The sequence below is a fragment of the Patella vulgata genome, chromosome 3 (genome assembly GCF_932274485.2).
Source record: "Patella vulgata chromosome 3, xgPatVulg1.2, whole genome shotgun sequence".
NCBI lineage: Eukaryota > Metazoa > Mollusca > Gastropoda > Patellidae > Patella > Patella vulgata.
In genome coordinates this window covers 81,551,383-81,615,567 of record NC_065881.2, presented here as the reverse complement: position 1 = coordinate 81,615,567, position 64,185 = coordinate 81,551,383, and the positions used below count along the sequence as shown (strand labels likewise).

The following is a 64,185-nucleotide window of genomic DNA, read 5'->3' as shown; positions in this document are numbered from 1 at the left end:
CACGTTCCAGCTGAATTTATGTTGAATTATCCATGTTCCAACTGAATTAATGTTGAATTATCCATGTTCCAGCTGAATTTATATTGAATGATATCTAATGTTTATTGTTAAGAGAGATTTTAATATGTATGATTAGGCTGCATAAATTACTTTTACATATTCTTTTTAATTCTCATGTTTTAATAGTATTCTCTTTTCTTTATACAAGATTAATTTTTTTCTGTTTTTAATTTCCAGCCCAAGTCAGAAGATTTGATTACAATAACCCGAGCTAACGCTGACTTCCAATTGAAGATCGGTAAACCACAGAATGCTGCCACCATGTTAGAAGCTCTGAGAAAGTATGTATATATATATATATATATTTATGGTTAATACAAGGATAGAAATTATCCTTCATTAGCTAAAATGTGTATAAGTGGTTTATAAAGAAAAGATTTAAAGGATACCGAGTCTTGGCTGGTTGGTGACTGCACTGATATCGTAAATGTTTAAATTAGATTAAATGCAAATTTTTTTGATCACTCTGTCAATTTATGAGTGTTAATAAACACTCGGGTAACACTCTAAGTGGCACAGTGATTGACCATTTCTTGCTTCAGTAAGTTTTGTCCATTCTGTGCTTCAGTAAGTTTTGCCCATTCCTCGCTTGAGTTTGTTTTGTCCATTCTATGCTTCAGTAAGTTTTGTCCATTGCTTGCTTCAATGCGTTTGTCCATTGCTTGCTTTAGTAAGTTTTGTCCATTCCTTGCTTCAGTAAGTTTTGTCCATTGCTTGCTTCAATAAGTTTTGTCCATTGCTTGCTTCAATAAGTTTTGTCCATTGCTTGCTTCAGTAAGTTTTGTCCATTCCTTGCTTCAGTAAGTTTTGTCCATTCCTTGCTTGTGTATTTTTTGTCCATACCTTGCTTCAGTAAATTTTGTCCATTTTTTGCACATTGCCGTAATACTTTAATGATTACTGTATCAAATAGATTAATTAAATTGTTTTTTGTTTTAGGGTGAATCCAAAAGATCCCCGAGTATTAGCTCAACTGATATCAGCTTATTCAACATTTGATACAAATAAAGCTCAACAGTATCCTTTATATTAACAATCAATCTACATGGGTTTGGTCAAATATCATCAACTTGATAAAACCTTAAAACTAATCTATGGAATGGTGGGTTTGGTCAAATATCTTCAGCTTGATAAAACCTTAAAACTAATCTACGAAATGGTGGGTTTGGTCAAATATCTTCAGCTTGATAAAACCTTAAAGCTATTGTTGGTACAACTAGACCTATGTCGGACAGGCGGCGGGCCCTAGGATCCGGCTGACAGTCAGACCAAACTTATCTACCCTAACTAAGTTTGTAGCATCTATGGCAAAGCGAGCCAGACTTCGCACGCTCGCCAATCCTCCTTTTCTATTCCCCAAACTTTCTCCTTTAGATAAGATTTACTTTGGGCATTCCCCTGTAAAGACACTATGTCTTAAAAAACAAATCAAGCTGGACCAAGCCTATTCCCTATGGCTTCCTCTAGTAAGTTTTATAGGAAACACTTGTCTACGATATCACTTATGGTGGAAGTGGATGTAAAACTCTACGAACGAACGAAAGCTAGACCTATCAGTACACCATTTGTATAACATCTACTAGATTTTATTCTCAAATGATATATGTCCAGTCATTAGAGCTGTGCGATATTTCGGTATTTCGATATAACATGGTATTTCCAACTTTTTATGCATGGTTATTTACATTTAAAACTAAAGTGTTTTATTGACGTTATAAAATATCATGATATCTGTTTCCAGGGATATTGCCCAGGTCTATGAGTCATTCTACTCAGAATGACCCGATGTAAATTGTCGATAATTTTAAGAATTTTGTTTTTGACCTTAACCAATGTTCAGATTAAGTAAAGAGTTACCGCCGATTGAAGAAATCGCTAAAGACGTTGATGTAACAGCTCTAGAAAATAGTTTCAGTACCCTAGGACATAAATATATGAAAAAAATACAAAAAACAGAAGCTTCACCAGCCATGTAAGTTTACTTTATCATTATATTTAACTATCAGAGCTTCCGGTAAAAACTTTAAATCTTGGGAGGTGGGTGCATCTTCAATAGAAGACTTGATCTCGCTTTAACTACGTACATCTTATCAAGGCCTTCACGTAATACCCTGCCTATTTCGGCACTAATTTCAATTGGGTATTCACCCAGCTTGGGAGCCTATCAGTTTCCTCGAGAATCGCGAATACCAAGTCTCACGCTTTCAAACTAAAATGTCTACCTGTGATAATCGAGTTGCAAAGTTCAAGGTTCATCCAATGTCAAGGTTTCCGTGGAGGTCACTATGTCACAACATCTGATTGGACACTACTGTTCACGTGTCTGCTGATAACGTAGCTATAAGTCCGAGAATTGTAAAGTAATCTATCAACTTCCAGATGTAAAACTCACAGTCGTTGCTTCAGGAACATGGGTTGGGGGGAGGGGGGAGGGGGACAAGTGATCTAACATAAGGTGTGTTATCCATCCAAGGTATATCTTTCATCCCAGGTTTCTGTGTGACAAGGCCTTGGGTAACCTTCTTAACTTGGAGGGTTTTCTCCTGGTTTTCCATTTAAAATATAAATTTGTTAGTCTATAACAATGAACTGATTAGTGTTGAGTGAACTTTATATATATCCCATTTCTCAATCTCTCTGTTGTCATCTTATCTCTATCTCTCTGTTGTCATATATCTCTATCTCTCTGTTGTTATATATCTCTATTTCCATATATCTCTCTATCATTGTCATATCTCTCTATCATTGCCATATATCTCTATCTCTCTGTTGCCATATCATATATCTCTCTGTTGCTATATATCTCTATCACATATTAGATTGAAAGAAATTTGTGCCAAAATCTGTAACTATTCTCATCTTAAGAACAAAAAATGTTTTGTAGTATTTTAGTTTTCAGTGACTAGGAAGTCCTTTAATGTCCCCAATATACATCATTTCAACAGATTTGTATATTCAGCTAACATTCAAGTGGTAAAATCAGAATTTTATGTGATTTGTGGTTTTTTTTTAACTTTTGTAGAAATAGTGGAGATGTTTTAATTCAGAAGAAAAAATCAAAGAAGAAAAAGGGTAGGATGATTTTATTGGTTTATTTTAGTGAATGTAGGAAGAGGGGTTTGATAAAGAAGCCCTGCCTGTTACCAAATCTATTTTGAGCATTAATTGAATAAGATGGTTTTTATGAAAAAAATTACTGGATCAGTAAATGATCTGTGGTAATGTCAAACAGACAGTGACATGCAATCCCTAATCTAAGAACATAGATAAAGAGCCCAGGGGACGAACGATCTAAGTTACATTTTTGTCTTTTTGCATAAAAGGCAAAACAGACTTTTTGACAAGAATGTTTGAGGTGAACAGAACAACGAGTGGGTTTAATTACAATTTCAAAATGATGTTTAATACGAACCATAATTACCAGTACAACTGACTTCAACTTTTCAGGCAAATTAAGGTTAAATAAAGGGTACGATGGACTTGTCATTGTCCGGGAAGCCATTTCAGAAGGGCCCTGGTTCAATGTGACACCGATCGTTTTTACTTGAAATAGATTATTCCACAGAAAGCTTATACCATTTGCTACTAGATGGCACCATTAAGTGAATTAGATCGTTCTTCTCCGGGGCTCTTCAGATATATTGTATATTGAAGGCGATGTAAATAGTTGAAAATTTCTATTAGATTGGACTGCCCAGGCCATGAAAGTCTGTGTTATTTTTACTTCTATTTTAAGTAGTTGGAATTCCAGTGTTTTCACAATTAATTCAATACTTTTGTTTTTTGTTGAATTTAATATTTTGCATATATATTTTTTAGGTAAATTACCCAAAGATTATGACCCCAATACTAAACCTGCTGATTTAGATCAAGAGAGATGGTTACCAAGAAAAGAAAGATCATATTATCGAGGAAAACGACGGGATAAGAAGAGGGATATAGGTAATTCTTTATATTTAAATAAAGTAGATTCTTTTGGTCAAAGGGAATTTTGACACTAAGGAGGAGAATGGTGCATAATGAACACGTTGACGCACACGTCAAAGATCCTTGACAGTTGGAAGCACTGCTGTCAAGGCAAAATTTTCCTGCATGACATATACCTGGCTTTATTAGCCCAGTTAGTGTAGAAAAGGAGGACGTTAGTTGGTTAATTTTAAGGATATATGTAGTAATCAGAAATTATTCAGAATATTGTATGCTACTTAGTCAAGAAATAATTTTTGTAAAAGCCTGTTAATATTAAAGGGAAGTTTATTGACCCTATTTCCTGAAGCTAACCATATTCTGATCTCTGGCTAGTGGCTAGTTCGTTTCCAACCTGGATTAAACTGAAAATGAATGGAATTACACGCCCCCTTCATCATACATTACATTTATTAACCCCTTAACTGCGTAGGATGTTATATAACGTCCTGGACAACTGCCACTCACCGTGTGTAGGACGTAATATAACGCCCTGGAGGTATTTTCCCCAACCTATTCTTTGAACACAATCTTACCACGCGGAAAAGACGTATTATTACGCCTGGTCGATGAATCTAATTAAGGGAGACAACTCTATTTACTGTTAGTTTTATTTTGGTTTAAGACCACTCAAATTTGTATTCAGGAAAAAATAGGCCAAGATATGACGTTTTTCGTCAAATTAATTACGCAATAGGGGGTAGTTAACGTCAAATTAATTACAGTATTACACAGTTAAGGGGTTAAAGGAACAGGCTTAAACCACAATTTCATTTCCTTTCTGATGGAACCTTGTACCCACAGAACCTTAAAGTGTGTGATATACTGTTGAAAATGGTGTTATTCAATTGTTTTTCCCTACAGAGGTTATTATTCCCATTAGTACTGCTCTGATTTATGGAAGGGGTTGGGTGGTCAAGTGGTCTAACTCGTGCCCTTTAAATCATAGGGCCTGTCATTGAGTCAAGTGGCATGATTTCGATTCCCAGTTTGTAGTGACAAGGAATAGAGCTGCATGCCTAAAGCAGTGGACACATTAGCCGAATCGTTCGGCCGAATCAATCGGCGCCGAATTTTATTCGGTCGAATGGTTGGACACACTATGCTTCGCCCTATTCAACCTGTCAATTGCATCACCTTTCACGTCACATGATTAAACATGGCGGCGTCTAGGTCTTCAAACTATCACGTGACTTCTCGATATGAGTGGTGATTGGCTAATGAATTCTATATACGGGTGAATGCTTCGGCGAAGCTGACACACCAGGCGAATATAATTCGGACGAATATATCAAACCTGTTTGATTTGGGCGAATCATTCGGCCGAATGACAGTGGACACACTAGGCGAATTTCGACCCCGATTGATTCGGCCGAACAATTAGGCCAAATCATTCGTCTATTGTGTCCACCACTTTACCAGGTGTGTTTTCTCCAGTTCCTCCAGTTTGCTCCTACTGCTCTAAACCCCTACGTGTAAGTGAATTATTGAAATAATATGTTAGTTCCAAAATGAACTAGTTTGTATCATGTCAACATGAAACCCTCCTCTCTCTCTCTCTCTCTCTCTCCATCTGGACAACTCTGATTTATTTATTGCCATTAGATTAAGGTTTTTCAAGTGTTGTTTTTATTTATTTAAGGTAAAGGAACTCAAGGTAGTTCAGGTCCAGCAGGTGATATGTAAGTAAACTTTTTATCATATCATGTCAATATACCCCACCTGTACATCAACTAGAGTCAACAAGTCCTTCGGTCCCCTGTATACCCCACCTGTATGTCAACTAGAGTCAACAAGTTATTCGGTCCCCTGTATACCCCACCTGTACATGAACTAGGGTCAACAAGTCATTCGGTCCGCTGTATACCCCACTTGAACTTAAGCTAGGGCAAAATAGAAATGTGTCTAGTCAGTAGGTCCCCTGTACACATTTAGTAGTGCACATAGAAAATCTCTTGGAATTGAAAACAACATGGGTGGAAACACCGCTCTTCTGATAATAGTCCCTACTCCCACAATTGCACATATAGAAATGAAGAAAATGAAATTTCGAATATGTTAGTCTGAAAATGATTCAAGAGAATTAAAGTCAAAATCAACATCTTTATCAGATCTTAGTATTTTACCTAACAGTAACAGTGGTCAACAGGAAACTTAATCTAGTCTTGTCTAAGCTCTTCAGATAATAATATAGTGTGATACAGAGGTCTCTGAAAACATTCCACTTTGGTTGTCATTTGACCTTTCACGAGACTTATCTATTTCTCAATGTTAAGAAATTTTAGTTTCTTACTTATTAGGTTTTGTGATGGAGAAATTGTTGATGATATATACTCTATACTATTTATTTTTATTATTATCAGGGATGCCAGTAAGGCCTCACCCGCAGCCAGTTCACCAAGAAGTGCCGCATCCCCGAGTGTTTCAGAAGGACCAAGACAACAGCGGCCTGGTCAGGCCAATAAAAAACGTGGTAAAAAGGGAAGACGTTAAATCATTGAATTAAGACTGGTGTATGTTCTAAACCTGATCTATATATCAAATATTTTACTTATACTGAAAGATGCATTATGTAAGAGCTAAATCTGCCTATTACAAGAGTCTTCTTTATTTTGGTTCGGGGGGGTTGGATGGCTGAATGGTTAGCGTGCGCGCGCTGTATCATAAAGTCTGTCATTGAGTCGACTGGCGTGGTTTCGAATCCCCGGTTGTACGTGGCAAGGAGTAGGGTCGCCTGTCCAACCTCGTGGGTTTTCTCCGGGGCCTCCGGTTTCCTCCCACTGCTAAAGACCCCTACGCGCAAGCGAATTATGTAAATAAAAATTAAACCATATGTTAGTCCCGAAATGACCTAGTTTGTGTCGAGTGGATGTTAAACCCCATTTTTCTCTCTCTCTCTTTATTTTGGTTCAAAGGTAATATAAATTATTAATTAGACATTTATTAAAATAACAAGCTTATAATCAACTCTCTAGATCATCGGATGGCAGAGATTTAAATGGATTTGAAAACCCACAAAATTTTAAAATTTTAATGATAAAATGGATAATCTAGACTTAAGGCGTTTTTATCGACCACTGATTAGCCAAAGTGATTTGCATTCAATCAAATTTTCATCTTTAACGTCCATCTAATTCAAATTGGTTACCCTAATCAACGAATTTATCGACACCGATTTCCGAAGCGATTACATCAAATCGCCAAATCACTTCAGGGTGCGATTTGACGATTTGATCGGGTGATCACGTGTTTTTTTCAACTGTGTCCAGCCACAACAATTGTTTACAGCTAATCGGAGCATTTAACGAACTCGCCAAAGTACTTTGAAATCGACTATACTGTCACATGACATCTACACTAAATTCAAATCGATTTGGCAAGTCGATAAAAAAGCCTTTAGTATTGTTTATCCAGTACCATTGCTACAGTAATAAACAAACTATGCTACATCTATTTATTCAATCAGAATAAAGTAAATTGAATGGAATTTTTCATTTATTCATTTTTCATTATCTATTATAGCAAGTACAGTCAGCTCTTTATCAAAATTTTACATAAGGCATCTTTAACATTGGAGTTACTGTAATAACTTCTTCCCTAATTGATGACATAGATTTTGAATTATTATAACAAGGACCGACAGCTCTTTATCTAAATCTTACATAATGCATCTTTAACATTGGAGTTACTATAAATACTTCTTCCCAAACTGGTGACCTAGATTTTATCCATATGAGATCTAACATCTAAAATGTCAAAATGATACTTGAATGGCATTCAAGGATTAAGCACATTGAAAATAAAACGACCACAAGTTTTCATTTATCGGATTAGTAGCATCTGCGTGTTGTATCATAAGGTCTGTCATTGAGTCAACTGGCAAGGTTTCGATTCCCCGGCTCCTCCGGTTTCCTCCCGCAGCTAATTTAAGGACCCCTACGTGCAAGTGAATTATTGAAATAAATTGAACCATATGTTAGTCCCGAAATGACCTAGTTTGTGTCGAGTGGACGTTAAACCCAATTTCTCTCTCTCTCTCTTTTATCAGATTGGCTTGTATATTTTCATTTTATAAACCAAAATCAAGATAATTTATTCATCCATTATTTATATTCTCTAATGAAATATTCATCTCAATCTTAAAATAAAGAATTCTCTCCAAGAAATATGTGAAGTATTATTTTGTTGTTTTATGTCTATGAACTCTTGTTAAAGATTTGTTTTTGAACTTTGATTTATATTTGCCAATGAAATTTTAAATTTAAAAATTATAAGTAAAGTGTGTTTAATATCTTCTTTGATTGGCATTTAGTTATTGAACATATTAACACAAGGTACAATTTTATGGATACACAATTACTATGTTTAATACTAAGCGATGTTTCGACGAGAATACTCTCATCTTTATCAAACAAATGATAAAGACGAGATTATCCTCGTTGAAACGTTGCTTAGTATTAAACTCAGTAATTGTGTATCCATAAAATTTTACCTTGTGTGTTAAATATACCAATAAATAATGTACCAAAACCTGGCTGACGAATATTCCAATTATATTTATTATCTTATGTTTAACAGTGGATTTAGCAATCATGTTGTACTAGAATATGTGCATTATTGGCTCACCTGACTGGCAAATATTTAAGTTATTGTATATCTTGTATCATGAACTGTAAAGGTACTCTCACTGTAACATTTAATCTAGTGTATTTAGTACTAATTTCTTTGACATTCATTCAATATCAAATCCTTGTTTAATAATTCGTAAAAATTGATTAAAATCACCAAAAATCATATAATTTGTACCTGTGTCCAGTTTAAAGCTGACCATTCAATTTTGATAATGAGTGTCCAATTTACAAGTGTTTAATTTCTCGATCACTGTTAAAAAACAAACAACCCAATTGATTATTGATGTATAATGATTAATTTTTGAACAGTAGTCAGAAAATTTAATACTTGTAAATTGAACACTCATTAATAAAATTAATCAGTTGGCTTTAAACTGGACACAAGTACAAATTAAATGATTTGGGGTGATTTTAAATGATTTTTACAAATTTTTAAACAAAGATTTGATGTTAAATGAATGTGAAAGAAATTAGTGCTAGATACACAAGATTAAATGATACACAGGTTACAGTGATATATGAATATTGAATAATTAAAATTCTTGTAGAAGACAGCATCAATTTAATTGTTAAATAAAAAGTAATTTATTCTTCAAGTTTGTCATAAAGTTTACAGTAGATTGCATTTATGTTTAATGCTATTCAAATTGATGCAACAACTGTTATGAAATTGATTCAATCTTTACAAAATATGTACTGGTAGTAGGTTATTCTGTCAAACAATGCTCATGTATATTTGGAAATAAATGAAACAAAAATTATTTGACTATTTTGTTTTCTTTATTGTTCGAACAACGTCTGTGGTGACTCTTAAGAACCAGTAAACGGTCCTAGAATATGGAGAGCTATTCATATATATGTCTTGGGTGGTTGGTGGGGTGATCTAGAGCAATGGTTCTCAACCTTTTTTTGGCAATGGCACACCTTGGAACACATGAAAAAATAGCGGCACACCTGACAAAATATATATGAAAAATTTTGCAAAATAAAAACATGATAAGTCATACGGCATACAACCGTAGACAGAGACTAGTCATAAACACATAGAATGACTCAAACTAAATAAAGAAAACACAGCTAGACACCAGTGAATACTCTATTGTGATCACTGGCTTTTTGCATTTTCTTAGCGTCCCGTTAAAAATTTCGCGGCACACTGGTCTAGAGTGTCGCGTTTCAAACTCTAGCTGGCCGGTCATGGTTTCGATCCCTGGTGTGAGCGAATGTGGCTTGGAGATAGGGGCGCTTTCTCAAATTCATTGGTTCGCTCCCACAAGAAATGCGCATGCACTCAGATAATGAAAATATGACAACTTGTCTGCGATAAACACTAAGAACAACATACATTTTGGGTGGTTTAAGGAGCAGTAGTTGCAGATTCTCCAGGGAAAAATCAATATGAATTATCTCCCTTTTCTCTAATATTCTTTCAGGAAATGGGGTAGTCAATATTTACATGCACCAAAAAGTAAAAAAGAAAGACATTTCCAGATTTTATTGTAAATATTGAAAGAAAACAAATAAAACATATAATACTATATGATATATCCCAATTGAACATCTATTAAACATATAATCTGTTAGTAATAAAATAATACAAAAATATTATGTGTAAATATATATTAAGCCGTGCAATGAGGGAAATTTTGAATCGACAGAGACAGATCCGTTTCCGCCTACTCGTCATCCAATTCCAACTATCAGTTTTTTTTCCCCCTTCGAATTATTTACATTCCTTTGAATAAACTGTTTTTAAAAAAGTTCCTCATTTTGTCGTTTTCAAACAGCGTGCCACACAGTAGACTGTGCCGTCTGATAATTACTACACCCGTCATATGCAAGCCCTCATTATTTCAAATCTTACCAACATCATATACAGAAGCATGTTGTTTTTACAGTGTAACTATACAAGCAGACACAGTTTACAATACTCCGGCATATGTAGGTAGGTACACCTTGTCTGTGTTCTATCTATTGTAAATGTGAAATACTCTCATTTCATGCTAGAACTATCGTTTAATTTTTCCTGCTTCTTAGAAAACATCATATTTTAGGTTTGAATGAGTTACTGTCATCGAACATAATCAACATATCCTTAAAGGGACAATAACACTCATGCTGGCTTGAAAGCTCAAGAAAATAAATAATATCTCTATCTATGTACTAGATGTTTAAGTGTCCTACCTGTTGTGTAAATTATCCATTACATCCTATTTTACTTGTCCAGAGGGTTCGAAAATATTTTTAAATCGAAGTTTCATTTGAAAAGGTTTACGTTAGACTTTTCAAACCATTATGTTGAATTTTTCAAAATTTTAAAAAAAGGTGTGTTAAGATGAAATTAGTATCATCAATTAATTGAAATATTCTAAAATAGTACAATTTGTTGACCAGAATAAAGATTGGGACATATTATTCAGTTACAATAAGAGTGGTATTGAGCCTTTAAGCCCATAGGAATCTAATCACTATGAAAAATCCTGGAATTGGTGATGTTGATGTTAACTCTTTAATTTAATGCTTCGATGTTGCTCTGTAGGTCCACTATAGTTATCCAAGGACAAAACCTGGACCGTATAGTGTTCTCCAGGCCCGTAACTAAGGGGCGGGGGGCTGCAAAAAGTTTCGCCCACCCAGTCAAAAAATTTAGGACCATAAAAACAATAGACATACATTGTCCGTCAATTTTACAGTATCCCTGAGAACACGTCCTGCCCCCCTCGTTGCTCTGAGCTAGTTACGACCCTGGTGTTAACAGTACATTTATTCATTCTTAAATGTTTTTTAAAAGGTGAGAATTTTGAAAGATTGATGAAATTTGATAAATACTGTCCCTGGTAATATTTCAACCCATTAAATACTTTATATTGACCTAAATCAAAAAGGCTAGCTTATTTAATAATATAATATTTTATACAGCTGATATTAACTATGACCAGTATATATAATATACTATAGGTCTACTGTTAGCTATGACCAGTATATAATATAATATTTTATACAGCTGATGTCAGCTATGACCAGTATATATAATATACTATATGAATAGTGTTAGCTATGACCAGTATATAATAATATTCTACACGTCTAGTGTCAGCTATGACCAGTATATATCATAGACTATATGAATAGTGTCAGCTGTATGACAGTATACAATAATATTCTACAGATCTAGTGTCAGCTATGACCAGTATATAATAATATACTATATATCTAGTGTTAGCTATCACCAGTATATAATAATATTCTACAGGTCTAGTGTTAGCTATCACCAGTATATAATAATATTCTATAGGTCTAGTTTTAGCTATGACCAGCACATACTCATAAACAAACGTTATTCACAAACAGTGACTTACATCGTTATTTTGACCAGTGATATAATTAGCAGTTTGTTCAAATAAAAACATAGTATGTTACCATAAATGTAAGTAATTAATGATTAATATATTTTAGTGAAATGACATAATTTTGTTCTATTGTGCAGACCTCACTACTAGAAGGTGCAAAATATACAGTGACATTGAAAGCAAATCAATATTTTTAGTTCTAAAAACATACCCTGCTTTTTGCAAATCTACAGCAAAACATGACAGGACCATTCATTCAAATATTTGAGGACTTTAAAAACATTGAGATTTAACAGATTACAAAAATATTGTGCTGCCGGCAATAAGACACATACATGTGCAAAATTCTACAACTTTATAGACATAGAAATATAAAACTAATTTGCGTGCAAGATCTATCGTCTCCTCTATCAAACAGTTTGTATCAAAAAGGGAAATGAAATGGGGTTTAAAGTCCCACTTCCTGCACTGATTGTATCAAAAAGGGATAAAATAGTGACAGTTTCGATTCGATATATATATAAAAACAAGAGTTTTAGCTACATTATGCTTTGTTTATAGTATTAACTGGGCCTGGTTGTATGGTTAAGAATTTTTTTAATTTGAACAGTTATGCCTCGAATACAACATTCACTGTTACATGCAACTATCACCAAACTACGTTTGAGATAGCCATGAGGACAAAGATCACCTGCAGTGGTTTTAAAAGTATGGTGCCGTCAACATCAGCACTTCATCCGATACCTAGTTTTGTTAATCAGGAAAATAAACAAATCCCATATTAACAAAGTTTATGGAAAGGCAAGGGTTTCTCAGAACAAGCTGGCTTCCAGGTAGCTTAATATTGCGGTCATACGCTGCTGATTCCAGTGACCTACGAACTGTTCACAAGGAGAGACAGAAGAAACGGAGGAAGCTGGTGGTGATAAGACCGTCTATGGAGTTAGCACCATGAAATAAGAATTGATACAAAATAACTTGGCTAAAAACTGGCACACACATAATTTCTCCTGGTAATGATGAATTTTCCCCTAGTAATATTAAATGAATTCTCCCCTAGTAATATCAAATGAATTCTCCCCTAGTAATATGAAATGAATTCTCGAGTGGAAGTATTAAATGAGTTCTCCCTTGGTAATATTAAATGAATTCTCCCATGGTTTGTTTACACATACACAAATATATCATATATATATATATATATATATATAAAATACAATCTATGGTGGTCTTGAGGTGAATTTAAATAAAACATCCGTTTTTGGTCTGGATACAGGCAGCCATTTGTATGATAAATCTTGTTTATCAACCAAAGACAATTCAAACTTCTTCAACAGACTGGTTAATATCGTCTACATAAATTGAAAAATAAAATAATACCCATCAATACAAAAGTATTACAATAAAGACTGGTTAATATTGTCAAAAATCAAATATGGCTGAAATCTTTTAACCACCTGCTTGACTATTTGACAGCAGTTTTTCATCAACTATTTAAATATGCGCATAATAATATGTAACCGGCCTTGCCTGAGTAGAGCGAAGCTGATGGCATTGTTGTTAAATATAAAACCATCATAATTAATTTTCTCAAGTGATACAAAAAATGTTAAATAATTTAGTTTTTCCAAATTGATTTTCATTTAGATACATTATACATTAATTTTGTTTTTTAAAAAAGAACAAAAAAGTGTGAGAATTATTTTCATTGACGTCAAAAATATGTGACGTCATTGATTAGACGCGTCATAGAAATAGTTCTATGACGAGGCGCGTAATCTCGCTTGGGCGAGATTTGGTAAGTTGACATGCGCATTGCCTGTTTTGCCCAGTGTATCTGGTTCCGGTCTAAAATTTTTTTAATCAACAGTCTGTGGGTGACATTTTCAATTACGCTCCTGTGTTACCGGAAAAGAGATTTGCTCAAGCACCGCTCTATATTAACTCAAGATGAAATAAAACGAACAAGTTTACAAATACGAAAATAGGAACACCTATACAAAGAAAATTTAGTGGTCTTCAACATTGATTGGTCATTCTGTATGGCTTTAAAGGATTAATGAACTCCTTTTTTTCGTATAAAATTTCACATTATGTAATCAGTGTCCTTGGTTATGCTTGATTGTCAGTCCAGAACGGAATTCAGTCCCAGTTCTGTCAGTCCCTAGAACAGAGGTGGTGTTAGTAGAATCGTGACGTAATTAAACACAACGAATATGTTTCAGCTGTCATCTTTGATTGAGATATTTTGTTATGCAGCTGGTGCATGCGTTGTATCCCAAAATCCTCCTTTTCACTTGATAGTCACTAATTTGGGAGAATTTAGAGAATTCAATTCCGGAATGTTCAATCAAGTATCAACCTATTCATCAGAGCATATCCACTGAATAATAATTATATATGTTCAATGATGATAACCTTACAGCTACATATACCCAAGTATAGCAGGCTTATATACATTGCTCTGATCAGTTGTACCATGATGAAATCATCATATCTGATGACATAAATGAAGTCAATTGAAGACTAAAGGGAGATAATATGAAGACTAAAGGGAGGTAATTTGAAGAGTAAATGGAGATAATTTGAAGACTAAAATCCACACAGTAATTTATATAGCCGTTTCGTTTATTCCAACAAGAGAACAATGACCCTTTCATCAAATCTAAACACCCAGATTTGAAAATTTATATCTTGTTGCTGAATGACGGCCTTATAAAAATTTTCTGATATCAGAAAACGGTTGTCTTTAACTTCCTAGAAGCAATTTTGACAAGTTTCGAACCAGCAAGTTAAGTAACAGTTTTTTGAAGACTAAAGGAAGACAATTTGAAGAATAAAAGACACAAACCTTGATGATTGCCCATACTAATCTTTCACCAACACAGCCACGACTTAAATAACCAAAACAAAATAATTTCTTCTTCTGTGTATCACTGGTGCTATATGAAATAAAATAAACACACATTACCCGTAATTAAACTCTATAAATTGAACCCTGGCATTCATGATGGAGAGAGAGAATTGGTTGGGATGAACACATGGTTCAACTTTATTTCAATAATTCACTTGCTAGGAGGGTTCTTTAGCCGGCTACAAATAAACAAATAGATGCAAACAAGGAAACTTTGTTTCTGTTTGGTGACGAATGTGTTTACATTGAATAAAATAGCCTACAATACTAGAAGATACACGGCCAATTAAGTATGGAAGTCACTTGCAAGACTAAAATGGTCGAGTGTTTGTCGACCTGAGATTATGCATTACTGTATTTCTTCATTTTGCCATGTATGTATTTTCACTACAAAACGTCATTTCTACACACCTATTTTTCCATCTACCAGGATGAAACTGGTTTGGATTTTCAAAAATGGACGGATCACGATGAGCAGCGAATGTTAAATACACAATGGAATGGCCGGCTGGGATAGTGTAGCCATCAACTTCAAAATTCTGAAATAGAATTTGAAAATTTTTGTCTTATTTACAAAATCATAGAATCTGGACTTGCATTAAAAATGGCTGAAATATCCAGCAATAAATCTTTTTGAAGGTTGAAAATTTTCACACACACAGTTTGATACAACATTGGTTGGGGTGAGGTAACCAAGAATTTCTGTGAATTTCTGTATGTAAATGACCACTCCAACTGACCTTAAAATAAACAACCCCATCCCTTTTAATCTAGTTGCAATCTCAGAATGTGTTTTGTATTTACCTGGGCCATGTTCACAATGCACAGGCATGTATAAGTAAATTCAATTCTGTCCTGCACCACTTACAAGAGAACACCACGCTAAAATCCCAAGGTATACGTAACTTTATGCAACCTTGGCTAAATAGGCCTCAGAATAAGCTCTTGATAAATCTTTACGTTTAATAAATGTGGATATGGTTACCTTGGTGACCACACGTCTGCCTCCTAAAAATGGAGGATAATAACGCTGAACCTCTAATAACATTTGATCCATGAATTCCTCGTCTAACAAACACATCTTCTGCCATGACACCTAAAACAATATAAATACTGTAATCAATGATACATGATACCTAAAAATATTAATTATATTGTAATAAATGATACTTGAAATCTAACGCAATAAAAATATTGTAATGAATGATACATTGAATATGTTGTAATAAATGATACTTGAAATCTAACAATAAATATATTGTAATAAATGATACACAAGTAATTATTTTTAAACAGACATGAGTGTAACTATGGTACTATTAAACCTTTACGATATAAAATAATATTTAGTGATGGGTATAACAAATATAATCAAATCAGTATCTACATTTAAGGGGGCTGGATGACCGAAAGGTCTGTCATTGAGTGAACTGGTGTGGTTTTGATTCAACGGTTGTACGTGACAAGGAGTAGGGTTGCCTGTCCAACCACATCGTTTTTTTCCGGGTCCTCCGGTTTCCCTCCACTGCTAAAGACCCCTACACGCAAGCGAATTATTGAAAAAAATTGAACCATACGTTAGTCCCGAAATCACCTGGTTTGTGTCGCGTTGACGTTAAATCCCATTTCTCTCTGTAACTACTTTTAAACCTTTACGATATAATATTTAATGCTGAGCATAACAGTCATCAGTGTAACTACTTTTAAAAATTGATATGCAAAGAATTTAACCTTGAAACACAAGTGAGAGTTATAGTTTGTATGTGTAAAAGCACTTAAAAATATATTAAAATATTGGAATAATGCTAAACAATAAACATATACCTAAAATTGATGGACTGGCAAAATTTTTAAATTAACAGACCTTTTGGTGTTGTCCAACTTCTAGACTGAAAGATGTGAGTAAAGATGCGAGGGCTTTAGGTACAAGAGCAGATGTAAACAATAACAGATGATTATTGATGGCTTCCTCGTCTAATTCATGGATTTCTTCTAATTTCTGATGAAAGCCCTTTTTACTTGTTTCTCTTCTCTCTTTTATCACTTCTAACAATTTATCCTAAAAATTATGTCAAATAATTTATCCTAAAAATTATGTCAAATAATTTATCCTAAAAATTATGTCAAATAATTTATCCTAAAAATTATGTCAAATAATTTATCCTAAAAATTATGTCAAATAATTTATCCTAAATATTATGTCAAATAATTTATCCTAAAAATTATGTCAAATAATTTATCCTAAAAATTATGTCAAATAATTTATCCTAAAAATTTTGTCAAATAATTTATCCTAAAAATTATGTCAAATAATTTATCCTAAAAATTTGGTCAAATAATTTATCCTAAAAATAACATAATTTATCCTAAAAATAACATAATTTATCCTAAAAATAACATAATTTATCCTAAAAATAACATAATTTATCCTGAATTACATAATTTATCCTAAATTACATAATTTATCCTAAATTACATAATTTATGTACCAGGCGAACGACTATATGTTGTCCCCTATCCTAAACCAAAAACTGTTAAATATGAAATTCCGGTAAAAATATTCTATTTTACTTGTAATTTTATTGTTTACCTTAGCCTGTAAAGCCTGTTTAAATGTTGATTCTTTACCTGTACCAGGTATCTTTAATGCTAACGGCACTGATATAATACCTACAATAGCAATATATTAATTATATATTCACGAATATAATAACAACAATATAAATAAATTAATTACATATTCACATATATAATACCAACAACATCAATATATTAATTATATATTCACTAACACAATACCAACAATATAAATAAAATAATTATATATGCACTGATATAATACCCACAATATAAATAAATTGTCATATTCACTGTACTGTCAACATAAAATTATTTCATATAATCATTAGACAATCGGATTAAAACATAGATCTGGATTTAATTTCTTTCAGACTTTTGAAGGAATCGACTACATATAGAGCTGGGCCCTTAATCAACCGAAATTTTAAGAAATACTGCAACTTCATTGGATATATGCAAATTGATTTCACTGGTCAGCCAATCGAATTGCAGTATTTCTTAAAATTTCGATTGTATCTTAGTTTAAGTTTTCGTGAATAAGGACCCTGACTGGTTACTTCAAGAACCATACAATTGGAGAGAGAGAGAGAAATGGGGTTTAATGTCCACTCGACACAAACTAGGTCATTTCGGGACTAACATATGGTTTAATTTTATTTACATAATTCGCTTGCGCATAGGGGTCTTTAGCAGTGGGAGGAAACCGGAGGACCCGGAGAAAACCCTCGAGGTTGGACAGGCGACCCTACTCCTTGCCACGTACAACCAGGGATTTGAAACCACGCCAGTCGACTCAATGACAGACTGTATGATACAGCGCGCACGCTAACCATTCAGCCATCCAACCCCCCTCATACAAGTGGACTTTTACTGAATGACATAGACTCTTTGTTTACAGGGAATTTAAAACAAGTTTGTTACCATGGTTGTCAGAGAGTACAAAACAACTTTGTTACCATGGTTGTCAGAGAGTATAAAACAGGTTTGTTACCATGGTTGTCAGGGAGTATAAAACAAGTTTGTTACCATGGTTGTCAGAGAGTACAAAACAAGTTTGTTACCATGGTTGTCAGAGAGTATAAAACAAATTTGTTACCATGGTTGTCAGAGAGTGTATACAACAAATTTGTTACCATGTCAATGAGTTGTCAGGGAGTATAAAACAAATATGTTACCATGCCAATGAGTTGTAGTTAATGAGGTAATGGTATCATAAATATCGTCCGTGTCTTCAAAATCTAACCCAAGAAATAAACTGAGACAGATTTCTGTAACCATCTTTTTATAGAATTCATACAAACACACCGGATTACTGAAAATATAAAAACATTATATAATTAGATACTTTATGATACGTCTTCATTAGACGTTAAAACCCGTTTCATTTCATTTCATAAAACACACATATAAGTGATAAGTGTAGGCCGTAGCTGCATGACGTATGCCCGTCTTCATTAGCCCAGAAGGAGTAGAATAGTAGGACGTTAAACTGCATTTTATTTCACTCTCTTAGGGTCATAAAATATCAGTGCAGTTGCAGACTTTTCCCCAAGCTTTTGGGGGACCTCTTATCCAATCATTAACTGACTCACCTAATATCTAAATTCTGGATTTCTTTCTCAACAATTCTACAATAAAATAAATGTTTTAAATTACAAATAATATGACAGATGTATCATGATCATGTTTCTACTGTTACCCATCTGTAAGGAACACTCTTCTGGCTTACTTTTTTCATCTGCCAGGGGCACACATCTAAGGCTATTTTTCTCATCTGCCAGGGACAGTCGTTTAATCTATTTTTGTCACGTTTCAAAATTTTAGTTGTCGGACATTTTCTTTCCGAAAATAAAGGGACATAACTCTTATCGCTATTTAAGCAGGTGTTTTCAAACCAGAATTAAGAATCACGTGTCAACAAAATATTCAAATTCATACGTAATTTTAAAAAGTAAGTCACCTCGTTATTTTTCATATTTAATTCCCTTACAGTATTCAAATTTATGTCAATAATATTCCTTGAAAATTACATGACATCGTAATACCATAGAATGAAAGCGTGCCGACTACTGCCCATCCGTACCGTCTTATACTCCGTTTCGATTCATATATGGGCAATCATGGCAAATTTGAGGTAGAGTGGTGATGGTGACAAGAAATTATGGACAGACAGAGATGATGACAATACAAAATGTAGGCTTACAGAAAGTTACTATTTGGATAGACAGAGATGACAATATAATAAATGTAGGTCTACAGAAAGTTACTATTTGGATAGACAGAGATGACAATATAATAAATGTAGGCCTATAAAAAGTTACTATTTATTAACAATACATGTAGGCCTACAATACCATATATAGGCCTAGAGAAAGTTATTATACCTATCAATGGTTTGTTGATATGTTTTAACACAATCATCAGTAAACAGCTGACTTAAAGCATCCCTTAATTCCTCGGCAGCTTTACCTAAAAACAAAACAAACAATATCTTATAGAACATAGCGTATCATTACCCATTCTAGTATGATACATTGTTTAAGATCTATTCCCCTTTTTTTTGAGTTGCTTCCCTTATTGTTAGTTTGCTTTTCACTACAGCTGCGGGTCAGGGACTTACAGCACAGTGGACGCTTACAACTAGCCCCTGGATCCATTCATTTGATCTGATACAGACGTTTGTTGTTTGTGGTGTCTGTATATAGTGTGTCTTGTCTGTCGGTTTGTCGTGTGTAATTGTTTGTGTGTGGTGCAGTCCACCTGCACTTACTATAAACAATACATACGGGGGCGAGAGTTATGGTGACTCAGTAATGTGTTGGTTTACTAACAAAGAGAGGGAGAGAAATTGTGTTTAACATCTACTCGACACAAACTAGGTCATTTTGGGATTAACATATGGTTCAATTTTATTTCAATAATTCGCTTGCACGTAGGGGTTTTAGCAGTGGGAGGAAACCGGAGGACCTGGAGAAAACCCACAAGGTTGGACAGACGCCTTGTTCAGGTTTACTAACAAGGATTGTCTAACATGGTTTCCCCTTGTCAGTGGTGCAGATGGAGATCCTTGAAGTAATAGTTGTTCAAATGGGACAAAAACTGGGGGTCCTGTGAACATGTTGGTGTGCACGTAAAGGATATAATTTTAATTAGAGAATCTAGATATTTACCATCAGTAAAGAGAATATTATCGCCATAAATCTGACCCATGAATGTTTTATAACCAAGTTCGGTAAATTCTCCTCCGTCTGAAAAACAGAAAATAGTAGAATGTTATCTTAATACTCTATGGCCATTCTTTTATTTGTAAGATCAAACAGGGAAATAAGGCACCAGGTTCAGAGCCAGACTATTTTTTGCCCTGGACAAGATCAACTACTTACGGTGTTATGTCTCTGATAGGAAATGTTTCAAGGTATTAATTCAATGAAATTAACGAATATTCAAAAATAAATCAAACAGATTAAGGAAAATCAACAATTTGATAAATTCATAATTTCTACGAATCTGAAATGCACCCCCCACCCCCATCTCCCTCCCAAACTCCCAAATGTTTAAGCTCTGGTATTTTCCACAGTGTATCTCTTAATATCATTATATCCTATCAATAAACGTTACCTTGGTTACCAACCAATTTAATTTGTTTTGTATATAGAGTTTGTATATGCGGAATGTGGCTCCTGTACGATTCAATAAGTTGGCAGATGACCATAAATTAATAATTACACTGCTACTTTAAAGGAGCTAAGTCAGGTGGCGTTAGTCTACCACTTCCGGTTTCGGAGTTATGACCCACGAGCGAAGCCGGTCTGTTCGGGGTTGGCAGCTACACTAGGTCTGCCCCGAGTCTGAAATTTGGGGTATAGGGGTAGTTCGGACCGGGGAGTAACATAGGCCAGGTGGCGTTAGTCTACCACTTCCGGTTTCGAGTTATGACCCCCGAGCGAAGTCTGTCTGTTCAGGGTTGTCGGCTACACTAGGTCTGCCCCGAGTCTGAAATTTGGGGTATAGGGGTAGCTCGGACCGGGGAGTAACATAGGCCAGGTGGTGTCAGTCTACCACTTCCGGTTTCGGAGTTATGACCCCCCGAGCGAAACCGGTCTGTTCGGGGTTGGCGGCTACACTAGGTCTGCCCGAGTCTGAAATTTGGGGTATAGGGGTAGCTCGGAATGGGGAGTAACATAGGCCAGGTGGCGTTAGTCTACCACTTCCGGTTTCGAAGTTATGACCCCCGAGCGAAGACGGGTATCCTGCTAGTATCCAATATTTAAGACACAATTAACATTTTATAACCAGTACACAAGTCATGAAACCCTATGGTGCCATTTTGTAATAAACAAATTAAAACACAATGTCGAAGAAATTAGTAAAGGACGATTCACAAACGACAAAATAATAATTTAAAAAAAACATGTAGGCTGCACTAAGTAGGCGTAAAAGACTGACATTCACCAAACATAATTGATTAGAAATTACAATATTTTTTTTGATGTGCTTTCAGAATATGTCTATTTCAAGGTTAAAAAAAAAAGAGTCATACGCCCTTTAAAATCAATTATTTTGTTGTAAATGATCGTGTATTGACTAGTAATTGACAAAAATTAAAACAAACCTGACAAAACATCTGCTAAACCCTGATTAGATCCCACAAATACTGTCGGCTTTAATAAAAACCGGGACTGGAAAATACGACTCTTGAAGTCTACAGCATTTTTCTCGAAAAATTGGACAGGATTTTTATAAAAATCGTAGGATTTATCTGATAAAATTCCAAGTAGTCGTCCAAATGAAGATCCTGGAGGTAGCGGTTTCTTGGCTTCATCTTGGGCAGATGCCATTTTGAGATCAGCAATTATAACAACAAAAATAACAAGCTTTTTTATAGATCAATCAAGAATATGGACCAAAAAATAACAAGCTTTTTTATAGATAATTCAAGAATATGCCTTAAATTGAGTTCATAAGAAAAAAGAGAAAATAAAAGGAATGAAAAAGGTAATTTCAAATAATAATTGCAAACAATCTTTAAATAAAATTATCTTTACCAGTAATATACAATATCAAAATATATTAAAAAGTTTGAAATGGATTAAGTATCACCAGAATTAAATAAACCAATATAACGTAGTATCACAGTAAAATTGTGGTCTATAATCAACGAAAAATAGTCCAATATTAGTTGTGAATTAAGAATGGTTATTAATTTATATTTGCATCAGAATAAAAATCATTCTTTTGTGTTAAAGAAATTCTATAAGCTTATATATGGATAAAATTTAAACAAAAAAATAATGACAACAAAATTTCAATATTAACAAATAAATAATGTTTTCTTTTATACAAACATTAAACTGTAAATAATGTAAACTTTAAACGTTTAAAATATGTTGTATTATATTTAAATTAATACTAACAGTGATAAATATGTTGTAATACATATAGTTTTTCAATAACACAAACTGTTAATAATGTAAACTTCAAATGTTTAAAATATGTTGTATTATATTTCAATCAATACTAACAGTGATAAATACATGTATGTTGAAATACAAAAATGAACTTTGTTCTAGTACACTAATTTATTTTTTGCTAAAATATTCCAATTAATTTAAGTTAATTAGAATTATGTCAATTTAATCAAAATAAGTCTGTAAACCTATTTATAGAAAATGCTCTAGGCTAAAACGTATTTATAGATTCCGCACTAGGCTAATTAATAAATTAATGTTAATTTTTTGTACAAAATTAACTTTAATTATAATTTATGAATTTATGACATGAACACGTAGTGAGAAAATCGTAAAATACTTATATAAATACAAAATATTTGAATTCAGTAATATTAATACAAATCAAACAAATAGTCTTCATAAATGTGAAAGAAAACGTTTAAATTGAGCTTTAAATGTAAATAATACTCCCTATATATACAGACATTTAAATGTAATACAATAAAATATAATATCAATTAAGAAAATACAGTAAATTTAACAAAACCATTTACTGTACATAAATAAATTGGCTGACATGTTCATAGTTTAAAGGTACTTACTACCGGTTACTAAAGTCATAGAATTAATGTATAATGATAATAATATCAGAAATAAAAATTCAGAACAGTATATTGATTGCTAAATGCACGTAAAACTGCATGAATATGGCAATCTCATTATAATTGATGCAAATTTACCAGAATTAGAAATAATTTTCCTGTTCACCAATCTCTGCTTGAAATCTCTAAATATTGAGTAGCTTGGCCTGGGAACATTAGTGTGTGTCATAAATCTATGTAAATTTACAATAACAAACAAAATATATTACAAATAATTTTTCTGAACATCGACCTCTATTTATAATCACTTAATATTAAGTAAATAGGCCTTTGAACAATAGTGTGTGTCATGAATCGATGCAAATTTACAATAACAAACAAAATATATTACAAATAATTTTTCTAAACACCGATCTCTGTCTGAAATCCCTTAATATTAAGTAACTAGGCCTTTGAACAATAGTGTGTGTCATGAAACGATGCAAATTTACAATAACAAACAAAACATATTACAAATACTTTTTCTAAACACCGACCTCTGTCTGAAAAATCTCTTAATATTAAGTAACTAGGCCTATGAACAATCGTGTGTATATATCACATTAAAATAAGATTATTAAAATAAACAGCAATCTATTTATCTATCCATACAGTAATATTTAGTTTATAACATATCACACTATCTGTATGTATAAAATATATTGATCATAATATATAATACTATAAATATTGCTGTCGACAACTGGCTGACGACTCTCTGGTCTTTCAAAACATTAATATAACTGTAATATCATCTTTTCGATGAAACATGATTTAACAATGGTCTTGGTGTAACAAAGAATTAAGTAAACACAAATTGATCCTTTTCACAAAATAAATTGAATGTGGTCACAGATAATTATATGGTGTTTAAATCTGTTCAGTGTTGATTGTTCTTATGGCATTTAGTAAATAAACTGTACACAATCCTTTGTTATTGAGCGACGTCTCCTTTGGAATAAAATTAGTGTTTGTTATTGAGTGACGTCTCCTTTGGAATAAAATTAGTGTTTGTTATTGAGCGACGTCTCCTTTGGAATAAAATTAGTGTTTGTTATTGAGCGAAGTCTCCTTTGGGAAGTAAAATGTACAAGTCTTAGTAATACCCACAAAGTTTCACACCACAAGCTAAATATATAATAAATCAACTAGTACATGTAGCTCAGGTCGTAAGTAGATAATGTTTGATGGTAATTTACACACAGCGAGAATCATGGATTCCGGTTTATAATAAATCAACTAGTAGCTCAGGGCTTGAGTAGATAAAGTTTGTTGTTAATTTACCCACAGTAGAGTCAATGATTCCAATTCATAATGAAACAACTAGTAACTCATGCCGTAAGTAGATAAAGTTTGTAGTTAATTTATCCAACACGAGAGTTAATGATTCCGACTAATAATAAAACATCTAGTAACTCAAGTCGTACATAGAAAACATTTGTAGTTAATTTACCCACAGCGAAATTCACTGATTCTGACTAATAAAAATATGTAGTTCGTATACCCAACGTGAGATTTAATGATTTCGATTTATAATTAATCAACTAGTAGCTCAGGTTGTAAGAAGATAAAGTTTATTGTCTTGAGTCACGGATTCTGATGCATAATAAAACAACTAGTAACTCAGGTTGTAAGTCAATAAAGATTCTGATTTATTTAGGGCATTTTAAAACACCTGCCGCCATGGTATTTATTTATGACTTCTTCTTTATTCTAAAACCTGAAATAAATAAATTATTTATCTAAATTTGTGCTTGGGATGCAACAAGAGCCAATATAAAAGTACTGCACAACAAAAATATTCAAATGAAAATTGATTTCGATTATTCTAGAAAGCATAGCACTGTCTCAGGTTTCAGAATCTTCTGGCAACAAAAATGGGCCTACTTGTTGGGATCATATGAAAAATCAAGGTCCAGCTGTGTACACAGTGACGGACATGTTAAAGAATACATGAAAGTTAGAATCACCCCCACCCCCAAATGTAATAGTCATACACATGTAACCAGGAAAAAAAGAAAATGACAATATTTTTGTTTCAAAATGACCAAAATATTGTGTTGGCAGGGCTTTAAGCCCCATTCCAATATAGAAAGATAGGTTGCCAGACAACAAAAACATACGCCCACAGCAGCTAAATTGTCCGAGCAGTCGACAAGGGTTGTTGCATATTTATTCTTTTGTAGGTAATAAGGGAAATTTAATAGACAATTTCATACAGATGACATTATAATTTTCGTTGTTTGAGGGTTCACAAGGTTCTAAAAACTAAAACAAGGGCCATAACTCTGGAAGTAATATACAGAAATTGTTGAAATTCGACAGGCTTTTTTGTTTTACTAACTCAAATAATGCATATAAATTTCATACAGATCGGATGAGAACTTTTGTTGTTCGAACACTCACAAGGTTCAACAAAGTAAAACAAGGGACATAACTCTAGAAGTAATTGATGGAAATTGCTGACATTCAATAGGCTTCTTCATTTCACTAATTTAAATGATGCATATGAATTTCATACAAATTAAGTGATAACTTTTGTCGTTTAAGCATTCACAAGATTCAACAAAGTTAAACAAGGGCCATAACTCTAGATGTAATTAACGGAAAATTTGCTGAAACTCGATAGGCTTGTTCGTTTTACTAATTTAAACGATACATATAAATTTCATACGGATCGGATAATAACTTTTGTTCACAAGGTACAACAAAGTGAAACAAGGGCCATAACTCATGGCGTAATAAACGGAAATTGCTGAAATTCATTAGGCTTCTTCGTTGCACTAATTTAAATGATGCGTATCAATTTCAAACAGATCGGATGATAACTGTTCTCATTAGAGAGTTCACCAGATTCTACAAAGTGACACTTTGGCCATAACTCTAGATGTAATTAACTGAAATTGCTGAAATTCAATAGGCTTCTTTGGTTTACTAATTTAAATGATGCATATAAATTTCATACAGATCGGTTGATAACTTTTGTCGTTAGAGCGTTCACAAGGTGCAACAAAGTGAAACAAGGGCCATAACTCATCTCACTAATGCAAACAACATATATCAATTTCAGAACAATCAGATGATAAATGAGTGTTTACAAGAAATTGTGGACGATGGACGGACGGACGGACGGACAGACAGGGGCGACGGCAATATACGACCACATTTCCATGTGGGCGTATAAAAAGTATAAAGATTATGCATACCCTGTTTCATGCACTACAAATGTAACTGGAGCAATGGATTTCAGAAGCCACAGTAAGCCATGTGCACTCCAGAAATGAGGAGTGACATCATGTGTTCTATAAAGGGTAAGCCTACCCCCACGCCCTCCCCCCCCACCCCAACCCAACAAAAACAATTGATTAAAATTTTAAATGACTTATGACAGTTGCTGTTTCCATGAATATACTTACATGTACAAGGTAGAGGTAAGCTTACAATGTACCTGTATAACTTCTTACTATGGTGTAAACTTGGTTGTTTTAAACTGATTCAAGCTACAGTGACATGGACACACTCCAGTTTGTATAACTGCTTACACTGTAACACAGGTATCATTTAATCTTGTGTGTAGTACATGTATCTAGCACTAATTTCTTTCACATTCGTTTAATATCAAATCTTTGTTTAAAAATTCGTAAAAATCACTTAAAATCACCTAAAATAAACTAATTTGTACTTGTGTCTAGTTTAACGCTGACTGATTTTTTTCGAATTTTTAAACAAAGATTTGATATTGAACAAATGTGAAAGAAATCAATGCTAAATACACAAAATTAAATGATAACCTGGTTACAGTGTTATACAACTATAGCGGTATGGACACACTCCAGTTTTATATATATTTGATATTATTTATTTTAATATCCGTAGATAGATCAATATGATATGACATCTGTTTATCAAATCAATTTTTTTTACTCGTATTAGATACGAAAGCTGTTATATCTATCTTCGATTTAAACACAGAAACTGAGTCATGCATAAAAACACAACACAATTTATATGGAAAACAATCAATGGTTTAGACACATAACACATGACATTTCGAAAAGTATTCTTTTATTGTAATGTCAAGCACAAATATGGTTTTCAATACATACATTCATTGTGTTGTGTTTTATAGTACTCAAGTACCAAATGCCACTCAAGGATTATCATCCTCGGTATATCCCCAGTGGTGGGGGTCACGGTGGCTAAGTGGGTAAGACGCTGGCCCGCTAGCCTGGAGGTCGGGTGTTTGATCCCTGCATTGGCCAAGAAAGTTCATCTGGATTTTCCGACATGGTTTCCCCTTGTCAGTGGTGCAGAACAGAGGGCCTGACAAGGACAGCTGTCTAGTCCTTCAAATGAGACAAAAAAAACGTGAATACATTGGCGTGCACGTAAAAGATCCCTTGGCAGTTGGAATTCGATATAAAAGTAGGCGATAGTGGAGCTGCCCGGGCAAAATTTCCCTCATAGCACACTGTATGGCAAATGCCCGTCTTCATTAGCCCAGTATAGGAGCAGAACAGTAGGACGTTAAACCCCATTTCATTTCATTTCATCCCCAGTGGTCTGATTCCATTCCACTCCACTAACCCCTGAATACGTGCCTCCCCCTTGGATGAAACCAGGGTATAATGGAGTAGTGCGGAATGAGACCACTGGAGATATCAAGGATAAAGGTTTATGTGAGTCAACTGTATCAAAATAGGGTTTTAACATGGGAGGAAACCGGAGGACCTGGAGAAAACCCACAAGTACTAATGGAGTAGTACGGAATCAGACCACTGGAGATATCAAGGATAAAGGATGATATGAGTCAACTGTATCAATAGGGTTTTAACATGGGAGGAAATCGGAGGACCTCGAGAAAACCCAAAAGTTGACCCTACTCCTTCCAATTGTATGATCCACATGTTATACCATTCGGCCACCAAACTCCCATCATATCAATAATAATATTATTGTCATTTGTTACATTTTAAAACACAATTTAAGGACAGCTGTCTAGTCATTTGGATGAGACAAAAAACCGAGGTCCTGTGTACACATTGGGGTGCACGTAAAAGATCCCTTGACAGTTGGAATTCGATATAAGAGTGGGCTGTAGTGCTGCTGTCCAGGCAAAATTTCCCTCATAGCACACTGTATGGCGTGTGCCCGTCTTCATTAGCCCACTTTGGAGCAAAACAACAGGACGTTAAACCCCATTTCATTTCATTTCAAACACAATTTCTTCATTAAAACATAGTTCGCCTGAGCTCTGTTTTGTAGGCCTACCATTATTTGGGGGGTTGGATGGCCGAATGGTTACCATGTGTGCGCCGCTGTATCATAGGGTCTGTCATTGAGTCAACTGGCATGGTTTCAATTCCCCAGTTGTACATGACAAGGAGTAGGGTCGTCTGTCCACTGCTAAAGACCCCTACGCGCAAGCGAATTATTGAAATAAAATTGAACCATGTGTTACTGGTCTTGTATTTTGACAGGGGCCCCTGTGGCCCTGGCATACATGTATATACATGTATTACACACATTTTTGTGTCTCATAATTGTCATTATTCTTGTACAATGGCTGGTGGGTATTAAACAGTTTTATAGAAATATTTCTGATAATATGTTTTTTGTAATTCAGGGTTAAGGGTTATGTGTTTTGGAGGCCTGCAGGTATTTTGAGTTACATATTTTAGTATGACATGATCACAGGGCAGGGGTTTTACAAAACCTAGCCGGCTAGGAGTAATTTATTGCCAGCTATCCTGTGTTTGTAGTTTGCCTGACCAAGTCCTAACAACGCAACCCTTGAATACTTGACAGTATTTTTCGTTACGGTATATTTTTCCTGATTATTTTCTTTGAGGTGAGACATTTTAGACATTGAGGCGACCTATAAAAAGAGCACCCCAACTGACATCCGGGCACGTCCAGGAGAGCGAGCGCGATCGCACTCCTTTTAGGTGAATGCCTGAATACATAACATGTAGTCTTAAGTCTATGCAATTTCCATGTACATGCCATAAAATGGCATATTGTCTACCTTGTTGATAAATTGCTGGAAGTAAAATGGTTATTTGCTACTCTGGGTGACGTTTATTGAAGCAAATATCCTATTGGAACAAAGTTTACAAGTACATGTAGGTTTATTGTTTAATAATAATAAATTAAGTGGGTTGCAAAAACTATTTGCATTCATTGCCATAAAGCCAAAAGTAGCAAATAAGCCACTCCTTGAGTCTGGTAATCTTGTTATGCATGTCCAAGGGTATGTGATTTGGGTATCCTATGTGTACTATAGTAATGACTGTATCATAGGCCTACATGTACATATGAGAATAGAAACCAATGGAGGAAATAAATAATTAAATATGAATGGTAAATGATCGATGGTTATGGTATGCATTTGTTACACATTTCAGTCATACCCCTGGGCCCAGATTAGCTGATCAATTGTATGAACTTACATAATGCCATTAATGATGGACAACAAACGTTTTCATTCTTTTATCATCCTTTCGTTCGACAATTATGATGACATTGACAGTTCCATAAATGATCATGGTGACAGGACAATTTACCCTACAAACGGATGCAAGGGAGGTAACTCTTATTAAATTTCCTGAAATTTTGAATTTAACAATGATTTCGATCATTTTCTTTGCGAATGAATAAAATCTAAATGCTTACAAGATATCCTTGATATTTCTTTTTATAGTCTTCGATCGAATTCAACTCTTTCCGTTGGCTAATTACATCATAATTACGGTTTTTCAGTCGGTTTTTCTTGTTATTTACTTTCTTTTTTAACATTTTTACCTTCACGTAAAAGAGTTTTGTCTTGATTGTCAAGTCATTCGACTTCAACTAAAAAATTGAACTGGAGAACCGGGACTAAAGATGATGTAAATAAATAGAAAATGGCGGGAAATGAATAAAATTTATCGGTGCAGTAGACAATTTCCAACGTGTTTCGTTGCTTTGTTTACCACTCCAAAGTTTACTTACAGTATTTTAATGATGTCAGGTCAAGCAAAGATATCATCATTTTTTACATCAGCAGCGAAACGACCATTGTCAGATAACAAGAATGAAATAAATCAGGTTGATTGAAACGCATTGAATTACATACATATTATTAAAGAATAAAGGGACAGTCCTAGCTGTGCGCCAACTGTTTGATATGAATAAATAATAAAATTGTTGATTTCATTACATTTTTTATGTGCAGATTAGATATGTTTTCTTGAATGATCATTTTCTAAATTTACTTTCAATCGATCAAAGCAAAAATGTCGCTGTTAGCCTACACTGTCACCATAACTTGGGCATAACGGTGTTAGGGCCATGCTCATGCTGTCACATAGATAATTATAACACCTTTCTCCCTGTTCCCATTGCAGCAATTTTCTTCATACCTTAAGTCTTGCCTGCTCGATCGAGCAAAAGGCAGAACAGGTCAGGCAAGTTCAAGTCCTAAATCGCTGCACTTAATCAAGTTTATTCACAATTTAAGTCGCTGACTTGAAGTTGAGTCCCAAGTCCCATTCGACTCACCAGTTCATCAAACGAATCAGCAATTCATGCTCATGTCGAGTCACAAGTCGTGTCTCTTTGATGCGACTTAAGTTGCACTCAAGGAAGTTGCACTCAAGTCTTGAGTTCCCACCTTTCCTTTCAACAATATTTATTTCATACAATATTTCCACTATACTAATATGTTAATTGTTACAATTTGTAGTGTACATGTCCCGTTTCAATTGATGATATTGCTCATGGGAAGTCTGATTGAATTGTTGATTGGTTAAATCCACTTGCATTCAACAAACATTGTCAATTTGAGTAACAATTTTGCATGGTAAAGAGGCATATGTAGCTAAAACATATCAAAATGTACCAACATATTTAGCTACTTTCCCGTATCAGAGATATAATGTGCCCCTGATTATAAGATATTTTGAATTTGTTTTTCTTTTTATACGCCCACATTGATAATTACTGCCAGAGTTATGGCCCTTGATCACTTTGAAAAATCTTGTGGACGCTCTAGAGGCGAAAGTTAATATTCAATTGACTTTAAATTTATACACAGTGTTTAAGGTCATGAGACGAAGACGTCTATTCATTTTCAGCGATTTTTGGTAATTACTGCCATAGTTATGGCCCTTGATCACTTCAAAAAATCTTGTGGACGCTCTAGAGGCCAAAGTTAATATCCGATTGACTTTAAATTCATACACAGTGTTTAGGGTCATGAGACGAAGAATCCCATTCATTTTCAGTGATTTCAGATAATTACTGCCAGTGTTATGGTCCTTGATCACTTTGAAAAATCTTGTGGACGCTCTAGAGGCCAAAGTTAATATCCGATTGACAGTGTTTAAGGTCATGAGACGAAGAAGTCTATTCATTTTCAAAGATTTCCGATAATTACTGCCAAAGTTATGGCCCTTGATCACTTTGAAAAATCTCGTGACGCTCTAGAGGCTAAAGTTATCATCCGATTGACTTCAGATTGATACACAGAGTTTAAGTACTTGATATGAACAAGTAAATTTTATGACTTGAACAGCTAAATCCATGATTTAAAAGTTTTGTATACTAAGCGTTGGCATGGGGCAGAACTTTATAAAAACCAAACAAATTCTAATGGTTTTCTGATAATTACTTGATGAGTTGTTACTCTTAATCAGATTTTAGTGTATTATAAATGTTTCATTACCGAAAAAAGTAAAAATATGCGACAACACTTGTTGACTGCTCGGACGATTTAGCTGCTGTGGGCGTATGTTTCGTTGCCTGGTAACCTATCTTTTATATTTATTTATAATTTTCAGTTGACTCCTGCTAAACGACAGAAACCAACAGACGATGATAGTGACAAACCTGAAATAAAACTTTCACCAGAACAAAAACAAAGAATGGAGGAAAATAAAAAAGCTGCTTTAGAAAAAATAAAATCAAAATCCACGAAAGAATCAAGTGAATTGTCAACAAGTTTAAAACAGGCCATTGGAAAAACTTGGTATTCAGCTTTAGAACCTGAATTTACCAAACCATATTTTATACAGGTAAGTGAAAATTCTATTTTTAATACTTGGAAAATTATCTGTCAGTGTAAATCAATTACATGAAGCATTACAAATAGAATTGGGTTTTACATCCTACGGGGAGTTGGATGGCCGAATGGTTAGCATGTGCACGCTGTATCATAAGGCCTGCCATTGAGTCAACTGGCGTGGTTTCTAATCCCCAGTTGTATGTGACAAGGAGTAGGGTCGTCTGGGTTTTCTCCGGGTCCTCCAGTTTCCTCCCACTGCAAGACCCCTACGTACAAACGAATTATTGAAATAAAATTAAACCATATCTTAGTCCCGAAATGACCTAGTTTATCGAGTGGACATTAAACACCATTTCTGTCTCTCTCTTTACATCCTACTGAAGATTGGGGTACAACCTTCTTAGTGTGCTATGATGAGGGAAATTTTTGCCTGATAGCAACACTACAGCCTACTCTTATATCGATTCCAACTGTCAAAGGTTCTTTAGTTTTATGAGCACGTTAATGTGCATACGAGACCTCAGTTTTTCGTCCCATCCAAACAGCGAACAACTATACGTTGCCTCTTGCCAGGCCTTCTACCCTACACCAAGGAAAAGGGGGAAACAGGCTAGAAAATCCAGACGAACTTTCTCTGCAAATACCAGGATGGAACACAGGACCTAAGTTGGCGAGCCAGCGTCTTATTCACTGAGCCAACGTCTTATTCACTGAGCCAACGTCTTATTCACTGAGCCAACGTCTTATTCACTGAGCCAACATGGTATTTGATAGAATTCACCCTAAAACATTAATGTGTAAAATCAATTAAAAATTGTTTTTCTTTTAAAAATTTTTTTTTTTTTTTTTCCTCAATTGTAAACCACTAGCGATAGTTAAGTTCTAAGAATAACGGGTGGTTGGATGGCTGAATGGTTAGCGCGCGTGCGCTGTATCGTAAAGTCTGTCATTGAGTCGACTGGCGTGGTTTCGAATCCCCGGTTGTACGTGGCAAGGAGTAGGGTCGCCTGACCAACCTCGTGGGTTTTCTCTGGGTCCTCCGGTTTCCTCCCACTGCTAAAGACCCCTACACGCAAGCGAATTATGTAAATAAAATTAAACCATATGTTAGTCTCGAAATGACCTAGTTTGTGTCGAGTGGACGTTAAACCCCATTTCTCTCTCTCTCTCTAAGAATAACAAATTTTGTACTTAACTGATATGAACAAGGGTTCAAGTTTCAGCAATTACGCAATTTGAATATTAATGTAATATCATTTTTAATAATTTATAATAAAGTCATAAAATGTTTTTTTGTTTTTTTTGTTTGTAGTTATGTAAGTTTGTTGAAAGTGAGAGAAATAAAGGAACAGTTTATCCACCATCAAATCAAGTTTATAGTTGGACAAACATGTGTCCTATACAACAGGTAAGCGCCAGGTTATAGTGAAACTAATACAAGTCTTATACATCATGTGATGATTATATGGTTAGGCTAAAATACTTGTTGTCATTGAAGCAAACATTTTTGTTTCAATCCCATGCATGTATTTGCTGTGGAATAAGGTGACCTGTCTTAATGTCTAACCATGGGGTTTTCTGTCGCTCCTCTGCTTTTCTCCTATTGAGAACAGAGAGAGAGAGAGAGAGAGAGAGAGAGAGAGAGAGAGAGAGAGAGAGAAATGGGGTTTAACGTCCACTCGACACAAACTAGGTCATTTCGGGACTAACATATGGTTTAATTTTATTTACATATTTCGCTTGCGCGTAGGGGTCTTTAGCAGTGGGAGGAAACCGGAGGCCCCGGAGAAAACCCACGAGGTTGGACAGGCGACCCTACTCCTTGCCACGTACAACCGGGGATTCGAAACCAAGCCAGTCGACTCAATGACAGACTTTATGATACAGCGCGCGCACGCTAACCATTCAGCCATCCAACCCCCCCTTTTGAGAACAACCTCTGCACAAAGATGAATCATTGAAATAATAATATATTATGTTACTTGTCTTCCCAAATGACCTATTTTGTGTTGAGTGAACATTATACTCCATTTCCCCCATCTTATTTTGTAAATCAGTCAGCATTCTATCATTTTGATTGGTTTCTGTATTTTAGGTTAAAGTTGTAATATTAGGACAAGATCCCTATCATGGACCTAAACAAGCTCATGGTAAGTATACCATAAAATAGTGACTGATGTTAAAACCAAAGAGGTAACACCCATTATTCATTGATTGTCAATCTGAACTAGGCTGGACTCTATATGGATGGGGCGATTGAATTCCATGGATGTCCAATCTTGACTACAGTCCTTCAGTCTACTCTATATGAATGGGGATTGAAGTTATAGGGTAATTTGAACCAGAAACTGATGCGTAGGCGCTACTCATCTTGTATTGCTCTCCGCCTATTCAAGTATGATTGACATGAAACTTGGCATGCTTGTTCCTTGGGCAATTGTGCATCGATTGTCAGGCTACAGTTCCATGATGGCGGTGATGATGTCATGCTCGGTTTCTGATCCATGTAATACTATATCAGGTATGTTGTATATTTACAGGTTTATGTTTTAGTGTACAGGAAGGGGTTAAACCACCACCAAGGTAAGAATAATATAACTTCTAAAATATATTACACAACACAACACAACACAAACTGAACAACACAACACAAACTGAACAAACAATACAGCTCAGACATTACAATATTGTATGTTTCAAAAGTGCCTTAAAAATGAAAATCTGGAAACTTTTAAATTAGGGAACAGACTACATTGCACGGTTATTTACAGAGTTGTGCAATTTAGAACATTAACAAAACACAATTTTTTGAGGAAACGGTCACTGGTTTTATTATTTTTATTATATAAGCACAACGTATCGTAACCAGACACAAGGACAATCCATTTAAAATGGGTCACCTGTCCAATCTCATGGGTTTCCACCCACTGCTAAAGACCCCTACGTGCAAGCAAATTATTGAAATAAAATTGAACCATATGTTAGTCCCGAAATGACCTAGTATGTGTCGAGTGGATGTTAAACCCCATTTCTCTCTCCCCTCTTTAAAATGTTGAGATTAATGCTTGTAGCATGTTTCTGCACTGTTAGATATGTTGTTTAGAATATAATGTATGCAGAGTTTAATCTGTGTTTATTCTTTATTTAGTTTAGTGAATATGTATAAAGAATTATCTAATGATATTGATGGGTTTCAAATACCTACTCATGGAACTCTTAATGGCTGGGCAGAACAAGGTAGGAAAATACTCTTTAATATATTAAATCTATTATTGCAAGATATTTTTATTATTCATTAATTATTGTAGAATATATACAGTATGTATGACAGAGCTAATTTGAGTAAATTTAATAACAAGATGTCATAGAATTTGAAAATAAAATGAAATAAAATCGAGGTTTAAGGTTTTATTTTCTGTATGAAGTGGGCTAGTTATGATGGACACAATGACACACCCTGCTGTGTGCTATGAGGCAAAGTTTACCTGAACAGAGCAGTTTTGGACTATTCTTCTTTTACTTGTATGCCATTGTGTCAGATTTTACGCTCCATCCGTACGACTAGATACTATTCCTTCACTTTCTTGCTAGACCCTCCATCCTGCACCACTGATATAAGGAAAAACGGCTGGAAAATCCTAAAGAACTTTTCCTACCAACACCGGGAATGATACCAAGTCCACCTGGGTAGTGAGCTAGCATCTTACATAATTTTAATTCATGTAATACCATAGAATAATCCGTCATTGGCGACATGGTGGATCCTCAATACGGTGTGACGTTTTGAATTATAGCCAACGCGTAATAATTAACTCTTTGTAATTGAATCAAAAGTAGATGTTATTACCTAATTGTCCAAAAAAAATATCTAAACATGATTTGACTTATTTTAATTTTAGGAGTGCTTTTGTTAAATGCTTGTTTAACAGTTCGAGCTCATCAAGCTAACTCACATGCTGGTAAGGGTTGGGAGAAACTAACTGATGCTGTTATAAATTGGGTAAATAAAAACTCAACTGGAGTGGTATTTATGTTATGGGGAGCCTATGCACAGAAGAAGGGAGCTTGTATAGATAAGGTACTTAGGATTTTTATTTTACACCTTTCGTGTTTAGGGGGCTTAGATGGCTGAATGGTCAGGGCGTGTGTGTTGTATCATAAGGTCTGTCATTAAGTCAACTGGCGTGGTTTGTACGTGATAAGGAGTAGGCTCATCGGCGTTTTCTCCAGATCCTCCGGTTTCCTCCCACTGCTAAAGACCCCCATGTGCAAGCGAATTATTGAAATGAAATTGAACCATGTGTTAGTCCCGAAATGACCTAGTTTGTGTTGAGTGGATGTTATACTCTCTCTCTCTCTCTCTCTCTCTCTCTGCCATTCACTATTAGTATGTGACAAGGAGTAAGGATGTCTGTCTATCCCACTGCTAAAGACCCCAATGTGCTACTAAAATTGATGTATTATATATAAGTCAATCAATTACCGGGTTCATGTTGAATTAAGAACTTTTTTTTTCTTTTTGCAGAAGAAACATCACATCCTTAAAGCTGTTCATCCATCTCCCCTCTCAGCTCATCGTGGTTTCATGGGATGTAAACATTTCTCAAAATGTAATGAATTCTTAAAACAACAAGGACAAAACCCTATAGATTGGACACATCTACCTCCTAAATAAACCACACTGGATGCAGTGACAAAACTGCCTCCTCATACAATGGGGAAAACGTTTTTATATAAATATGTCTCGTTCAACATTAGAAAGCTGTTATATGATAGTGAAATTGTAACAAAACATTTGCCAATCTCAAAATGTGATGAATACTTTAAAAAAACAAGGAAAAAAAACAGACTGAACACATCTACCTCCAAAATGAATTATACTGGATACTGTTGAAAAACATGATTTATAACACTGTAACCCAGGTATCATTTAATCTTGTGTATCTAGCACTAATTTCTTTCACATTCATTTAATATCCAATCTTTGTTTAAATATTCGTAAAAACTGATTAAAATCACTATCAATCGTTTAATTTGTACTTCTGTCCAGTTTAAAGCTGACCATTCAATTTTGATAATGAGTGTCCATTTTACAAGTGTTTTATTTCTCGATCACTGTTAAAAAATAAACAACCCAATTGATTATTGATGTATAATGATTCATTCTTGAACAATGGTCAGGAAATTGGAGACTCATTATCATAATTAATCAGTTAGCTTTAAACTGGACACAAGTACAAATTAGTTGATTTTTGGTGATTTTTTAACGATTTTTACGAAATTTTAAACAAAGTTCTGATATTAAACAAATGTGAAAGAAATTAGTGCTAGATACACAAGATAAAATAATACCTGGGTTACAGTGTAAGCTGCTTTATATGATGATGAAATCATACCAAAACATTAGATAATTTTCATGGGAATCGGCAAGAATCCCTGTATTTTTTGTTAAAGAGTACTGATCTGAAATACTGGAGTTTATCTACAAATTATGTTGCAGTGAAATTTGTCATTTTATGTGAATTGCCAAAGTTTCAAACTTTTACATAAAACAGAATCCATTAATTTGTGGTTCAGATTCTGAGAATCTTGTGGTTTCCCTAATCTGATTAAAACAAACATCTTGATTTTGTTTCGTATTTCATATTCAGATATTATTTTATTGTTCTTCATGACAGTAGGATCTGGGAGTTTTTAGATAAACCTTGATCTGTTTAATATGGTGGCTAAGCCACTAAAAAGTTTTGGTTAATCCAATGTTGCATGATGTGTGCCCATAATTCTGGGAATTACCTGTTGGTTGAGTTTCATTCATTTAAGTTCACCGATATGACCTGATCTCTATATGGAATGGAGGTCATTGTCAGTGTCAACAGCTATACTGATGAACAGTGGTGTAGTGCTTTGTTTGGGAGGCCTTGTAGGGGGCACAGTGATTTCTCACTAATATTTCGAATAAATCAAAAAGTACAATTCTCTAATATAGGACACTTTTTAATTTCCATCAACAGATATGAGAAAGTGCTTATAATCTCTCTCTCTCTCTCTCTCTCTTTCCACTGATGATCAATGGCAAGGTAACCATTTCCAAATCATGTGTTACTTTTTTTTTTTTATATATGTATGTCATAATTTGTATTTGTTTTAGAGACTGTAAATAAACATCTGGAAAGTAAAATATATTTCTGTATATGTTTATATTTGATAATGATGATACATGTATCTCCATTTATATAGCGCCAAATCCACAAAATGTCCCCATAGCCCAGACAAAAACTATAAACAAAAGTTCATTGCTCTAAGCATTTTTGTCAATTTTTGTAATGAATTCTGAAAAGATGGGGTTTTAATCCAGATTTGAACTTGAAGATTTACGAAGAAGTCACAAAACGCATTTCAACTGGGAGTAAATAATATCTTCCAGCAGCAGCAACAGCAAACCCTCTTTGTCCAAAGGTTGATAGACTTTTATATTCATAACTACCCAAGTATAGGGTTTTACAGTCGAATATATGGTGATGAGAACCAACAAACTAGAGCAGGAAAAGAAAGGCAGGGGTTGGATGAAGGAGGTAATGCGGTTGGATTATGGGTAGTTGAGGTTGGATTATGACAGGTGGCGGTTGGATTGTGAGTGGTTGAGGTAGATTGTGAGTGGAAGAGGCTGGAGTATGGGTGGCAGAGGTTGGATTGTGAGTGGTTGAGGTTTGTGGGTGGTTGAGGTTGGATTGTGAGTGAAAGAGGTTGGATTGAAGTTGCAATAGAGAATGTTGATGGATGATGACATTCTCCACACAAGTCTAGATACTACAAAAGAAGACAACCTTGCTTGGGACATTGGGAATGTTGGTGTAAGACATCGACGATATCCCCAAGTGGTATTGTTCCGTTATACTCCAGGATACCATGGGGTTTTCACGAATCCAATACGTTCACTACAATAGTCTTAGTTGCAGTAAAATGGGAGTTACTTCCCTTAGCCCACTTGATTGGTCTATAAGGGGATACTCGATTGAACGTTCCGGAATTAAATTCCCTCAGTTCCAAAAATAGTGTCAATCGAGTGAAATGGGGAATTTCGGAATACAACGCATGTGCCGACTGTATAAAAAATATCTCAACCAATCATGACAGCTGAAACATATTTGTTACTTAAAGAACGTCACGATTTTACTCACACCAACTCGGCTGTCCGGACTGACAGAACTGTGACAGGACTGAATTCCGTATCACTTGATTGCAATTCTGTCAATTCTGGACGTTCCGGGCTGACAATCGAGCATCCCCTTAATATAGCACAAGTACCAAGGGCGGATAATTTGACAATGTATCTCTCCCGTGAATGAACCCGGGGGATACTGAGGATGGGTGGAAGAGTCTGTTCTCCAATCAACATTCAGATATTTACTGAACAAAAATATTGTTTATACAAAAACTAATAAGTCACCCCCCCCCCCCGCCTCCTTCCTTCTGAAGGGCTTTACACGACTTAACATTTTACTTGCCCGGTCAGAAGGGACTAGCCCTGACAAATAAGAACCTGACTTGACAACTCTAGTAGAAGGACGACCGTAAAACATGCAAACAGAATCGACAAAACAGACCCGCGTATAAGACAAACTACATAGACACTGCAAGAAATAAACAACAAATCAAGAGAATTTATCCGGGGACCAGCCGTAAGCGCCGATTCGCCGTATAGTCCCGGGCCTGTAATGGTACAGGCTTTACTCAAAATGAAAAAAAAAATGAATTACAAGAAAGACGTAACAGAAATAATGCGATAGAGATCTGAAATATGATTAAAACACAGATCCTATTTCGTTTCGTTTTTTATAGTTCAAAATTTTCTTTTACTTGTCTTTACTACACTAAGATCTGGAAGAGTGTTAAATAACCCGCGTTCTGGTTGTTGTGAGGTATTAGCCAATGAAACGGTCTGTTACAGCGATTTCCTTGCCTGCGATGCACGGAACTGTGGGTATCCTACTAGACACATCAACGCTGATTGGTTAATTAAATGTCTATAGACTACTTATCGAAACAGAATTTATATACGTGAAGTTTCTCGGCCAACGCAGTGATCGAACGCGAAAAGAGAGAGAAATGGGATTTAACGTCCACTCGACAAAAACTAGGTCATTTCGGGACTAACACATGGTTCAATTTTATTTCAATAATTCGCTTAAGCGTAGGGGTCTTTAGCAGTGGGAGGACCCGGAGAAAACCCACGAGGTTTGACAGGCGACCCTACTCCTTGTCACGTACAACCGAGGAATCGAAACCACGCCAGTTGACTCAATGACAGACCTTATAATACAGCGCTCACGTGCTAACCATTCGGCCACCAACCCCTCGATCAGATCGTCATGTAGTAGAAGCCACCGAAAGTATAAAAAAAACCGAAACGAAATATAGATCTGTATTTTAATCAGACTGGATTCATCTCGGCCCATGCTGAGATTCAAATCCTGTACATTCAAATTGGATGAATAATGTGAGTTAGGTCAATCGTGAATATCTTTAAGATATAACATTTTAATAACATCCTTATTTACTTTATTTACATGCCATGAAAATGACGCTCGCGCAGTTTAAATCAGCAATATTGTGGCTAAGTGGGTTAAACGCTGGCTCGCTAGCTTGGAGGTCGGGTGTTGGATCCATGCATTGGCCAAGAAAGTTCATCCAGATTTTCCGGCGTTGTTCTCTCTTGTCAGTGATGCAGGACGGAGGGCCTGACAAAGATAGCTGTCTAGTCGTCCGGATGGGACGAAACACTGAGGTCCCGTGTACACATTGGCGTGCACGTAAAAGATATAAGAGTAGGCTGTAGTGCCGCTGTCCGGGCAAAATTTTCCTCATAGCAGACTGTATGGCGTATGCCCGTCTTCATTAGCCCTGTTTGGAGCAGAACAGTAGGACGTTAAACCCCATTTCATTTTATCGAGAGAATTAATGTACATTGTTCGAGAATATTGCAAGTTCCGGATAGGACTTCTGTATTAATATGCATATTCAACATTCAGTATGATAAAATAAAAGGCTAATTTTAATTAAAATTACAACAAATTATGTATAAACCGGTTGAACGACAGATATTATTCAACCAAATCGGGTACATATTTTGTTAGACATTTAATGATGTCATTAACTGACAAGAAAGACATTGGATTATATTCACAAAAGCTACCAATTCAATATTTCCAAGCACTTTATGGGCAGTTTGCACTGGTGCAGTCAGTCGGGGGAATTGCCACTTTGGTACAATTGTCTGTTGCTTGGGTGCAGTCAGTCGGGGGAATTGTGTTGTAGTCACGAATTGTCATTTTGGCAAAATCGTCTGTTGTTTTGGTGCAGTCAGTCGGGGGAATTGTGTGGTAGTCATGAATTGCCACTTTGGTAAAATCGTCTCTTGCTTTGGTGCAGTCAATCGGGGGAATTGTGTTGTAGTCATAAATTGTCACTTTGGTAAAATCTTCTGTTGGTTTGATTGTTCTTTTTTAAGAAATTCTGACCACATGTTCTTGGTCCTAGCAGAAGACAGCTGTTGTCATGCTACACTAAATGTTGCATTAAAGATTGGGGACGACGGTAAAATTGAATTCTCACTATTATCGTCTGTGTGTCCGTCTGCTGCGTGTTGATCTGTCCGATCGCGGCCTGCCCAATCTACTTGATACCCGTAGATCGCATTGACTGTGTTCATCGCCTTTACTTTTAGACTTATCCAAAAGGAAATTGTTGGGGTTGTCGCCACTACAGGGTACTAGTTCTAGTGAGCCGCCTTTTGGAAACTCATGGTCGTTTTGAATTAAAGCACGTCGTCTTTTACAGTTGGGCTCGCTAATAAGATTTGCTGGATCTGCGAATCGCTTGTTGAGTTTACGATCCTGGTTAACATCATCTCTTCTGTCATCTTTTGCAAAGTCCCCAGTTTTTGAGCGGGCGTCCGTCCCACCCTCGTGACAATCTCTCGGTGATAGAGCCTGATCTGATGTCTCTGTGTTATCTTCTCCCGCTTGAGCGTCGTCCGAAGACTCGAACTCACAGTACATGTAAACACTGGTTTCATCTTCGACAAACACAGACTCGGGTCCATCTTTCTCACAATTCTTTACCATTATGCTTAAATGATGGTTGGCCGTTTTGTCAGGACATGATGATTTTGGACATTTAGCGTGGTCTGATGAGTTCAGTGGTGGTTCATCAGAAACTTGACTAATATCAGCATTAGTTGTCTTGTTTGGACTAACCGATTTTGGACACAGTTTGTGTTTGTCGACACCCACAGAAGCTTTGTGGAGTTCTAGGATGGCGTCACTATCAGTGTCTTCCCTTGGGTTATTCGATAGACTGGGGTTAAAAAGTTCTTTGCCTGCTCTGTGGCAGTTGGGCGAGGGAACAATAACCGATCGTGCATTTGACGAAATGTGTGTTTCTGTATCTTTAGCACCAGAATCATCCGTAGGCTTACCATCCGATACTGGTAGTCCATAAGCAGTCGGCGGCTGAACGGTGCTCCACGAGTTTGACTCGAGGCAAGACTCACTGCTATTGGTGCGCGCAATTGGCGACCCCGCAGAGTGCTTTGTAGCACAGATATTTGAAGAACACGTGCTTATTTGTTCTGGAACCGTCGTGTCAACATCAACAAATTGCGCAACTTCAATACTGGACGAGTCTATAGGAGTTATGTCCTCCTGGATTCCGACAACGGTTGCTTTGTTCTGCTCAGTACTTGAATTTTTACGGTAACATTGACTTTGGAAATCTGGACGTGGAAACGGAATACACCGGCGTTCAGTCGAACAGAAATTCGGTTTACTTGGATCAATATTAGACACAGAAACGGTATTGGTCATAGGCGAGTGGAGCCGAATATCTGAGTTCGATCGATTGTTAGAGATGTTATGGACGTCGTACGGTATAAATTCCGTGGATTCAAGAAGGTCATGACACTGACTCAGTAGGCCAGATGTGAGACCGAGAGACTCGGATGATGATTGGCGCACTGGTTGACATCGTTCTAGTGTCTGGGAGACGGGTTTCGGTATTATGTTTATGTCACTAGAACACTTCTGACAGTCGTTACCATGGTAGCATCGAGTCCGCTCAAAGACGTTTCTCATCTGTTCGTCCAATTTAATGTTGGAGTCCGTGGCCACCAGGAAATCTCGCCATCTGGAATATAGTAATGGTGTATTAAAATAAACGCGACCACTCGATCGACTAAGAACTTTAAATGTTGTTGAATATTACAAGGCGACATGCATGTTGGAGCCGCGAAAACTTAGATCTACCCTTCAAAGATCAAGAGAGATATGATGGGGTTGCACACTTAGTTGACACTAACTTTGTCAATTAGGGACATATTATAATGTTTATTTAAAATATTCGCTTGTATGCAAGGGTCTTTGACATGAGGGTGTCAGGCAGGCAGGTGATACTACTCGATGACAGACCTCACACCTCCAACCACCACCACCGCCTCCCTAAAAAGACCCACCTTGCAATGGATCCAATTTTAAGCATCTTTAGCATTAGGGTCTATAATCGTACTAGTTTCCGCACGCTCACTTCCCCCACCCCACACTGCTTAAAGAAATGTTTCCCCACCCGACCCCACACTGCTGAAAGAAAAGTTTACCCCACCCCCACCCCATACCGCTGAAAGAAAAGTTTCACCCACCCCCACCCCACACTGCTGAAAGAAAAGTTTACCACATCCCCACCCCACACCGCTGAAAGAAAAGTTTCACCCACCCCCACCCCCACACTGTTGAAAGAAAACCCGGAATAAAACGTACCCGTTAACATTTAAGCTCATGTCGCTGGTCACTGGTTCAGGATAGGAATAATCATATTCATAATAAAATGGATCATTAGAGTCCGTAGATTGAATCTGTAGCTCTTCCATACCTAAAATATACCAATTCTCAGACTAAAGAGGGATCCGGAATTTTGTCAGCAGAGCGACGTTTGCGCCTATTCTTCGCCTAAATCTATTTGTTAAGGCCAGCTCAATTTTCGTCAAGGTCGCTTAAATGTCAAAAAGGTTAGTTCACGTGATTGTTGGCGAGATTGTAGGTTAGGGTTATGGATATGTCCAGGGTTAGGGTTAGGGTTGGGATTAGCCCTGTTAACATCTCATGACCTTTGACAAAACTTGAAGTTGGCCTTATCAAATAGATCTAACTCTATTCTTCGAATTCAAACTGTACCAACGCTTGTTTTACGTACCCACCAATGTGCACAAGGGGGAATCTCGGTTAATTGGTTCCCTAATGTAGGGGGCGCCTACATTTAGGCCTACAAGTGAAATTCGGTATTAAACCCCTAGGTTTTCGATCCAGTTAGAGAGAGAGAGAGAGAGCCAGACAGACAGACAGAGATAGATAAACTAGGTCATTTCGGGACTAACACATGGTTCAATTTTATTTCAATAATTAGCTTGTGCGTAGGGGTCTTTAGCAGTGGGATGAAACCGGAGGACCCGGAGACAACCAACGAGGTTGGACAGGCGATCCTACTCCTTGTCATATACAACCGGGGAATCGAAATCACACCAGTTGACTTAATGACAGACCTTATGATACAGCGCGCACGTGCTAACTATTCGGCCCTCCAATCCCCTTAGGGTTCTCGATTACGAGCGGATATAATCTGTCGCCTTCTATGGCTATAAATAGACTTCATGCTATGACACTGGTTGGAAAGCCTTTACACCATCAGTTCTGGAGTTACCGGCACCGATAGGATAGTACAAGGTTATTGCTATGACGACAAGGAAATTCCGTTATTAAACCTTGTAGGAGATATTTTGTGAGGGAGGAGTTATTTGCCTCCCCAATCGACGTTCATCTTCAGGGATACTTACTGTGGAATAGAATATTGTCACGAGGAAAATCCCGCGGTGAAAGTTTATCAAATGGTCCGTACTGTGACGTGGGAAATGTCCACGTTTCACTTAGTTCATTCTCTGTTGACATCTGTGTGACGTCATTTTCTACACTGAAATATCGTGAAAAGAGTCATTCAGTCATTGACACAATCGATACAGGATGATGATGATGATGATGATCAATGATGATAATGATGATGAACGCAATGACGTGGATTGGTGATGACGGTGGAAATGAACAATGGGATAAAAGCAACTGTTTCAAGCATTTTCTTTAAAACAAATTCGCGATCATTTCAGAATCTGTCCAACTGCTATTGTAGCAGCTATACCTTACCTGAATGTGAAATAAGGTTACTTAAAATACAGATGTGACTACATCCTTTGATGTTAGCGTGCCATTATTTCAAATAATGGTATGGGCAATGTGCCAAGCGTACATTATTTAGACTAGTTGAAATTGTGGACCCGCGTGACGTATTTCTTGTAAAGCACGTGTGAGTGTCTGTATTTTAAGTTATTTAATGGTCTCGAGCTTAAGACTTTGCGTAATATATTAAAACAACATCTCGGGACTGACGTTCCTCGTAATGTTTCAATATTTTACTTAAAGCAGTGATTCTCAACCAGTGTGCCGCGGAATTGTGAAAAGCACACTAAGAAAATGCGAAAAACCACATGATCCTAATAGAGTATTCGCTTATAAGTTCATAGATGTGCCGCGAGATCTTCCTAAGTGTGCCGCGGAACTTTGAAAGCCACACTAAAGAAAATGCGAAAACCCACATGATCCTAATTGAGTATTCGCTTTTAAGTTCATAGATGTGTTTTTCTTTATTTAGTTGGAGTCATTCTATGTTTCTATGACCAGTCTCTGTCTACGATTGTATGTCGTCTGACTTGCCATGTTTTTATTTTACAAAATTCAAATATTTTTCATGTATATTTAGCCAGGTGTGCCGCTATTTTTTCATGTGTTTCAAGGTGTGCCGTTGACAAAAAAAGGTTGAGAACCACTGACCTAATGTCTCGCTCTCGACCACAAACTCACCCTTTTTGTGACTTTGTGAGTGGTGGTCGATTTTTTCATGTGTTTCAAGGTATGCCGTTGACAAAAAAAGGTTGAGAACCGCTGACTTAATGTCTCGCCCTCGACCACTAAACCACCCATATTGTGACTTTGTGAGTGGTGGTGGATGTTTATCTAGGAATAATTTCGTGTAAACTTACCACATTTTGTTGGCGTCGTCAGAATTACGAGCAGGTGGACGTTTCACCAGTGGTGTTACTATCGGCTTTTCCAACTTATCTGAAGCACAAATGAAAATAATGAATGAAACTAAACTAAAACAAAACAAATCAAAAATTAAAGCCCAAAAACAGGCAAAAACACACCCTGGTAGATATTAAAATTTTGTAAATTACGAACTATGTATTGCGGTGAGTGATCATTGGTGCAGTACGTTTTAAGTGATAACGGTAAATATTGGGTTTCGAAAGAAACAAATGTGCCATATTATATTGGTTTGCTCAATTTCTACTAATCTCTAGGACGATGATTAAGAAATGAAATCATGTGAAATGGGGTTTAACGTCCAACTGTTCTGCTCCGACTGGGCTAATGAAGACGGGCATACGCCATGCAGTGTGCTATGAGGACAATTTACCCGAGTAAATATTCCTACCGCCAATATTTTCCGTCCCATCCGAACGACTAGACAACTGTCCTTACCAGGCGCTCTGACCTGTACCACTAACAATGGGGAAACCACGTCGGAAAATCCCGATGAACTATCTCGGTCAATGCAGGAATCGAACACGCGACCTCCAGGCTAGTGAGCCAGCGTCTTACCCACTTAGTCAACGTGGATCCCCAATGATTAAGAGACGGATAGTAACATAGAGGATGAGGATGATACGCGGTAAAAATAAGGATAGTGATGATAGAAGATAAGAATAATAAGCGGTGGAAAAAAGGATAAGGATGAACAACAGGGGGGGGGGGTAAGCATTATGATGATAAATTAAAGCACTAGGATAAGGGGTGGGGATAAGGATGATAATTAAGATAAGGATGATAAGCGGTGGCAATCAGGATGATAAGCGGTGGCAATAAGGTTGATAAGCATTGGCAGAAAGGATGATAAGCGGTGGCAATACGGATGATAAGCGGTGGCAATCAGGATGATAAGCGGTGGCAGTAAGGATGATAAGCGGTGGCAGTAAGGATGATAAGCGGTGACAGTAAGGATGATAAGCGATGGCAGTAAGGATGATAAGCGGTGGCAATAAGGAAGATAAGCGGTGGGCCGGTGGCAGTAAAGAAGATAAGCGGTGGCAATAAGGATGATAAGCGGTGGCAATAAGGAAGATAAGCGGTGGCAATAAGGAAGATAAGCGATGGGCCGGTGGCAGTAAAGAAGATAAGCGGTGGCAGTAAGGATGAAAGGCGGTGGTAATAAGGATGATAAGCGGTGGCAGTAAGGATGATTATCGAATAACGGACATAGGAATAATGTAGTCGAGTTTGATCTCTGAATAAAGATAATAGTATCGATGTGAAGACAATTAATGGAATTTGAAGCATGACTGACCTTTTGACTTGTCGGTGTTTGTACTGTTTTCTGTAAGAATTCCGGATGTTGGATTGAGAACGCCTATTGATGGGTGGACCTTGGTCAACGTTATTGTCTTGAGTCGGGAATCAGGCGTCTTCTGAGGCAGGGATATTGTGACCTTTGGCTTATTATTATCAACTATATCTTTATGAATGGGATGTGTTGTATTCGGCTTAACTGCAGCTACCGAGGTCAGATCCTTGGGTCTCATGTTGTGAGAATTTACAGATGCGTAGGAGCTTAGGTTGTGGAATTTTTCGGGATTTTTGGCGCTAACGGATGTATTCTGACAGGTAACGTAAGTAGGCTGGGACGTTTGGGGCTGAGTCGTAATGGATCGGAGTTCGATGCAACCAGAGTTGACCGCCTCTGAGCCTTTCGCCACATTGAAAGGTACTGGATAAGATCGTAGAACTGCTGAGGCGTCCGAAGAAGATGTTGTGGATACTTGGATAGGTTTATTTGGTTGTTGAAGTATTGGATGAACTCGCGAGGGATTTGATGCAGCCTCTGTAGCTATCCGGGCAAGAGTCGCGGCTGATGAGACACCACTAAATCTTGCCCATAACAAACTGTGATTGAGGATGTCATCTTGACGTTTCTTGGATGGTTGTGGACGATAAACCCAACCTGTAAATGAAGTATTGCAATCGATTTTATCTTTTTTGTTTTGTTTTAAAAAAATAAAATAATCATGAAGGTCAGTTTTAACTTGAAGCACAAACAAATATATTAATATCTCATTTAAAATTTGGAAATTTAAAACAATCTTTTCCTATACATGTTATCAAATCGCTATGGACTGTAAAAGAGTAGCTATTGGGGTCCTGTAGAACCAAAATGCTAATAAAAAAATGAGACCATTCCATTTCGACTAGGGATTAATTCCGAGTCGCGTTGGGTCACATCCGTCTACCTGGATAATCCTGTTTGTGTTGGTTCTTTATTTTGTCTGCTTCGTCATAATATGGCTGTTTATCTGATGACGTCATTTCATTCCACTCTTGACCGAGACGAACACTGATTTCCGCATTAGTAGCATTCGGCATGGTCTGAGCAAGATGGCCGCGATAGGTCCTGGCCCAAACCATGAAAGCATTCATTGGTCGTTTTATATTTCCACTTTTGTTTCTACAATTCGCTCCTGGTGTTCTATAGGCCATCTTGGTACCTGGAAAGTATGATACAAAGCCATTAAAAATTCACTTTTCACTTTCGCCGTCATCAATGACATTGATCATGCCAACAAAAAATTATTTTGAAGATAATTCTGTGTAGCCACGGTGGCATGTATTGGATGGGAATTAATGCTCTCGGGGTTTTTCAGTCTGTTTCCCCGTGTCGGTGCAGTGTAGAATGGAGGGGAATGGAGCAAAACTGAGGTCCGTGTACAACGTTGCTGAACATTTAAAGAACCCTTTAGGAAGTTAAACCCCATGTCATTTCATTTCAGAATAATTATGGACGATTGCACATCTCTACTTAACTATAAAATTAAAAAAGATAAAAAAGGTTATTGTTATCTAAACTAACTGTGCGTGATATGCATTTTTCGGAAAATATCAAATTTCTCACGCTTTCTTATCTACGCTGCAATGTACCCAGAAAACAAAATACATGTAAAATAATCCCTCAGCTTGGATTTGAATGACACCATTCCCAAGCAGATTTCGTGAAACCTAAATATGTCCGAGGGTGCATGCGGGGTGCTCCTTATTTTTCACAATCACATGACGTCATCCTAGAATAAAAGGACATTGTGTCTACTGGCGATTATCGTAGATTGGAGCAGCATAGAGCGATCGAATTTCAATTGATCATTTAATCTGTTATAGTATTGAACGGAATAGAACCATATTTGGATTGATGTTTCTGTTAAAGATTCAACTTTTACAAAAAAAGTATAGTTTGGGTGGACACTTTAAATCCAAAAGTGTTGAATCACAAAATATTATTTCCAATATTTAAATTCTCATCCGATTTTTAATTTTTGTCCATCCAAAAAAAGGTCAAAAAGAGAGAGAGAAATGGGGTTTAACGTCCACTCGACACAAACTAGGTCATTTCGGGAGTAACATATGGTTTAATTTTATTTCCATGATTCGCTTGCGCGTAGGGGTCTTTAGCAGTGGGAGAAAACCGGAGGACCCGGAGAAAACCCACGAGGTTGGACAGGCGACCCTACTCCTTGTCACGTACAACAGGGGATTCGAAACCACGCCAGTTGACTCAATGACAGGCTTTATGATACAGCGCGCACGAGCTAACCATTCGCCCCCCCCCCCCCAACAAAGGTCAACGTTAAAGTGGACCCAAGTTGAGTTCAACATGGCCGCCATTTATAATTATTATAATCCTGATCCTAACCTTAACCCCAAGTTAAAAATAGACTCATTAATATGCGGGACGGTCATGTTGGACTCAACTTGGGTCCAATTCACCTTTTTGCCATCCAACAAATAATCGTTTTAACAAAGGAAGTACCTACCCGGGAGGACATTCGGTTTACTTCGGCCAGTCTTGGTAGTCTCATATTTCGAGGTAATGTCTTCGCCATTTTTAACAACAGCAGACGTCGTTGTGTGATGTTTGGTAGTTTCAGACGCCCCCTGAGTTATATTCTGTCCCTGTATTGTTAAACTTCGATTTAATTTTTCAAGGACTTCCGATCGGATTCTGCCATCTTGTTGTCTGTTACTAGTCTGGAGCATTTGATCAAACTGTTGTCCACTCAGTTTAACAGTGGTGTTTTTATCCGTGTTTAAATAAATGACTTGATGATCCTTGGCGCTGCCTGGGATATCGGTTAATTTACCATTATGGATAGTTTGTATCTTATCCGATGTCTTGCCATTTTGTATTATTATGTATTGGACGGATTGTTTGGATTTTGTGTCAGTGTTTGATGAAGAGGCTGGGGTCTCCACTAAAGATGCCAACATTGACTTCGGTTCATTTGTTTTGTTTTCGAAACGCGGCTTCGTGGAATCGACCCCTTTGGTCTTCATTTCTAGACTTTGTGATTCTGTATTGGTTTCAGACCCCCGCTTCACCTGCTCATTGGCTTTTGTACCTAGTTGTGAATAAGTTGCGTTGTTCGTTTTATTCCGGGCAACTAATCTGGCCCTACTTTGCCCGGGCATATTTAGGTTTTCATTGGATTTGCCAGTCCCTGGTTCAGGCTCCCCGGGCTTCCATTCTGTCAGGGATTGGTTGATTTTGATTTGTTGTTTCGCTTCTTTGATAAGTTTTGATGATTCAGATTTTACGGAGGATTTCTGGAAGTTTGAAGAATAAATCTAAATAAATTTAGTTTTTCGGTATATTTTACCTGTTTGATTAAGTCAAAATAAACTATTGACTTGAATAGATCTGATCGCAATTTTTTTTATGAATACTTAAACCGTCGACAGCGGAACACACAATCAGAGGGCCCCGAGTTCACAAAGCATTCTCAGACTTAAGTTAAGAATTTACTCAACTTTCATTCACTGTTTATGAGTAATATTTTTGACCCAGAAACACAAAACTTTATACATAGTTATTATTGATGTATTTGATACAATAAAACAACAAAAGTTTTATAAAGAGCTTCATATTTTAGTTAAAACAAAGCGAACAATTCTGAGTAAATTCTTAACTTAAGTCTGAGAATGCTTTGTGAACTCGAGGCTGCAGATAGGCTATATCTAAAGAAACGTTGGCTTGATTCATGGACGTAGCCCGTTGGGAGAACGGTCTTGTGTATCTTGATTCATGGACGTAGCCCGGTCGGAGAACGGTCTTGTTATCGACTGGTAAGGGCACTGGACAAAAAAGCAGAAGGTCGCAGGTTCGAACCCGACATTCGCTTCTCAGCGGTGGAGCCTATCCGGCTGACAAGGAACGTTTCGTAAGGCTGGCGCTGTTCCACGTCGCTCCATATGAGCAAAGCATTCGATTAACAAAACATTAAAACAATTTCCATCCCATTTAATTGATGGTAGGCTATTGATCTAGTCTATGGACGTGTATTTAATATGTTATTATCATTATTTTTATAGAACTAATAATAGACTCGGTAACCAAATAGATTAGCCTATATAAACAGATCTAATCGAAGGCTGTGTAATACATTTAGTTATTTAAATATCTGTACGCAATAAATCACCAGACTACTAGGCCTACATAGGGAACCAAAGTCAAACATTTCAGCAATTTAAATTATTAAGATAAGAGGACAGTGGACGTCAGATGGCTTTGAAAAAAGCTTATAGACATGGAGCATTGTATTAACCAGCGCCGAACAAAGTTAGGCTAAGCGATTGACGCCGCCCGTCCCTCAACCTGGCTTTACTCTAAACGCCGCCTTATCTCTAAAGCCAATGAATATACTACCTTTTTATTTTTCTCAGTGATTTTCTTTCCTTTGCCTTTCATCTTAGATCTTAAATAATTCTTCTGCAAGAAAAAAGGCAGCCACTTTCTCGATATAATAGGATTATGTAGCAACTGTTATTATGACGTCAGTATCATTGTGACGTTAATATGATTATGATGTCATTATCTATTTTTGCGTGAGACTAAATTTGAGTCTGCAATAAAACGGAAGGAGAGTGTTACAGATAATCGAGGAAGAAATGAAATGAAATGGGTTTTAACACGTCCTACTGTTCTGCTCCTAAACTGGGCTAATGAAGACGGGCATACGCCATACAGTGTGCTATGAGGGAAATTTTGCCCGGGCAGCGGCACTACGGCCTACTCTTATATCGAATTCCAACGTGCACGCCAATGTGTACACGGGACCTCGGTTTTTCCCCATCCGAACGACTAGACAGCTGTCCTTGTCAGGCCCTCCGTCCTGCATCACTGACAAGGGGAAACCACGCTGGAAAATCTGGATGAACTTTCTCGGCCATCGAGGAAGAAATGTCTTCACCGAATCAAAATAGTATGGCGCGTGATACCTTGTTGCTATTGTAGTAATGTAAGAAATTTTAATCCCTTCAAGTGTCTGTTCTTTCCGAACCTAGTTGGTTAACTCCGCCCCCTCCTCCCCCCCCCCCCCCCGCCCCACTCCACCCCACTCCACCCCACTGTCGAAAGACCCCGGCGCGTGCTAAAGCACGGGACTGGGGCTATGCTGGAGAAATAAAGACTGAATGAAATAACCCGAGAAAAAGAAAAACAGAGACCTCGGTTTTTCTTTTGAGGTTTTTTTTTCTGAAGTCTTTCTTTCCCAACATAACCGAAGTGGAGGACTTTATCTTGCTTGTAAACCGTATATGAGAATATAAATTGTAAAAGCTTTTAAAAGAATAACGTCAAATTCCCCTGCATATATATGCAAAGCCGCCCCCGACTTTCATTCCGCATGTGATTCCGGGCATAGAATATACCCCAAAGACCAAAGAGTTTAACCGTTATAGGTTTATAAGAAAATAGAAATAAGATAAAATGTCTGATATATCACGCTTGGTGAAAGCGGACGTTAAATATAACTTACACGTCGGAAAATTCCTATGAACTTTCTCGGCCAATGAAGGAATCGAACACGCGACCCCCAGGCTACCCACTTAGCCCCTGTGGCTCCCCATAAAGTTGTGTGTGTGTGAGAGAGAGAAATGGGGTTTAACGTCCACTCGACACAAACTAGGCCATTTCGGGACTAAAATATGTTTTAATTTCATTTCAATAATTCGCTTGCGCGTAGGGGTCTTGAGCAGTGGGAGGAAACCGGAGGACCCGGAGAAAACCCACGAGGTTGGACAGGTGACCCTACTCCTTGTCACGTACAACCGGGAATTTGAAACCACGTCAGTTGACTCAATGACAGAAATGATGTTACAGCGCACACCCGCTAACCATTCAGCCATCCAACCCCAGCGCCCCCCCCCCCCATAAAGTTGTGTTTGTGTTATTTCAAAGATGGGGGAGGTTGCGCACAGAGCAATTCTGAAAGTTTATACTTGACCTATTTCCATAGTCAAATATTTCTTGCTGTTCTATCTTATTCCCCCCACCCTCCTTTACACGTAATGTATTCATACTTTCGTTACAGTTTACAAAACACCACAACATAATATGATAATGGTGAAAGTTTATTATTCACAGTCTTTTTTGATTATATACACAACAGTACATACATTATAATTTATTAGTTACTTTACCCATCACTAGGCCTGTATCACCACCATAATATGTTCAAGTTGACCGTTTAATACTATTTTATAGTAAGATGATAATGGTACATATTTATTATAATTATATACACAACACGTAATTAATCTGATATAATGATAATGGTACATATTTATTATAATTATACACACAACACATACAATATAAATAATTTGTTATACTTAACCCATCACCAGGCCTGTAACACCACCATAATTATATACACAACACATACAATATAATTAATTTGTCACTTCGCACACCACTAGGCCTATATCACCACCACCAACAGGTTTATATATTGTTTAAAATTGTTTTATAGTAAGAATGTATGATTTTAATACCATTTTAACTCAATGTAATCAAACAGACTACTACAATCCTTGAGTGGTTTTAGCAACTAAGCACATTAAAAAAACACAACACAATTTATATGGAATACAGTCACTCGTTTATACACATATAGCACGAGGTTTCGACAAGTATTCTCCTATCATTTGCACTTGAAAACGATAAGAGAATATGTGTCGAAACGTTGTGCTATATGTGTATAAACCACATCCCAAACTTAGGCTGCCTGTCTATAGCTAGCTCCGCCTGAGAACAGGCCCTAACCTAATTAACCGACATTTTAATTCCTACATCGACGATTATAGTCAAAAACACTGAGTATGCGTTTAGAAATTTTTAGAAGTATTTATTTCTCTTCTATTTTCATACTGAATGAAATTTAATATGTTTATTTAGTCGTTGAGTGTATGAAAGGTGTCAAACACATCTGAGCCGTATCACGAAATAGTCCACTAATAATTCAATATGGCGGCACCCATGAAAGATACGTTCAGAGAAGACAAATTTTGGAGTATCTAACCTTGTTTTGAAAGAAAAACAGAAGGCAGTTTACAAAGATAAAGACTGTATTGCAATATTACCCATTAGCACATATTATATATCTCTTTTACCGGAGTAGCAGATATCGACACTTTGTTAACTTGACATATTTGTTTACATAAATCACGTGCTTCGGTTATAGAAACAAGTACCAGTCGATAAGCCCCACCCCAAAATGATCACGTGAGCGTTTTAAATGGACGTCATTTAGGGCAGTGATGTATTCTCGAGGTATGAAGTAGATGGACTGCTGTGCACAGTATGTATAAACCTGAGATTGTTTTCCACATGAATTGTGTTGTATTTTTTTAAGACTACTACAACCAGACTTTATCACCGGCTTCTACACCGTAATACGACAATGGTAGATTTTTTTTGTTGTTGTACCTGTAAATGTCCTTATCCTGTTTTACACTGTAGATACTAATAATATAAAGATCAACATCATCTCTACCACACTTTCTTCTATACTTCTCCTGTAGTATCTCTTCTAACTTTTTAACAGTTTTATCTCTACTAACACTTATAATGACATCACCACCACTGTAAATACAGGTACATATATATTACATTACAATACCTACCGCTATAGATGCAGGTAAATAAATATTATATTATACCTACTACTGTAGATACAGGTACATATATATTATACTTATATCACCACTGTATTTACCGGTAAATATATATACTATTCAAAAAAAGTAGGGGATATTTGATTTTGGGGGCATAATACTAAAATATGCAAATGACTACGAAAAAAGTCACTATAGAACCTAACAGAAGAAACATTTCCAGTGACATGTGACGCCCAAACGCACCAATAGCTACCGCATGGAATGCAGGTGATGCTTGGGATCATCATGGGGGTCCAACCCAAGATTTGCACGACTCTGACTTTGAATGTTACAGTCATTGTGGCATTGAATTCCAGGGTGGAAACATCAGTTTAATTGTTTTAGTGACCAGAAAACAAATTTTGATATGCGTCGGCTTACCCAAAATGAAAGGTTACGTTCCCTTGGCATGCTACAGATCGGCACAACACAGGCGGTTGTGGCGCGGACGATGAATGTTTCTCAGTCTGTCATAAGCAGGCTATGGTCCAGATACCGTGATACACAATCTGTACAGGACAGACCACGCTCAGGTCGATCAAGGGCGACAACTCAAGCCCAGGATCGATTTATCCGTACCTTGGCCTTGAGAAATCGTGTCATCACAGCAAATCAGATCAGCGCTCGTCTTCAAACAGACACTGGTGTGAGAGTGAGTGGCCAGACGATTCGGAATCGACTGCATAGGGGTCACCTTCGCGCCCGACGTCCTCGCGTGATCCCTTGTTTGAGAGATCATCACATTCAGGCAAGACGTCGTTGGTGTAGGGATCGTCAACACTGGGATAATCGACGCTGGAGCAATGTGATGTTTTCAGATGAGTCAAGGTTCACTGTTGATTTGGGGGTGGTTCTGTTATGGTGTAGGGAGGCATCACTGTTGCTGGAAGAACGGCTTTACATGTTGTTGCAGGGCGTGTTACAGGCCAGTACTACCGGGACAACATCTTGGCAGTCCATGTTGTGCCGTTCGCACGACGTCATGGCCGCCGTTTCATCTTCCAGGATGACAACGCAAGATGTCACAGGGCCAGGATCGTTACAGGTTACCTCCAACAACAGAACATCACCACATTACCTTGGCCAGCACTGAGTCCCGACCTCTCCCCCATCGAGCATGTCTGGGACATGCTTGGACAGAGGTTACGTCAACGTCAACAACGTCCTGCCAATGTCCAAGAACTTGCTGCTGCGTTGCAACATGAATGGGACAATCTGGACCAAAATGACCTTAGACGTCTCATTAGGAGTATGCCACGTCGGATTAATGCTTGTTTGGCAAACAGAGGAGGATTTACCCGTTACTGACTTGGTTGTGATGCTGTGGTAACTTTGCTGTTTGACCCCGGGTATCATTTTACCCTTATAAAGGTCAGTCTGTGCCTTACTTAGTCTAACGATCATTTGGAATAAATCGATGAATGTGAACTTCATTTCATTTTGTCATTTGTTTCTTCGTCAGTTTCATTAGGTGACTTTAATAACACTTAAAAATCAAATATCCCCTACTTTTTTTGAATTGTATATTATACTTATACCTACTACTGTAAATACAGGTAAATATATATTATACCTACTACTGTAAATACAGGTAAATATATATTATACTTATATCACCACTGTATATACGGGTACATATATATCATAATAGTTATATATCTACTATAACAGTACCACAGTACCACTGTAAATACAGGTAAAAAAATCTTATATTATAATACATGTAGGTGTATATCCACAATAATACCTACAATTGTAAATACAGGTAAATATATATTATATTATAATAGCTATATATCTGCTATAATACCTACGACTGTAAATACAGGTAAATATATATTATACAATAATAGTTATATACCTACCACTGTAATACAGGTAAATATACATTAGATTATAATACCCACCTTTATAGATACAGGTAAATATATTATAACTATGTTACTTGTGAACCGTATTATGTAGTTAAAGGGAATATAGAATACAAAAGAAGTTGAACAACATCAATGGCATTTACAATCTTCAATACACATCATGAAGTATCAAAGAAGATTTATTTTAATTATCAGTTTGATTAACACGTCAATAAAGACCAGGTATCTACTTACAGACCCTTTACAGTAAGAGTTATCATAGCATCCTTTTCTTTATTTATATTTTTATTTACTTTCTTGACTCCTGTTTTATCTTCCACAACTTTAACCCTTGACTTGAGTCTCTGTATCTCGTCAGTCTGCCTCTGTTTGTCTAATTGGAGTTGTTGTATTTCATTCTTCATCCTATCATTATCTTCTTTTAGTTGCTTGGTTGGTTGAATTTGTATGTTGTGCTCACCTATTTGTACATTACAAGGGTGGTGGAAATTAAGACTTTGTTGGTTGACAACTGGCTGAAGTGACTGTAAACATTAAAAATATTTTATTTAGTCAGTGAAAGTCAACACACAATTCATACCAGTTTACATATATATGGAATCATATTTACATCGCACACTGCTAGCAATCGTTCATTCATGGGGATAAGATACTGATGATGCACAAAGTAATAATGGTGGGTGTGCTCTAACATGGTGATAAGATGCTAATGCTGTATGTTTACATATATTTACATCGCATGCTGCTAACAATCGTTCAATCATTGTCAATCATGAAGATAAGATACTGATGATGCACACAGTAAGAATTGTGGGTGTGCTCTAATATGGTGATTGTTGTTTTTCTTAGCCCTTAACGTCCGCTTCCACCGAAGGTGAAATCGCAGACAAGTCTTATTTTTCATTAGTGTACGCGCAGGGGTCTTTCCTGTGGGAGGAAACCGGAGTAAATCGACGAGGTTGAGAAGGCGCCCCTATCTCCAAGCCACATACGCTCACACCAGGGATCGAAACCACAACCGCAAGTCAGAGGTGACCGGCCAGCTAGAGGCTGAAGCGCGGCACTCTAGACCACTAGGCCATCCAACCCCATTATATGGTGATTAGATACTAACGGTGTGTTTTAGTGGGGCTCAACCCTTTTTTGCCAACGGCACACCTTAGAACACGTGAAAAAAAATAGCGGCACACCTGGCTAAATGTATAAGAAAAATATTTGAATTTTGCAAAATAAAAAGATGATAAGTCAGGCGGCATACAACCGTGAACACAGCCTAGTCATAGACACATAGAATGACTCAAACTAAATTAAGAAAAACACAGCTATGAACCTTTTAGTAGACTCCAATGAATACTAAATTAGGATCACATGGTTATTCGCATTTTCTTAGTGGGCCGATCAAAATTTCGCGGCACACTTAGGAAGATCCTGTGGCACACTGGCTGAGAAGCCCTGGTGTATATAGTAATAATGGTAGGCGTGGTCCAGCATGGTGATTAGGTACTAATGGTGTATAGTAATATTGGTCTTTAATTGTCTATTTTGTGACGAATATAAAGATTGCCACACGCTAAATCTAGAAACATTGGGGATATACTCAAGAAATCAGGATTAATTTACAGTCATTTTTTCCAAGAAGTGGAGTGACCTATCTAACCTCGTGTGTTTTTTCTGGGTTTTTTTTTATCAGGGTTGCTCCCATTGTTAAAGCCTTCAACACCCAAATGAACTGTGGGATAAAGATTTCCATACATAAGTCTTGAAACGATTGAACTTGTATTGTGAGACACGGTCGTTTGTTGGTGAGGCCACGTCTGCTTGTACAACCGATTGTGATATAGTTGACGTCGAATGGGCGTATATCCAATTCAATCATTTCCACTTTCTTTATTGGTCTTTGTCAAATTCGCAAGCATTTATTATAACAGGCTACTAGGCTAGTGCCGTTTGTAAATCTCAATTCAGGGACGTGATAATAAACGAATAATCCGGTGATTACTGCCGTCTTCATTAGCCCAGTTTAGGAGCAGAACAGTAGGACGTTAAACCCCATTTCATTTTATTTCATTTCCGATGACTACTGTTAATACTACGGCATGTTTTCAAAACACGACAACTTCGATGATTTCCGACATTTCGCTTTGTCACAGAACGCCCGAAATAGCTTTAATCTCTAAGTCACACCAACTTTCCCGAAGACCGAAGAAATCTTAACGATCCGACATGTAGTTTCTGAGATACAATCAAATTGGAAAAACAAAAATAATAATAAATAGAACTGCGATGCAGTAATGACGGGTTTCAACGGTGCCTCATTACACTTCAACTTATGTCACCTCCAGTGCCACGTTACTCTTCAACTTCCGGTACAAATGAAAACGTTCAACAGATTTCCACATAAGCATTGCACAGGTGTTTTCAAAAGAACTTTCGACAAGTCAAAATTGAAGTTTTGGGCAAAATTGCGTCACTTCCGGTGCCGACAGAAAGTTTTATCGGTAGAAGAAAGTTGTGAATTTGTACCACGGAGCATATGGGTTTAGTCTTTTACATAGTCTACTCTTCTCCATGTCTAGTGTCCTTGAGCCCATATCAAACGCCGCTGACGGTGATGATCCCTGAGGATAGCTCCAACATAAGGTCGTCGTGCACGGAGTCCTACTTCTCTTAGACGACGTCTTACGGTGTTGGCACTTACTGGTCCTTGTCTTCCGACGACTGCTGCACCTGTTCGAGTCGCTGGGCGGAATCTGTCACACAGATGAGTGACCCGGATGTAGCGGTCTTGAGCCTGGGTTGTAACGCGTTGTGGACCAGGACGTTGACGGTCACGTGTTGATCCAGTAACTCGAACACGTTCCACCAACCTTACAATAGTGGACTGATGACAATGAAAGTGTCTGGCAATAGCACGTGTAGACATGCCAGCCCTGGGCATTTCCCATGGCTTCATTCCGTTGATTTTCAGTAAGTCTCGGCATCTCTAGGGAAAAAAAGTGATGCGTTTTCCATGGCGCTCCGAAGTTCTGGAGAGTTGATTATGGGCCTGGTATGTAAATACATGTCGCATTAATTATTTATATAACATTTGAAGTCAAAGGAACGATCTGCAATATGCAAATTTAGCTCTAAAAAAATGCATCTTTAACCAGCATAACATCCTTTATACTCAGTTATTATAAAATCCCAATACGTTTCACATTTAGCATGATTAAACATTAGCGATAAAATCTCAATACATTCCATTACCTTCAGTATGATTTTATTTTAACGATAAAATATTAATGTACATGGATGATAATTCGGCAGCCATTTGATTGTGACTTAAAAATTTCATTCAACTTCACGTATCCTTTCAAACGGTTCAGTCGCAAAAATTAATAATTTATATATTTTGTTTGATAGAAAGGTATTTTCACATCTACAAAAGAAATTGTGTTCAATTTTTTCGAAATGCAATACTGATTTCATACATGGCATATCGAATACAAAAGAAGCTGATATGAATCTTATATTTATTTGTATATGTTGCTATGTATTATATCATAATGTTGCTATGATAAATATCATATGAAATACGAATACAAAGCAAGCTTGTGTGAATATTTCATAGTTTGATTGTCTATTGTTGCTATGTTGAAAAGTGAAGTAACCATATATCAACATTGTTATGCATACTGCCTCAGATTTATTTTGTTTTGTTTTGTTTTTAAAGATAATGTCCCGCAATATGATCAAGCAAAGATGGTCACCCTAGACGTGAGGTTGTCGGATTTACTGTAGAAATGGTTCCACTACTGATGTCGCGCGTCTTGCCTCAAGATATAGTGATAATTAATAATTGTAGCGGCGAACAAGTCGGGCGACGCTACAATATTGAAGCTAGGTTTACTGTATTCCCGCAATCTGTTGAATTACACGGACATATTATATGTCACATATATGTTAATCTTACTCACCATATCAGACATCATGATGTTGTTATAGTAACAGATTTAATAAACACAACTTTCTTCTACTCTGATCCTTCAAATCACCAGAAAGGGCGAGACAAACGGGAAAATCTCCAACAAGGAAATCCCGTCTATTTACGGCTATGATCTAAGCGCTGTAGACAATATTATGCTGGTCTTGTGTTTTGTGGTTACAAGTTAATAACATGATAGTCAAGTCTACCATTACGTCAACATATTATTAAATAATGGGAATACCCACAATATAAACCGGTTAGACCAGTTTATAAACTTTACATATTTAGACTAAATTTCCTTACAACGTAACTAAAACCTAACCCCTGTTCACTGTGATTAGTAAACGATATGTTTGGTTGGAAATATTCTGATATTTAGGTATCCTATGAAAATCTAACAGAAAACTAGTTTTATTTGTGCGATCAATCTACGGATAAAGGCAAATAACTCAGGATGCAGACCACTATTTCCAAATTCATTTTAATGTTAATACTGTTATCCCTGCCCGTCCTCTACTTTTCCCCAAATATTCGGACGGCTGACCACAAACGGAACAATAACTGGCCATGTATTTACTGCAAACACCTATATACCCCAGTTTATTTATTAGTCTTATACCTATATACCTCTATATACCCCAGTTTATTTACTAGTCCTATATCTATATACCCCAGTTGATATACGTACTAGTCTCATACCTATATATCCCAGTTTATATAACAAAGTTTAGTTACTAGTCTTATACATATACACCTCAGTTTATTTACTAGTCTTACACCCATATACCCCAGTTTATTTACTAGTCTTATACCTATATACCCCGGTTTATCACTGGTCTTATACCTATATACCCCAGTCTATTTACTGGTCTTACACCTATTAGACCAGGAGCCCAGGGGGTCAACCTAGCTAGGCTAGATTAGCTGAAATCTGTACCACCTAAAACAGCTTTGGAGTTGTTCAGTACCACTACAGGAATCATGAATGACCACTGCCAGACAGTTTGTGCGGTGGGTTACCCCTAACAGACACGCCCAAAATTTCACGGTCCCCCACTACGATAGATTAACCGGCACTGTTCCCGTGGTCCAAAAAATTAGAAATTGTACCAGGATGCGTAAAATACTAATACCTAGCACATATGGAAGAGGCGATACAATTTCTTTTTTAAAAAACTCATTTTTAGCCCCGTAAAACGCACCCACCACCAGAAACCCGGCAGACTAACATTCTGATGATACCAGATATACATGCATTGATACCATATAGGAGAAAATTGGTACACTTTTCAGCTAGGTTGACCCCCTGGGCTCCCGCTCTATATATACCCTAGTTATTACCGGTCTTATATCTTTATATCCCAGTTATTACTGGTCTTATATCTATATATCCCAGTTTATATAACAAAGTTTAGTTACTAGTCTTATACATATAAAACCGGGCAAAATTTCCCCTATAGCAAACTCCTTGGCGTATGTCCGTCGTCATTAGTGAAATCGGTGCAGAAAAGTTTGAGTCAAACCCATTGCATTTCCTTCCATTTGTTCCTTTAAACCACATTGATTGTATTTCATTTCATTTCGTTTCACAATTCAACAGTCTTTATCATATTATCAATATTTATCAATAAATAAATAGAGCTCTTGAAAACCATATTGTTGTAAATCCATGTTTATAGTTTTATAACATGACTAATACAGTATAAACCCACGCATAGAACTATAACAATACTAATACAGTATAACATCGGTATCCTGGGCCCTGATTCACGAAATCTTAACTAAAGATAAAATCCAAATTTTAGTAGATACTTCAATTTTGATTGACTAAGCACTAAAATCAATCTAATATTATCCAATCAAATTACTAAAATTTGGATTTTATCTTAGTTACGTTTTCGTGAATCAGGGCCCAGGATACCGATGTTATACTGTATTAGTATTGTTATAGTTCTATGCGTGGGTTTATACTGTATTAGTCATGTTATAAAACTATGCCCCCTCCCCCCATGATTTTGATCGCCAGGACAGATTTCAGGTTTATATCCACATGATGGTGAGCTTGTTTTTACGTATCTGGAACTGAATCGGGACTTTGAACAAGAATTGTCATTCTTCAAGCGCCAGTTTTTGGCCAAATCTATTTCACTTGTGCACGAAGCGTTCCTCATTATGTCACCTGAAGTGAGGCATATGTCCCCTTCTGTCGAAGCTCTTCTCATCTTACACTGCTGAACCCTACGAGCAAGCGAATTAATGAAATAAAATTAAACCATATGTTAGTCCCGAAATGACCTAGTTTGTGTCGAGTGGACGTTAAACCCCATTTCTCTCTCTCTCTCTCTCTCTCTCTCTCTCTCTCTCTCTCTCTCTCTCTTTATGCCTTAAATGTTATATATACATATTAAATTTTCATTACCTATTTTTAATTAGGACTTATTTATCTTTAAATTATTAGTGACGTCCGTCTTCATTAGCCCATTTCATTTCATTTCATTAGTAAGTCTTCTA

General features: G+C 36.6%; 2 protein-coding genes and 1 long non-coding RNA gene across 3 annotated transcripts; 1 reads left to right on the top strand and 2 right to left on the bottom strand.

Annotated features, from left to right (window-relative positions):
- Positions 1 to 10,137: 10,137 nt before the first annotated feature.
- Positions 10,138 to 22,538, bottom strand: LOC126816963 (putative cytochrome P450 120). Its single transcript, XM_050543773.2, has 11 exons — positions 22,114 to 22,538; positions 20,672 to 20,749; positions 19,886 to 19,970; positions 19,094 to 19,129; positions 18,677 to 18,813; positions 17,512 to 17,591; positions 16,786 to 16,980; positions 15,907 to 16,017; positions 15,333 to 15,460; positions 14,859 to 14,949; positions 10,138 to 13,359 (listed from the first exon to the last, which is right to left on the bottom strand). Exons 1-11 carry the CDS (start codon positions 22,337 to 22,339, stop codon positions 13,228 to 13,230), a joined length of 1,299 nt encoding a protein of 432 aa, XP_050399730.1. The 5' UTR covers positions 22,340 to 22,538; the 3' UTR covers positions 10,138 to 13,227.
- Positions 22,539 to 30,491: 7,953 nt separating this feature from the next.
- LOC126816969 (uracil-DNA glycosylase) lies at positions 30,492 to 38,810 on the top strand. The gene is made up of 8 exons (XM_050543780.2): positions 30,492 to 30,681; positions 32,415 to 32,648; positions 33,951 to 34,046; positions 34,734 to 34,788; positions 35,179 to 35,221; positions 35,787 to 35,875; positions 36,538 to 36,716; positions 37,164 to 38,810. Exons 1-8 carry the CDS (start codon positions 30,508 to 30,510, stop codon positions 37,311 to 37,313), a joined length of 1,020 nt encoding a protein of 339 aa, XP_050399737.1. The 5' UTR covers positions 30,492 to 30,507; the 3' UTR covers positions 37,314 to 38,810.
- A 15,412-nt stretch (positions 38,811 to 54,222) lies between these two features.
- On the bottom strand, positions 54,223 to 61,851 carry LOC126816985 (uncharacterized). Its single transcript, XR_007678702.2, has 3 exons — positions 61,664 to 61,851; positions 57,939 to 58,228; positions 54,223 to 55,756 (listed from the first exon to the last, which is right to left on the bottom strand). It is a non-coding gene; the product is annotated as an uncharacterized LOC126816985 (long non-coding RNA).
- Positions 61,852 to 64,185: the final 2,334 nt, after the last annotated feature.

What these genes read in the sequence shown, in the direction of transcription:
- LOC126816963 (XM_050543773.2), bottom strand. Translation starts at nt 22,339, where the DNA reads ATGGCATCTGCCCAAGATGAAGCCAAGAAACCGCTACCTCCAGGATCT. An exon ending in AACAGGCTTTACAGGCTAAG is followed by an intron (nt 16,981 to 17,511) that starts GTAAACAATAAA and finishes CATAATTTTTAG; the next exon opens with GATAAATTGTTAGAAGTGAT. An exon ending in AAGTTGGACAACACCAAAAG is followed by an intron (nt 16,018 to 16,785) that starts GTCTGTTAATTT and finishes ATATTGTTTTAG; the next exon opens with GTGTCATGGCAGAAGATGTG.
- LOC126816969 (XM_050543780.2), top strand. Translation starts at nt 30,508, where the DNA reads ATGAATAAAATTTATCGGTGCAGTAGACAATTTCCAACGTGTTTCGTT. An exon ending in ACATGTGTCCTATACAACAG is followed by an intron (nt 34,047 to 34,733) that starts GTAAGCGCCAGG and finishes TCTGTATTTTAG; the next exon opens with GTTAAAGTTGTAATATTAGG. An exon ending in AGGGAGCTTGTATAGATAAG is followed by an intron (nt 36,717 to 37,163) that starts GTACTTAGGATT and finishes TTCTTTTTGCAG; the next exon opens with AAGAAACATCACATCCTTAA.